Raw genomic sequence first — 70,517 nt, 5'->3', positions numbered from 1 at the left:
TAAGAGATGTTCCTCTGTCAAGAAGGGTATTTGGGTGGCTTGAATATTATACAGCAGGCAGTTTCTTGACTTCATTGGCAGAGATTATTGAAATAACTTGTCTTTGTTGTGAAGGACTTGGCAGGAAAGTTATGTGCCCAATATCAAAGGAAAGTTACATGCTAGATATCAAAGAAATTTTCCCAATGAAGACAAGTGAATTTGTACATAAGGGTTCTGAAGGATAGCACAGTTCAGAATATGAGCACAGTGGACATTTTACAAAGAGGATGTTTCATAAATACAATGGATTGTTTTGTGTTAAGTTCTTAGACACTTGTCACAATAACCCATATAATGGTGAGGAAAGGGCATGTGGTTCCCAAGCTCTTTGGAAGTTTTATGTTGTAACTATCTGCAAAGAATGAGAAGAAGAATTCACAACACTGCCAACCACAAACAGATTTCCACAGTGAGACTGTAATGGTCAAAGAATAATAGCAATGGCCACTTACCAGACAACTGAGAGGATTTAGCAATAATTGCTTCTTTCCAACCTCTTACATTTTCTCTGTTATCTCCAAAGTAGTTAAACATCAATACAGGGTAGTAGCAAATACAAACGTGAATGTTTGATATATTATTAGTAGTAGTATTACCATATTTACACGAATCTAATGTGCACCTCAGGGATGCGGGTGGCGCTGTGGGTTAAACCACAGAGCTAAGGACTTGCTGATCAGAAGGTCGGTGGTTCAAATCCCCGTGACGGGGTGAGCTCCCATTGCTCGGTCCCTGCTCCTGCCAACCTAGCAGTTCGAAAGCATGTCAAAGTGCAAGTAGATAAATAGGTACCACTGGTTCGCCAGAAGCGACTTAGTCATGCTGGCCACATGACCCGGAAGCTGTACGCCAGCTCCCTCGGCCAATAAAGTGAGATGAGCACCGCAACCCCAGAATCGGCCACGACTGGACCTAATGGTCAGGGGTCCCTTTACCTTTACCTTTAATGTGCACCTCAATTTTCAAAAACTTAAAACCAAAAAAGTATTTGCTGGTAAATTTAATTGCTCCATCAAATCTAATGCAGACCCTAATTTTCAAGACATAATTTGGCCAAAAAAGGTGCGCATGACATTTGAGTAAATACAGTATTATTATTATTAAATTTGTATACAACCCTTCATCCGAAGATCACAGGGCAGTTCACAACCAATTAATCAATTTTGCAAACAGATGCTTCTGCCCAACTTCTTTTACACTTTAGAAGAGAAACTAAAGAAGGAGAATAGACAACTTTTTCTTCCTTTAGCATTTCCATCAAGTGACATTTCAGCAGCAGAAATATCTTAAAGAAATCTTTGGTTAGCACCAGGATAAATTATGCATTCCTTGGATTCTGAGACCAAAACCTAATTGCTCCATGCAGTGGTTAGTGTTTAAACTAAGTGAACTGAGTGGAGATGGCACATAATAATAATATAAGAACATAAGAAGCGCCTGCTCAATCAGGTCAGTGACCCATCTGGTCCAGCATCCTGTTCTCACCGTGGCCAACCAGATACCTATGAGGAGGGATGGATTTAGGGGAGTGTGACTGGTTCAGTCACACTGGACACACTTCCTTGGGGGCACTGCAGGGGGTGTCACAACGATGATGTATAATGGAAGGTGAGAGGCGGGAGGGTGCTAAATTTTGGTGTTGTCCAGGGCGCCACTGAAATTTGAGACCAAAGTTCTCCACTGCTATGAGAAACCCACAAGCAGGACCTGAGCATGAGAACACTCTTTCCCAGCAACTGGTCCTCAGAAGCATTACTGCCTACTTCTTTTAATCAGCAAAACATCTGCATCTACAAATGGGCACTGAAGTCAGCCCTACCTTGAGGTGCAGCAAGCTAGCTACCAAACGTGGCAATTTTGGATGCCCTTGAAAGGATGTCAAGGTGTCAGTTACTTAATATTTCTATGTATGTCTTTATTGCAGTTTAAATACTTTGGGTTGTATCCAAAGGTAATGTAAGCAACAGGCAGCTTGCTCAGCCAAGCTTTCTCTCCAGCCGCCTGTAACTTCCCCAGAAAAGCCTGTTCAGAGGGTTAGAAGGACCTGCTAAGCACTGTGGTTTGTGAAGTATGGGGTTGTGTTGGGAGGAAAGAGAACTTGTGAAATCTTACATGAGCCTTGTGTGTGCGTGCATGCACACGCTCTTAATGAGACCATACATAACAAACTTCTTAAGTGTTTTAAAATTAATTCTTGGTGTGTGGGTGTGGGTGTTTCACATGAAGTTATTTATTAACTTATGCCACTTTTATAGTCTTCTTCATTATTGTTAACAGAGTGGACTCCGCTGTTGAAAGCAATAAACCTTTGGATACCAGTTGCTAGAGACAGCAAATGCAGAGGGTGTCAGATCCTGCTTGCAAGCTTCCCAGGCGCATCTGGATGCTCACAGAGAGGACAGGATGCCAGACTAAATGGGCCTTTGGCCTGACTCAGGAGGCTTATTATGTTCATGCACTGAGATGTGATGACTTAGCCCCATAAGAGAGTCTCCCAAAGCCTTATAAACAAGGAGAGCTTAAAAGCTCTATACCTTGCTTGCAAGGTAAGACCTGTTTGGTGTGCTTGGTCTAAGATTGCTAAGTTAAGATTGCTCATGCAGATGTGGTGTGACGATTTTAAAGTATATGCTCCATCCCAGGAAAGTAATCCCTGCGGAAGATGCAAGCTCACTGTACTCAACATCACACTTCTTTATTTTATTGCATCTTTATTATTATTATGGAGAGAGCCTCATTTGCTATTGACCAAAAGGTTTGAGCTGACTCTAGGGCAGGGGTGGAGAACATGTGGTTCTTCAGATGCTGTTAGACTATGTCTCCCATCATCCCTTACCATTGGCCATGTTGGCTGGGGCTGATTGGCAGTCAAGTCCCATAACATCTGGAGGAGAGCAGAGTCCATACCCCTGCCCTAGCAGATAACACATCAATAAGTACATTACCACACCATTTCTATTAGCTAGCAACATGTCATTTTTCCTTGGCATTTCTTGTTGCTTCAGTGGTCCTACACATATACTGGGTTTCCCCATATGCTTTTTTCTTCACAAATAGGTTGTTCTAGCAGATCAATACACCTTACTCCACCAAGCAACGTCATTGCATCCCATGAGATTTTTATTGAGACCAATGAATATTATGAGTGCATAGACTGAAATGCAGTCCGCTTATAATTCCTCCCATGCCACCGCCACAAGACCTAATCAGATTAACACTGTAAGTTATACGAAAAGTGTGGAATGCTACTATCTCTTTGTCTCTGCTTCAATAGTTCATTCATTTTCTGCTCGATTTTTCATTTTAATAAAATGATATAAAGTGGCTTTTCTTACAAAATATGTTAAAATATTAAAGGCAAACTTTTCAAGAGCTGGTAATGCTTTGATTGTGAGAAAAAAATAAAGTTTGAAGTGGTCATTAGTAAAACTTTGCAAAAAAAGGGGGGGGGGAAATCACTTGAAGCAAATGAGAAAGGAAAAAAAAGCTTTACTTTGGCCAGGAGCAACATATGTCTCAGGGTACTTTCTTTGTGTACACAAAGTAAAATTAGGAGAAACAGCACTATCTAAAATCCACGTCAGACTGCCTAGAATGATCTTGATCTTTTAAGTTGCTCCCTCTTTATACGCACCATGTGTGGCGCTTCCCTGTGGTTTGTTATTTTTCTTCAATAGCAGCAGGAGGAAACGAACAATGCTCGGCAACCACACTGCATAGCGCAGGGTAACCATGGAAGCATTTGTCCACTTGCTAGGGCCTCTCCAGAATGATCCAGCCATTCATTTCATTGAATCAATATTGAAGCTTTTAAGGATTTATTATTCGGGAGCTGGGACAAAACCAATGAAACCAAAAAAGACTGGCTTCTTTTTTCTCCCCATTCAATCCGTCTGGTCATGTTAAACATATTTGTATCTTGCAAACTCTTTTAGTTTCTTGCAGGATGAGCTACATTATGGCTTATGAAGAGTCGTAAGATGTTGGCATTAACATTCCTGATACTCTGTGAAAGGAAATCTATGGATTTCTAAAGCATTCTGCCAGTCTTGTAAAAAGGAGGAGTCCAATGCGGACACAAAAGGGGCAAAAGAATGGGGGTGGAGCAAATGTGACTTAAAATGCACAAGGAAAGCTTTTAAAACATTTTGCTTATTTTGGAAGGCCCCTTCCACCCCTGCACATACTGTTGAACTATGCTCTCACCTCTGAGCCTTTTTGACAAGGGCTTACCAAACATTTAAAATAAAATAATTGATTTCTAAGGCTACATATATTGACTGTGTTTGAACGTCATAGTAAGCATAGTTGAGATTCCTGCATTGTAGGGGCTTTGACTAGATGAACCTCATGGTCCTTCCAACTCTATAATTCTATGGACAGTTTGCCCCAGTTTTATTGCTGCTCCCTCGAGAGCAGATGCAACAAACCACAATCCTTGGTTTACGAGATTGTGTCCAAACGAGGATTGTGGTTTGCTCAAATTAGGCCGATATTACTTTTGGGCAGGGTATCTTTCCAATCCCAACTCCAGGAAGCCAATACAGAACCACCACAAAACCCTAAAAACAGATTATATAGTACATCTGATATACTGTTTTTCATAGCTGTTTCTTACCTGTCTACCTAAGTTTTGCAGAACACCATGCATAACAACAGTGTTTTATGAGAAGCAACAATAATAATGCAGGTAATAATAATTAGCACTAGTTACTATATATTGGCAATTGCTAGGTGACAAAATTCACTTCAACACTGGGTAAAATAATGTTGACCAAGCTACCCTAGGAGAGCTTGGTCATCTGAATGAGCTCTAGATTAGCTGCCCATATGACTGAGCTGCATTTCTTCGCTTAAAATTGCTTCTGCAAAACAAGTTTCCTGCCTTTTCCAATTATTTAACTCCTTTCTTCCTCGAAGATACTAGTAGGATTGTCTAATATGTTCCTCATTTGAAAATTCTGATTTCAACCCCAGGCAAGTAGTGAAGGGCAAGCAAACTGAGTTCCTACAGTTGCACACACAGGTGTCACGCAATGATTAATACTGACCCTGTTAACTCACTTAATATGCACTGTTAGGATAAGTGAAGTAATTTACATAGGGAAGGAGAAAGGCTGTATTCACATTAGTATTCATAGGTTGTGCAGCTACTGTCCTGTTCATCAAGTTGAAAATATACCCTTTTGTATGGTGATGGGAAAATGTCATTAGGTACAAATGGTTACAGAAAGGAGTGTAGCAGGGTCACAGCAAATCCCCCTTATATTGTTTTCCTTGAGGAAGTGCTCTGCTCTAGCAATGCTTATTTGATCCAATAGTGTTTGTAGCATCTGTCTGAAAAGAAATGCTGGGATTCCCTTAACCTGACCTTCCCCCTTGCTGTACCACCCAATATTTTAAAAGTAATGTTCTGCTAAAGATACATCAGCAGTGATATGTGGCACGATAAAACACTCAGCTTTGTCACAGGAATTGCTGAGGAGAGTCTACAAACCTCTGTTGGTTTCCACCCACAGCTATGTGACTGGTGTTAAAAAGCAGTCTTTCAAAAACAATGCATGAGGGCTGAGTTTTCAGTTTCTTTGTTATTGACAATTCCACTTTTTTTCATGGTCATGTCCAAAAAGGGACTTGGCTGAAAGTTTCTCTAGCTGTCACTTTGTGGTTGATTTATGCTATGTTGTTTGCAATTCAAGGATGTTTACGTTGTTCTGCTTGTGTTCTGAAAGTTACCTTGAGTTCACTTGGTGAAAAAAGGCAGGTTCTAAGTTCTTAAAATAACACAAAGATTTTTCTTTAAAAAAAGGTTTCAAATGTGCCTTGTCAATAGGTGAGTAACATTAACAGTTGACATTTCTCTTTAGCCACTAAGCTTTTCTGCCATCTACAGACATCACAAGTAAAATGAACTGTTCTGTTTAGAAAGGTCATTTCAATTCCTCCATTGACAGGCAAATCAGCCAAGCTTTTCTCCTCATGCTTTTCTTTGGGGAAGGCAGGCAGATTATTAATTCCTACAAGTAAATCATAGTTACTAAATGAGTATTAATCAATGTATAAGCATATATTAACTAACAACCTTCAGATTATTAGCTTAGAATGATCAATATACACAGTGTCTGTTGTTAAGAGAAAGCCTTGATCTGGACCTTGTGTGGAAAGGAATTCAATCCACAAGCGTGGTGAGAGCCAGTGTGGTGTAGTGGTTAAGAGCGGTGGACTTGTAATCTGGTGAACCAGATTTGATTCCCCGCTGCTCCACATGCAGCTGCTGGGTGACCTTGGGCTAGTCACACTTCTCTGAAGTCTCTCAGCCTCACTCACCTCACAGAGTGTTTGTTATGGGGGAAGAAGGGAAAAGGAGATTGTTAGCTGCTTTGAGACTCCTTAGGGTAGTGATAAAGTGGGATATCAAATCCAAACTCTTCTTCTTCTACCATAAGAATGTGCTTCAAAGCTTTATTGCAGAACAGTCTTGAATACCAGTTACAATAAGAGAAACGGTATGAGTTTAGGGACTGTGAGCATCATCATGTGAGGCGTGTTTTTAGGGTTTGAAACTGTGAAGCTCCCTGGTTATTTTTGCTATTGGATGCTGCATGTTGTTTAAGTAATCATATATATATATATATATATATATGTATGTATATGTATATATATATATATATATATATATATATATACACACAGTATCAAAATGTGGCTTTTTGTATGTTATTGTATTTACTATAGTTTTGCTGTGTCATTATGAAATTGTTATTATGCTACTGTTTTGCTATGTTATTATGAAATTGCTTTTGTCATGTTTGTTTGAAATGTAGTCCTCTTTTCTTTGTTGTAAACCTCTTTGAACATGTTTTGTGTTTTTTTGGTGCAAAAGCGGAATATAAATAAAATGAATGAATAATATTTAAAATGTTTGCAAACAAAAAAACCCCAACACATTTTTTGTATGAAGTAAGATCCAAGTTATAAAGATGAAAAATTCCTGCTTTTTGCTTTTGCTTTTTAATGTTTTGGTAAACATGGTACTCCCCAGTCAGATGCACAAAAATCCTGGATAGCTGAATTGCTTTTTATGGGACAGCAATCACTTCTCTGCATGGAATGGAATTAAAAGAGATCTAGAGGTGTGGGGAAGGATGAAATTATCATTCTGGGGAAGAATGTCAACGATAAAGATGAGTGTTTTGCAGAAAATGTTATTTTTATTCCAGATAATTCTGGTTATAAAAGGGGCAACTATATTTAAGGATTGGCAAAAAATAATTTCAAGATATATCTGGCGGGGCAAGAAGCCTAGAATAAAATTTAAATTGTTGACAGATGCAAAAGAAAGAGGAGGCTTTGCCCTGCCGGACTTGAAATTATACTACGAAGCATCTTGCCTCTGTTGGTTAAAGGAGTGGGTGAAATTAGAAAATAACAGAATTGTTGGACTTGGAAGGATTTGATAATAGATTTGGATGGCACGCTTATTTGTGGTATGATAAGAAAAAAGTTCATAAAGGTTTTGCAAGCCACATATTTCAAAGATCTCTGATAGAAGTATGGGATAGGTATAAAAACCTATTAGAAGCAAAAATACCCCATTGGTTATCACCTCTAGAAGTTATGAGTGTGAAAAAAATTAACATGAAAGGGGGGTGGATAACTTACGGGGATTTGATTATTAAAGAAGAGGGAAAATGGAAGTTAAAACCATATGAGGAAGTCAAGGAATATGTTAATGATTGGTTGCATTACTATCAGATTAATGAAATGTTTAAAAAAGTGTTAAAAGAGAGAGGCTTTTCGGAAAAAGAGTCAAAGTTTCAAAAAGAAATAGTGAGTAATGAAATTAAAAACCTGTCAAAAATGTATAAATTGTTGCTAGAATGGGATACTAAAGATGAAGAGGTAAAATCAGTAATGATTCAATGGGCCAGGGATTTTGGGTATAATATACAATTTGATGAGTGGAATAAATTATGGATTGAAAGGATAAAATTTACAGCCTGCACTGCACTGAAAGAAAATGTGATGAAGATGGTTTATAGATGGTATATCACTCCAGTAAAACTAGCAAAAATATATAAAGTAAGTAATAAATGTTGGAAATGTAAAGAAAAAGAAGGAATATTTTACCATATGTGGTGGGAGTGTAATAAGGTTAAAGTATTCTGGGAACAGACATATAATGAGTTGAAAAAGATGTTGAAATATACATTTGCTAAAAAACCAGAAGCTTTTTTGTTAGGAATGTTTGGAAATGAAATAAATAGAAAAGATCAGAAATTATTTCTATATGCAGTGACGGCAGCAAGGGTACTACTGGCCCAAAAATGGAAACAGGAGGAACTACCATCTATAGAAGAGTGGAGAATGAAATTAACAGACTACGCAGAACTAGATTAATTAACAGGGAAAGTCCGAAACCAACAAGATCACAAGTTCACGGAGGACTGGAGTAAATTTGTGGATTATATGAAAAGCATATATGATGAACAAATAACGTTTGTGGGTTTACAGGAAGCTTTGTGAAGAAATATGTATAGAAACATTGTAAAAAAGGGAAGAGGGGGAGTAGGTGGATTTTAAGATAAAAGACAATGACAAATTTTGAACTTGCAGTATAAAGACGAGAACATGGAGGATTCATGGATGAACTGATGGAAGTCAAAAATATGTATTTGTGACTGTATTGAAAATGTATGACTAAAAATTCTTTTTTATTGGAAATTAATAAAAAATAATTCAAAAAGAAAAGCAATCACTTCTCTGCAAGAGAAAATAAACAGAAAAGGTTTAAAAAGAAACCAATAAGATGTTAGAAGTGATGAGATGCAACTCAGATTACACTGAAGGCTGATGTGTCTACATACAAAAAAGGAGAGAGAGGAACCTCCAGATTTTGTAGACTGTCCTTTTTCCTGACCTAACCTTCTTCCTTGCCTCAGGTGTGCTACTCCAGCATGGATTCAGTATTCAGGTATGAAGAAGAAGGAGCATCAACATAGTCTAAGACTGCTTGGGAAGTACCATGGGGAGGAGATTTAGGCAGCTGTGGGAAAGCAGGGACCTTTAGCCTCCACAATTGCCTCATAGGGGCAAGACCTACTGAGAAGAGTTGCTGTGCTCATTAGGCCTGGTGCTTCTAAGCTGGCTGTGTTTCTTGTAATAGTTAATTTCACTTACTCCATGTGATTTATTCCTGACACCCACTTCTTGTCTGACATGGAACTTTAAAGGGCTTTCTTTTTCTTTGCACCAGAGCTTTCCCTGCAAAAAACTGCTCTTTAATGCTGAATGGGAGCATGCAATGTGCAGAAAACCTGAATTGCTGCTTGTTGCACCACAGCTTTAAATAGTGATGGTCCTGTGCCTGGGAATTGTGGGGCAAAAAGGTAAGTGTGGATATGCCCTAAAGAGCAGATTTTCCCTAGGAAAGGAGTGGGCCAAAGGCAAACCCGCTCAGGCCTTGCTTTCGTTAGCAAGGGACAAGCGGAAGTGTGCATGATGTTTTCCACCTTGCAGTCGTGCTTCAGGGTTCAACAGTTCAAGTCAGGACCTCTCAACCCCAGACTTTCGTCGTAATACTATTGCAGCGCAAATGACTCTCTTGGGTTGGACCGGTGGGGTGGATGATGGTGTCTTGATCGGGTGTGCATGGGCGGTTTTGTTTTTTTAACCCATGATGTATTCCAGGCATCCCCAAACTTGGCCCTCCAGCTGTTTTGGGACTACAACTCCCATCATCCCTAGCTACCAGAACCAGTGGTCAGGGATGATGGGAACTGTAGTCCCAAAACAGCTGGAGGGCCCAGTTCGATCCTCACCCTCGAAAACCATTCCAACCCACTCGTTTATAGAGAATGGTTAGGACTAGATCCCAGAGTTCAACTAACAAGTTGTGACTCCTGCCCAGACTTTTGCCACGCGCGGTCCGGAGGCTCCCTGCCCTGCTTCCCCGCCTGGAAACAGGGAGGACCCTGCCTGCCTGCCGAAACGCGGCGCAATACGCAGCCACTAACCCCCCCCCTAAACTGCCCCCCTCCCACAACGCGCCGCTCTTCCTGAAGCCGGAGCGGAGGAGAAACCCTCTCCAAACACCCGAGCGCGACAACCTCCCCTCTCCGCCGTTGGAGCCAGCCGCCTTTGCGCCTGCGCACACTCCCCGCAGCTCCCTCCGTCGGGCCTTGGCGGCGGGCGAAAAAAAAGGGGTGGCGCTAATTTGCGGACGTGGCGCCGGCGCCGCTCCGCTGCCTCGGCCGGGGCCTGGCCTGTCAGCGCGGAAATAAGGCGAAGCGGCTCCTCGGAGGCGGCCATTGCCAAGAGCGGGTCGGGAGGGACAGGTGCCGCCTCCAGTGTGAGGGGCGGCGAGAAGTCTGTCACCGTCGAGCCGGCGGCTGAGGCGGGAGGCTGGCATGCCTCTTTCGCGGGCTGCCTCCCTCCACAAAGAGGAGCCCCTTCCTGAGGGAAGCAGGTAGGTGGAAGGCGGGCCGCTGCGGGGCCCGGAGCTGCCGTCCCAGGGAAAGGGCCCCGCTCTGATTTCTTCTCTTTTTGCCTCATGCCCCCTTGGTTAGGAGCGCTTGCTGCTCCCGAGGGAGGGGTCGGGGTCGGCGGAAGCCCAGCTCGGCCGGTGAAAGAGCCGCCGGTGGGGGTGGGCAGCGCAGTTGGGGCCCTCGGATGCTGCTTTCCGGTTGGCCGCCGGGGGCCGGACTAGACGGGCCACACTGGCCTGGCCCAGCAGACTCCTCCGATGCCCTTGATCATGCGATGCTCTGGTCGGGGTGGGTGGGGGCTCCTTAGGCATCCTCGCTTCGCTCACTTCTGAGGGTCTTCGGGGGGGGGGAAGGCGCTTTTGATGACAACGCGTGTTGTTGTTATTTCACTTCGGAATGGGAGGCGAACTAGGCCTTCTGGGCTTTCAGGGTCCTCCTGCTCATCTTGCCAAGGGGTGGTCCAAAGTCCTGCCCTCCTGAGTGCTCCGCTTCTAGGTTTTGTCAGCTTTCCTTTCTGGGCTCAGCTACCTGGGTGTTTAGGATGTGTAGCTTCCAGACCATCATTCAGCAGGTGCCACTTTTCCTCCAACTTGTTACTGTTAAAAAGACGCAGAAGGCTGTCAGAAGCAAACTTGGCTTCTTCTTACAGGTCCAAGCCCCACTCCTCTGCCCAATAGGCAAGCTTGATGTAGGGATCCCTATAAAGATAATGCCCAGATAATGTTGATGGGGTTGGTTAGGAGCTGAGAAGGTGTGTTTCTGTGGTGGGCAGGTGGTTCTTGTATACACTGTAAATCAGAAATAGGATTGCTTCCTACTGAAATACTTTGCTTTCTCATATAGATTACTAGATAGTTTTCTTACTTCCAAATATGCAGGTTCAGTGATAGTTTTCATTCTCTGTTCTTCCCTCTCCATCCCCGCAAGCACTGTTGTCTCTCTAGTGTCCATTTCTATTTGTTTTGTTTTCAATTATTAACCTGGAGAATCTGTGCATGCCAAATGGTTTGGTGTTTTTTTTTAGGAATATGTGTGGGTTGGCAGCAGGGAGGTGAAATTGTTGTCCTATTGCTCATAGGTGTTCTATATAAATTAGTACTTAAGCTGGGATGTTCTGTTTGACTGGTTGTCCTATTTTTCTTTTTCTTCTGTTAGACTCATTTTGACAGAATGACAGCAAAAAAACAGAATTTCAGTTTCCAGCTCCCTGCTGTAGTGCAGCCCACAGTGGATAATCATTTGTATACATTTGGGAATGGTATCAGTTCTGACAGTGATGTGCTGGAAGATGAAACGGAGCTGTATGAATTGCGACCCAGGGGAAGGGAGAAAGTCCGAAGAAGTACATCAAGAGAAAGGATTGATGATATCGTATTTATAACCAAGGATATAAAGGAAGGAGACACACTAAATGCAATAGCTCTTCAGTATTGTTGTTCAGTAAGTCTGTATGCAACTTTTCCCAGTGGAATTTTGTGACATGTGAACACAGAAAGCTTTTAAATTCTTATACAAAAATATTAACTTATTTGCAATAGAAAAAACTTGTTTGACACAACTCAAGATGCATTGTACAACTTGATTTGATAGATTCGTACCACACTGAAGTGTGCTGTGAAGCAACTACAAGAGTCTTGCATAGGTTTTGGAATTGTATTTAACTTTTACTCAGTAGACCCGTTAAAATGAATGGGCATTACTAGCTTAGGTATATTACTTTTAAACTAAGACTTAGCGGAATGTAACCCTTGATGGTTTTTGCCTCACTGAATAGGAGTATATTATGGTGCTGCCACAGAAGGTTCCAGAACTTTGTTGGTGATAGCAGGTTGAAAGTTTCTGCTCTTATGTGCAGTGAAGTGATAACTTGGTATCAGGATACCCATGCGTGGATGTGCGTGCATGTTCAAATGAATTATCATTTGGATCTACAACAACCAAATGGTTGCAGACCTAAATAAACTGGTATGTGTGAGTCAGCACACAATAATTATGTTTCCAAAATGTTTTTTGGATAATGTTTACTTCTCATAAATTCTAGTCCACTAGGCCCAAATTACATGTTAGAAGAGCCCCTCAGATTACTACTACATTCATTCTTTTAAGTGTAAAAACATATATTCCGGTGGGGGTAAATGGGGAAAGAAAAGCAGCAAGTCCTACTGTTTTAAATGCAAGTTGCATATAAAATCTTGGGGGTAAGACAAGTAATGGGTAGGAGCAGGGAAAGGTTTGAACACAGGTCCTTGCTTTGTCTGAACTCTGTTATCCCCAGTAAAGGATTGGAGGTAATTCCCTTTGACCTTGCTGGCTGGTAAATGGATTTTAGGATTGCAGTCTTAAAGGCTATTGGGCTACAGTTAGCAGCTATTTACATACAGTGCATAGTTTGGAACTTGTCAGTTAAGATATTGCACAAATTAATGTTCAAATACTTTTTTAAAAGGCAGAACCCTCTGGGTGTTTCATATGTAAGCAACCTAAGACACAAAGTTTCTTAAAATATTTTATTCCCTTATTTAATTTTTTTAAGAGAGGTGCATTCCTGAAAACCTCCCCCCTTTCTTAGACTAGGGTAAATTGCAAGAAGGGCAACACAATTGCCTGTTTCGGAGAATGTGGTCCCATATCTTTAATCAAGTGACTAACATTTGTTATAGTAGCTGAAATTTCTATAGTATCCCATCAGCTGCTACTTTTATGTTCCTAAAAAGTTCTGAACAACCCCTTATACCATATGGAAAGCTCTTTGTTTTTTAATTGAAAGGCGTTTTCAAAAGATGGTTTGTAATATGTCATGGCAGATGGGGAGTACATATTGTTTAAAGAAAAGGATCTTGAATACAGCTAACTTAGGTTTTCCAGATCCCAGCATCTTGCCAGTTGTGGGGAGTCAAAGCACTTTGTATGAGTGGTAATTGGTTTAGATGCATAGAATAGTAGAAACGGTGCTTTACAGCTAGTTATTTAATCAGTTTCATAGAACAAAAATGCTGGTTGCAAAAAAAAAAAAAAGGATTCTGAAAATCAGATAACTAAGAGAACCAAATTATTTTTTTTCTTAGGCCACAACAGCTGCAACAGGCTTTGGGTAAAGTGCTTACTAGGTGCACATGTGACACAAAGATCACCTTTAGGAACTTTTACTTTATATGTGTAGTGTTAGCGGGCCAATAACAAGTGCATTTAAATAAGACTGGGTGTATGTGGAACACCTGTGACTTACACAATATCTGGTTTTGCCCTTGAAACATTGGACTACATGTTATCCTATCAGGAGTTTCTTGAAGCACTGACTCACTCCATGACTTTCCCTGTCCTTCAGGAAGGAGAAAGAACCCCAGAATAGCTCTTTGCCTGGAGAAAGGAGTCATGGTTGGCCCTAGGTAACCCAAACTCCTGCTGCTAACTAGGCTATCATTTTATTTTTCAGTTGAGTAGTTGACTCTTTAATAACAAATTTCCTCTGCTTCTCTCCTGATTAAACAGTTTAAGCAGAAGAACCATAACAAACAGTACAGCAACATAGTTGGAGGTAAGAAGCCCATTCTAAGTCATTTGATTCACAGGGGCTCATCTTACCATCCTGGGGAGATAGGAAAGGCAAGGTGAGCCAGTGCTTCCAGCGCCCCTCTTTCTTTCTTTTTCTTTTTCTGTTGGGATTAGATCCTTTAGACTCCCATAGCCTTTCCTACCCGCAATCATAACTGGCTGTTTCAATTGCAATAACATGTAGCCAGGCTTTTTGTTCCAATTTATTTTTTAAAAGAAGTTCAACAGTTAGGACTTGGAAAATGAATGCTGGTCACTCAAGAGCTGCCTTTTCAAAAATGCTAATTCTTTCCTTTGTTAACTGTTGTGTTTCAGGTAGCAGATATCAAAAGGGTGAACAATCTTATTACAGATCAGGACTTCTTTGCACTGCGAACTATTAAAATTCCAGTGAAGAAGTTCAGTGTATTGACTGAGACACACAGCTTTCCAAAAAGCAGGCAAGCTTCAAGATCTGCCTCTACTTTGTACTCTACAGAAGCCCCAGATGCATCACAAGCTTCTGAGCCATTCTCCACAGAGACTGTTGGTAACTTTCTGAAAGAAGTAGACCGTGATATAGAACAAATAGTGAAGTGTAATGCTACAAAGAGAGAGAATCTTAATGAAGTTGTTTCTGCCTTATCAACCCAACAGTTAAACTTTGAACCGGACGGTAAATCCATAAAGCGGAAAGATCCTCATTATGGAGCAGACTGGGGAATAAGATGGTCAACAGCAGTAGTGATAATGGTAGTGGTGGTAATAATAACTCCTGTTTTTTATCTTTTATACTATGAAGTTTTAGCTAAAGTGGATGTCAGCCACCATTCTACAGCAGAATATACTTCAGTTACAGCACCATCTCAGCCCAAACCACTAGAAAATGGAATAAATCACCCTATTTCATGATAACTGAATTTTTTGCTTTACATGCTAAAGTCTTTGGCAATCATTCAATGTGTTCTGCAAAGAAAAAAGAACAACGGGTCCTGTGTGGAGTTGGAAAGTAGCTATCTTTGTGGTAGCATTTAATAAAAACTCTTGCAGAGGGTATGGAAGACATCACCTTTCAATGGAAAAGTTGTTGCCAAGTTCAGTGTGAGATTGTTGATTGAATACCAATTGTCTGGATCTGCCAAAATATGTGGATCTAAGCTGGCAAACTTCCACTAAGTGAAAGTACCTTCATTGCAGCCAGCAAACAATGAAATGGTTTTCTTTAGTCTGGAAGTAAGCTAGCTTCCTGTATTATAAAAGATAAACCATTCTCTTATAGCATGGAATATAATACAAATCATGAAGGTAGGGGTTAAAAACAGTTTAGCTTATCAGATATGCAGAACAAGTACAATGCTCTGTTGTTGATCTAACATACACTACATGGACTATGATACTTACAGTACCTTTTCGTGAGAAAAGACCAATGAGCCATGAGACTAAACTGCATTTGGCATGCAAACATCTGTAACAGTGTACTGATACTGTTACTACTTTTAATAACAGTTTTGGGAGGGCAAAAGCTGTTGAGCAAGGAAGGGTATTCTTAAACCATTGCCTACTTGTAATCTTTCTGCTCCCAAGCGACCCCCCTAAGTGCTGTTACTATTGAAGAGTTCCAAAGGTGCAAATGTATATGTAATTCGGTGCATTCTCCCCTACCCTTTAAATGGAAAGGCGTTGGAGTCCCAGTGGACACTTTTTGCAGGGAACAGTTACCTGGTGTGAAAAGAGGTTTTAAGCCTTGCACCAGCTCTGGGACTGCTAGGGATGCTCTCTTTCCCCCTCACCTGCAAGGTGGCTCCAGGACTTTGACTATATGTGATGTTTGCATATATGACTAACCCTTGGAAGTGAACCCCTGTGTAAAATGAGGGATTACTCATACAAACATGTGACTCACATGTCTAAACTGATTTTTATTGCAGTAAACAGGGCTGTATCCAGTGTTAATAATAGTCCAAGTAAACCATTTGAAATTGATGGAAATTGCATTACATTAATTAAGGTGGACCTGCCCTGAGTAGAACGTCATTGAATAAAACCGTTACTTAATGCACTTGACTACATAGAGTCAGCTAACGGCCCCCTAAATTGTTTTCCTCTAGCAAAAAGGAAATATTTATGTTCTTATGCAGAAGCATACTTAACCATGAAACCATGATGCCTTCTCATGTCATATTAACCTGCAAAGTTGGAGTTTTGCTAATAATAATACTAAAAGGCAGAGAAGCAAGCTAACACAAGTTGTTGAGAAAAATAGAAGCCAGGTTTTTTCTTAAGCAGTTCTTGGTTATTTTGAAGAAATATATTCTAGTATTCTAGTTTAAAAGTTCCACAGAGAACTCATGCAGTAGAAAAAATGGCCAAGTATTTAAAAAAACTACTAGCTGGGACTACAGTAATTGAAAATTAGTGAAACACACATTCCCATAATCCTAATTTAATATGCCCCTTATTTATACATGTTTCCCTCTTTTTTTAAAAACAGTAAGAAGTATGCTGCCAGCCTGTGCAATACATAAGCTTGCTTCCGCATATTTTTAGATGTGTCTTCTAAAACAGGATTTTGGCTGCAATCTGAAGCTTCCCACATTTTCCTGGCAGGAAGCACCACAGAATTCATTAGGACTTACTTCTGAGTAGACATGGTTCAGATTGTCATGTTAGTGTATTTACATGACATGTAATGCTAAAGTGTACATCATGTATATGGGGTAGAACTTCGTAGTCTCAGTCTCCAACTCCAGCCCGAACAGAAGGCCAGTCCACTTGTGCATGGACATATGCAGCAGAAATTCCAACAGGCAGGACCAATATCTAAAGAAAGTATTGGTCCTGACTGTTGGTATTCCTGCTGCATATATCCATGCACGAGTGGACTGGCCTGTTCAGGCTAGAATACAAGTTTGGCACTTAAACTGTCATAATAGAATGCCGACACAGACATCTTCACATCTAGTCACTATAACTAACGGCTCACTCTTAAATTCGCAAAAGCAAGTTACTGCTTTATATACACTTGCTAGAGAACTTGATAATGAGCTGATTATGATTCAGGCAGTATTTAAATCTCAGCAAGTTTTTTGTGTATGAGAAAGCTTTTTGGACTTGATGTTAAGGAGGGCTGGGCAATATTTGGTTTTCAACATTACAATATATCACCAGCTAAACATCGCAATATAACAATATATCACAGTGTCTGAAAAAAGGATGGAGCTGTGCAGAGGTATTGGCTGGCTTCATGGTTTTTCCCACGTAATTTTTGCATAGCACACACATATACATCATGATTCAAAATATATTGCCAGGTCAAAAACTATGAAACAGATATCATGATATGGACTTCCAGCTGGTTTTGGATGATATATCAATATATCGCCCAGCCCTAATGTTAACTATTCATTCCTTTAGATTTTCTAGGGTGTATCCATATATTAGGACAGACCATAAGAAAACTATTTGGAGTTAATTATGTTGGCTTCGTGTATAATTGCTTTCATAGAATTAAGTTTTAGTGCTGTGCCCTTGGCTTTTCTGGATGGCCACTCTAAGTTATAACCCTTGGAACAGTGTTTCTGTGTGTTCTGGAAACTGGTAGTGAACAGTGTCCTCTTAACATTACCCATAGTCCTAAAAGATCCTTCTGAAAAAATACCTGTCTTGAGTTTAGCTGCAGGGAAATGTTTGTTGCATCAAGTGAGTTTGTGTGCTTTTTGATGTTGGACAAGGAAAATTTTATGTTGGCTGCAGGGAAATTAAGAGCCAAATCTGTGGTTGAACTCTGAATGTCTTTTTTTTTTCTTTGTTATGGTTTATAGCCGAACAAGTAAAGGTGTTGCTTGACAATATATAGTTGTAGTAAAATATTCACATGTGTGAAATGATGGCAGCAGAAATCTTTATTATATAGACTTTATTTTTCAATAAAAGCCACAGAAGCAAGCTATTTACAACTTATTTTTAAAGTTTGGTTTTAATGTGGTAAATAGCCCTTATTTTTAAAACTGTGCTATGGAGTTCCAAAAACAGAGTATGTTATTTGTAGGGAAGATACAAGGTTTAAAATTTGAACAAAATCTCTGAGCCATAGGCACGTTCATCAGTTGCAGGAAAAACATCACTGGCCCAGCTCACATGCCATGCTAAAACATTCTCTTAGTGTTATGCTCAAGTGGGGATCATAGTTTGTTTCACACCAAACAAACCACAATTGGTAAGCCAAGAACAAATTGTAGTTTGTCTGAAGTGAAACCAACCACTATCCTTGCTTTGGATGCAAGGCCAAGGATCAGAGTTTTTGTTTTTTGGAGCAGCCAAGATTGGTGTGTTCACAGTCAACCATTAATTGTGGATTATGATGATGTGTGAATGATTCCAAAGTCCTATGGGATTCTAAATGCTTTAAAAATTATTATAGCGGAAGCTTTTGTGGACCACACAGTTAATGTTATCAGATTCATGAAGCATTATTCTGAATTACTAGTATTCATCCCTAGATGTGGTTGCTCTGTTTTATTGTGACTCGCTTATGGAACAACACCAATGCAGTTGCTTTCTGCATATGTTACTCCATTTTTTCTCTTAATGAATTTATAAGAACAGGGGTGCTTAGCTATCTGGTTTTGTGTTTTAAAGCTCCCTTACCATCCTTAATCATGCGTGAAAATATCTGAGATGTACTTCATGAAATTCCTCAGTTCCCCATGGGAAAGCTGTGAATTTCATTGTCTTTAAAAGAAATGGAGAAAAAAGTATCACTATCACTATGCAGCCCAGCACTGTATATTACCCCTTGGATGTGTGGCTGGGTTTGGACTGCTTTGATGTGGTGTTGGGTGTAGCATCTCTTGAGCTTATCATCCTCCTGGATTAGAATGGGGAAACAATGGAATGTGCTTTCAATAGGGTATTTATTAGAATAGGGTCATCCCCATTCATATTCTGCTGGAAGTAGTCACACAAATACGATTTTTTCTATATGACTATGGCCGGATCACAGTTGATGTGGGCAGCAAAAAGAGACAAGAGCAGTATAGCAGGATCCATACAACTGGATAGACTGCTTTACCTAGTGAAGAACTATATCTTAGGTGACCTAGGCGACTGTTATACAGGCCTTTAAAAAAAGACACTCTAAGCCACTAGCTCAAATTTTTCTGACCCAGGATCCACCTTTAACCCAAGCATAAATTTAGGGGCTAATAAAAAACCATATATTTGTATGGTGGTGGTAGTGGTACTCTTGCAACCCATCTTAGATCAGGCTGTAACCTATAGCGGTTCCTGACGCACCCACTGAAGATCAGTGCTCTAAGCAATCAGTTTCGCATGTGAATTCAAATGAAATGACCTGAGGGAATGGAAAACTGCAGGAAAAGAAAGTTGCAGATGTGCCACTTCTGAAATTTTTTTGGGGGTGGGGTAAAGTGGAATACCAAACACAGCCAAGTGTAGAAGAGTTCTAAACATAAAAGGGGAAATTATAGACCTAACTAGATAGATTTATTAAAATTCTCTGTCACTTTTTAGATAAAACTTGCAAGGCAGCATGCAGTAAAATTTCTAAACGACCTACACTTGAACTGTCTACACATCACAAAGACTGGTTGGTGCACCACAGCTAAATCATTTTTGTGGTGATAATTTGAACTGAGGCATCTGAAAAATTATTGTCAAATAGTGAAAATAATAATCAGCATAGTATTATGTACCAAAAATACTACCTTGGACTTTGCTATAGCTCAAGGATCTGTGCCTTATTTCTGCAATTTAACTATGCTAAACCTGTTTCTTTTGTGAAAAAGTGAATAGTGCAGTCATGAAATCGAAGGTCTGTTGAAATATCACAATGAGGACCTGCTTGTTTTATTAAAGACACTGATTTATTTTCTGTGTATGGGACTTGCAGTAGCTTTAAGGAAAAAAGTATGTTAAAGCACTTCATATGTGCTGTTGGTGTATGTATTTCTCTTTTCAAAAACAATGTGGCAGAAATGAGTACTTTGTAATCGTGTGTGGTGAATCTATGGTTTGGCAAGGATAGAAAAAGATAATCTAATGTTCCAGAAAATGGTTTATTGGATTATTATTATTATTATTTTGCTGTGCATTCTAGTAGTTCCTATTGACAAATCTAGCTCAATACTAAAGTTGTCCAAGCCTCCTTTATTTCAGGGGGAACTTCTGCCTACATACTTAGGGTTACAGTAGTAAATTTTAAGAATTCTACAAAAAAAAGAGAAAAATATTTAGAATATGGTCACCAGATTTCTAAATACAATCCATGGTTGAACAGGGAAATTGGCTCTTAATCTGTGTATTGTACTATGAAACCACATGAAATGTTTTTACCCCTGGATTGGTTATTCAAAGGAACACTGCCACAAATGTTCTTTACATAATTAAGCCGTTTATAAAAGTTTTGGAATTTATAAGATGGCAAGAATATATTTTCTTTTTGAATTCTTAATTCCAGAAAAATAAAAATAAAGAAATATATTTTTAATCCTGTTTAGTGATCAATTGATGTACTCTATGGATATTCCACACTAATCCAAAAAGCCGCTTTAGCTACAGCAAAGGATTTTGGCATGCCCATTTCTATGTTCTACTGTGAAAAGCAGACTCCAACACATCAGAGGTGTCAAGAGGGGATTCTTCTGCAACATGTTTCTTGTGCAGCAGATCTCCTAGTCCAAATTTTATTTCATTATTGATTTAAGGTGTTTATATATACAGTACTGCTTTTCAGGCACACCCAATCAAGCAGTTTACATAAGATTACAACACTAAGCATTGATTATTATTTTTTAAAGCTACAATGGAAAAGACAACAACAACAACAACAACTGTATTTTGGAGAAGTCCCTGGGGTGACATTTGGAAAAGGGAGGGACCACTACTGGAAACTGGATGGTAGGATATATGGAATTAATTGTGCTTCTTTAAAAAAAAAAACCCTTTTAAGCAGGGATATAAGAAGTACTATTACTATTATTTTATTTACTACCATAATGTTTCTTGGAAGCACTGCAAGACTGTCATTGTTGGTGAACTTTTATCAGACAGCAATAAATCAGTTCTTGCCATTTGAGTTTTGGTTGTCCTGTAACTGAACTGGAAGTTCAGTAAGCATTTTTATATTATTATTCAGGTGGCCTTACCAAGTACTGTTTATCCAAAGCTCTTGTGATGATGCAAGGGGGCAACCCTTTATTAGAAAGCAAGCTAAGCTGCAACTGTATTTTATCACACACTACTACACCAGATCCTGTTTTCAGTAAACAGTTTTTATTATTTAAAGGCTAGATTTTTTAAACTTCAGTGCGCACATTTCTCTTCCTTCCCACAACAGTTTCATAAGCAATGCAAAGTGATATGGTACTCTGCACAGGCTAGCTCAGTGTTATATTGTCAGGCACATAACATTTCTGCAAATTAGTTCAGGATAACAAAGCATGGTCTATATAGGACACATCTGAGTGCTTTAGCATGCCGCCAACACGATCTACCATTCCATCAATTGGAAGTGAATATACAGCCTGCTTCGAATATTGAGTCAACATACTCCCATATTGAGTTAATCATCATTGTTAATCCTCTGAAATTACATTATTTCATAACTAGAGGTAACTCAAGTGCGTGTTCAGACTTTCCAGCTGTATTTCCCAGCTACTCAAACCAATTTCAGTAAGTTGCTTCATCCATGTCATCATCACTGCCTGCTCCATAGTCATCTCCATCTTCAAAATAGGAAGCAATATAGTCGTTCTCCTAAAGGAAATCATATTAGATACTGTAAATTGCTACGTGCAAGAAGTACAGTCGCAGATACTTCCTTGTGTTTATATCAAACCTTATGTAACTGGTGGAAATCAATGTTACACATGCAGCAAATAAATATAGATCCCAGTGAAACGTGCTGGTAGTTGAAGGCAAGGTAATTATAAATATAAATGCTTGTGTTAACAACATACCTAATTTAAATGTTTTTCAGTCACTTTTGACACCCATGCCCTCCATTCCTAAATGAATTTTCCTTGGTAGCCAATTGATTTCAATGTAATGTACTTTCAATTAAGTGTGGTTAAAACTATGGCCATAAAGCATTTTCAGAAGTGACACAAAAAGCAACCCCCCCCCCAATCCTTCTGTTGACAATACAATATACAGTAGAAAGTGGAAGAAAGCTGCTTTATAAAGTAAACAAGATACAGATTGATATGGTTCTTTCATTTGGTTCTGCAATGAAAATACATATTATTGTTAACTGTAACATAAAGTGCGAGGAATGGAAACATCTTATGGAAACACCATACTACTTACGATGGGGAATCTGCAGCCCTTCAGATGTTACTGTACTCCAATACCCATCAGCCCCAAGCAGCATGGACAATGGCCAAGAAACGATGGGAGCTGTGGTTCAGCAGCGTTCAAAGAGCCACAGGTACACCAAGTTTATTGTACTTGCCCCAATCATGTATAATGTCAAGAAAATTATTGCCACCATCTTGCTCTGTACATAATTTTATTTGTTAAGAAAACCAATACCTCTTCGTGCTCTTCTTCTTCATACTCCTCTGGCTCTCCCTCCTCCTCCTCTTCCTCTTTATCTTTTTCCTCCTCATCTGACTTTTCTTCGTCTCCTTTCTTTTCTAGCTCCTGGGAAAGGTTAGCAAGATGTCTGTGACATCATCTGAACTTCCAGCTAATTTTTTTTTATTATTATTCTTGCTGGTCAAGTAACGAATGGATAGGTGAACTAAGCAAAGAACTCAAGGAGTTCAAAAGGATTTTAGAAATAGCATGATTATGACATAATTCTTGGACATAACTGTAATTTAATTTCATCTCATCACATGCTACTTATTTTCCAAATGGGGAATGAATAATCCTTAACAGATTTGTGGTATCCCTTTCCAAAGTCCCTTACTCAAGGATCAGAAAAAAAATATGAATTACGAGGAAGCACATCCAGTGGAAAATCAAGAAACCAACAATTTAGATAAGAGAAAGTGGCTTAGTCAAACTTAGGGTAGACCCACTGAAATCAATAGTGCTTAAAATACTGTAGCCATGATTTCAATTGGCTGGCTTCAACACAATGGTTTGTTCAAATCTTCTTTTTAAATTTTTTAAAAATATTTGAACATGCCAGTTGGTTGTTGTTTTTTATTTGCCATCCTGTCACATAGCATAAAATTGCTCAAGGCAACCATCAGTTAAGGCAAATAAGAACTTGCAGTTATGCAAAGGTGCCCTAAATTATGCGCAAATTTGTCATTCCCCCCAGCCTAATGGGTTTTATAGAGCCTAATCTACTTTTTACATCACTGTTCACAGTGGAGACATACTAGCAATACTGACTACTGCTGAATAATAAAACCTAAGAAGGTAAAGCAGAGTAAACTCTACCTCTATCTTTTTCAAAACATCCACATTAGTTTTTGGCGTTGCAGTTTTTGCTTTCTTCAGTTTTCCACCTGCTGAAGAAAAATCCTCTTACCTTAATACTCTTCAAACGCAGTTATAACAAACTTTAGTCATTATGTAAGTGAAAAAGCTTCCTGTTTGCAAAGAATGAATCAGGAAGAATTTACTATATCAAGAACCAAGTTCTCCTGTGGAAATCCCAGGAGTAACTTCATTTGTGTTAGAATTGGGAAGGAGGTGTTAATGACACACACACACACACACACACACAGAGAGAGAGAGAGAGAGAGAGAGAGAGAGAGAGAGAGAGAGAGAGAAACAGTGTAACTTACCTGACAGTGGCAACTTTTGTCAAATGCTTGTAAATTTCAGGATTACCAGATCAATCCCTTGCAAAACCAAATGCCTAAGTTATTTTAAGGTTTCGGTTGTGTGTGTTTTAAAGTAGTCTCTTCTCTTTTCTATGATCCAACAACCAATCACCCCTTTCTCATTACAATTATAGCAGAAAATAAGGCATACTGAACAATATTGTTGGTCAACAGCCCAAGAAAATATTTTTACTCCTAAGAGGCATGTTACTTAATATTACTTAATATGCATGTTACCTTTTTCAGTCTTCTTCTTTGGTTTCAGCTCTCTTGGGAGTCTTCTCCAGTCTTCACAAAAGATACATTCAAGTTTTAGTTATTTTTAATAGTTTATGCTCCTTCACGTTAAAGGTATTTCTATGACCAAAGACATTTTATTCAGAACAGTAGCAAGACTTTCCCATCTTGGCGCTTGCCAGTGGAGATCATGGGACTGAAGTCCAGCAATTCAGGGGCGTAGCATGGAGGGAATGGCCCCGGGCACATTTTTCTGGGGGATCCTGCTCATGCCATCATGCCAGCCCTGTGCCACTTTGCGAGGCTGGGATCTGATTTGAATGATTTGTTGGGTGAATCATTTCAGATCAGATCCCAGCATCGTAAAGCAGTTCGAGGGTGGCAGGGTGGTGTGGGACAAACATAACAGCCATGCACCCTTTGATCCCAGCCTTGCAAAGTGAGGCCCAAGATGGCCACTGGTGTCCCAGTTCCAGCTATCAAGCTTCTGTTTGAATGTGGATAGTATCATTACTTGAGAATTGGCAATGCTGAGAAAAGGGAATGGCAGAAGTTTGATATGTGGGCTATTTACTGAGAAACATGGCCCTCAGTATTTTGTACACAGCTCAAGATGCACATTTTGACTGAGAAGACCTGAAATGACTCAGGGGAGTCAACATATACTAGACCAGGGAGGAGGAAACTTGTGCCTCTCTGACTGGTGCTTAACAAAAACTTCCTTTATCCATGACCACTGCTCATGCTGATTGAGTCCCACAAGTTCACTAGCCCTGTTCTAGACAAACTTGGCCTCACCACAATAATAGGCCCTCCATCTTTCAAATAAGTGTGACAAAGGAATGTACTGTACTCCTGAGGGACCACTGGGAAGCAGTCCTTTCTCTGGAAAGATGTGAAAATATGGGAATGAGTCTATCAGCTCTGAATGAGTGTTTGTGGTTGGTTGAAGTGGAAAAGAATTCTAGGTGTAAATGCACTTTTTAAAAAATACCACTCAGCTCTGGGTGAGAGGTATTTATTTAGGTTTACATTTTTTACTAGCTGAATAGCACAGAGGAACCTAAAACAAACAATGAACCAACCATGAAATGAGTTCTACATCTAAATACTGGAAAACAATGGAAAATTCTATGCCAAAAATTAACTGGAATTTACGTTTCCTTACCTGGGGTCCATTCTAGGTCCTTTTCATTCATCTGCAAGTATTTTTTGCTGTATCTTTCAACAGGTACAAAACCTGAAGACAAAAACCTAGAGTTGTGAAATATACATACTATAAATTCAGACAAAGCCAATGCAGAACCACAATCTTTATTTAGTTAAAATGCACAAAGGACTATTTTCAGGGGGGAAATCCCTCTTCTGCTTTGCTCATGATAACATATTTGTGCATTTATTTTGTATAAGGCTCTCAAGAAAAACCTTGGGGATTTTATGGGGATAACCACCTTCGTTTGAAGGATTTGGATCACATCACAAACAGAACTAGAAGACGGGTTAGAACATCTCCAGATCGGAGGGGTACAGATTCAATGGCACCTTAACACTGTTCTTCAAGAAATTACTGATTGCACCCTTAGTTACACAGGATTAATTCTATTACAGAAAAAATTGCATGCACAATACTTTCCAGAATAAAATGATACGGCAAACTAACCTTCATTTTCATTCTTTTTGGTCATAAAATAAGGCGTCCGTTTCATTGCCCCTCTGAGCTCTTGTTTTAAAGCCAAAAGGTAATCCTCATCCTCTCCCGTTTTCAGTGGTGTTGGTTTGTAATCTGTTGTCTGTGAAAATCACACATATTGGGTTGTATTTAATGGTAGATTTGTACTAGTGGAAAATTATTTTGCTTGTGTAAGGTGAGACACACTCTTCCTCATCCAATCCCTGCTACATTCTACAGCCATTGCACCATATCCTGTCTTGTTCCAGAGGGGCTCCCAACTGTGAGAAAGCAACTTTTTTGGGGGGGGGGAGTGGTAGGGGCTGCAATGTGTCAAAGAGATTGGCAAGAATCAGTTGCCCCTCCTTGTGCAAGTGTAAGTGCCTTCCAACGTCATTACTTCAATTGCAAAATAGAGTTTTATGCCGTTCTCTCTGTCTCTCTTGAAAAAGAACTCACATAACCTTTTTTTATTTCATAGGAATCTTCATAAAATGCTTCTCCAGCAATGACAGGAGTACTGGAGGGTACAGCACACAAAGTGCTGTGACATCTTTAATTACTGTCAAAGAACAGCAGCTAAAAACCCTGGGCACTTTTTATACCAGTAGCCCAAGTGCACGCTGGTTTGGTAATCTAAGAGAAACAATTCAGCCAACACAAACACACACTCAAATGTGCCAGCACCTGGAGAGCCACTACTAGTCAATGTGGACAGTACTGAACCAGATGGACTAATGGCCTGACTCAGTATAAAACAGCTTCCTGTGTTCCTGTCTAGCATCACCTTCACTAAGTTTAAGCCTAAAGGCCTGGCCTATTGTTTTCCAATATTAGTCTACCAGCAGTAGGACTTGGCATTTTCTTGCTCTTTTTATGTGGCATGCAAGTGCAACAGTTCACCCCAATGGCAACTTGTGGTTTAAAATTCTGGCCGCTTGCTAGATACTTACAGGATATAGCGGAGAAGGCCCAAAAACTGCTTCAGGTAGTGCTTCACCTTTAACAAAGCCAATTGCTGCAATGTCAAAGGTCAAGGCAGCACGCCCTCTTCCTCGGCCTGACCTGGCCATATCAAATTCCTGAAAAGAACACCTTGCATTTAATATTTATTCTTGTTCTGCAGAGTATACACAGAAAATATGAATTTTCTTTTAAAAAACAAATAGCCACCCACAAGAAGTAACTTGAAGAAACATATAATCCACTTTTGTTACTAATTATCATGCCCGTCGTATTAATAAAAAAGCACTAACCAAGTGCAGAACCTGCAGTCAGTGGGGTTAATTAGGCCTCGCTGTACAGCTGGCAGGGCCATTTGGCAAAGCCACACCAAACTGCCATATGACATCAGCAGAGCTGTCTTAAGCATATGCGGTGCCGAGTTGCAAAGATCCGCCCGGCGCCCCCCAGGTTGCCCAGTCCCAGGCGTGCAGGAAGGCGGAGCCGGCCAGCCACTTCAGCATCTTGCTGGCTCGGTCGGCCCCGAACTCGCGGTGCAGAGCTGCCCGCAGCAGTAAGGCCCGCCGCGGCACTCCGACCAACAGGCGGGCTTTTCCCCGGACTCAACTCTCAGGCTCTGGACTTTCGGCCTGGCGCCCCTGAAAGCCCGGCACCCAGGTGCTCCGCACCCCTAGCGCCTGTGGGTAAGACGGCCCTGGACACGTAACAATGTGGCCCAGCCAAAAGAAGGTTTGCTGGCACTGCTTATCCTTGGTACCCCAAGGAATCTTGGCAGGAACAGCAGTTTTCTTCCCCCGCCCAGGCATTTTCAGGAATGCAGCCCCTTCACCCAGTGAAAGCCAATGCCTCCCATTTCCATTGATGCACATGGAGCAGAAGCATCCAGCAAAATGGCTAATGGAGAAGCACAAAAGCAGGTTGCCTGCAAATGACCCTCAAGGCAATAGGGTCCTTGCTGGGAAATGAGGCAGAGTTTTACCCCTCACCAGCACTTTTGAGGAGTGCAACCTTTTTCCAGGGTTGTGGCTGGTCTTCCTGCTGTGTGAAAAAAGACAGATAAAGAGGCAACAAGTGGACAGTGTCATGTGCGTGCCCAGTAAGAAGCGAGTGAATGAAGCAGGGCTAAATGCCTAATGGGGAAGCACTCCATGTCCCATTGAACCAAATTGATTTTGCTTTAAGTAAACATGCATGGAATCAAGGTATCTATACACATGTACTCAGAAATAAAAATCCCACTATCCAGCAGGGCTTCATGCCTCCAGATGAGGTGTCACAGATAAAAAAGGAGACTCTTGATGCTCCTCTCACTCTCCCCACCTTATGCACCGATGAAACCTTATCTCTGCCTGTTGTATACTAAACTGATCACAAAGCCATCCTTAAAAATGCTTCATCTCACAATGCGCCTAGTCATGGAATATCTGCAATTCAGTTCAGCAACATTTGCTGTTGGCGGTGGGTTAGAGAAACCACACACTGGCTTTACAGGACCAGACACTTGGAGCAGCCTTCCTTAACCATATGTTCTCCATAGGTTTCGGACTACAACTCCCCTCAATCCCAGATAAGGCCAAGATGCAGTTGCCCCTTTCCCTTCCTTTAACAATCATAGAGTTGGAAAGGTCTCCTCAGGGTCATCTAGTCCAACCCCCAGAAGGCAGGAATCTCTTGCCCAACAGCTGGAACCCAAGACCCTGAGATTATGAGTCTCACGCTCAACCGATTGAGCTACCTCACGAAACATTTTTTTGATCATAAGAGTGTCAGTGCATTAGGAGGAACAGATAAAAGAAAAATGAATAGGGGCAGCTGGAGCATATGGGATTGGGACTCACTTCCCTAAGGTGCGCACTTGGAACTGCACGAGATAGCCCCAAACGAAGCTGCCGCGAGCAACCGACCCTCCTTCGACTCTCACGAAATATTTAAAAGGGGGAAGCATCGGGAGAGCCGTGCCTCTTATTCAGCAGCACGTCAAGCACCATCATCGCACTGCATCTTCAAAGCCCAATTGCAGCCGCCTTCTCGCAGCCTCACGCCTCTCCGCTCCGGCCCCGCCAGGCCGCTCCTCCTGCAGCCTCGCCTCGCCCAGCCCGCCATCCCCGGCCCGCCTGCTCGCGTGCCCGGCGCCGCGCTACCGCAGTGGGCAGGGACGGGGCGGAGACCTCTCGCTCGCTGGCTCGCTCTCTCGAGCACGTCCCGCTCAGGCGCCTCCGTCCCCGCCTCCTCCCCGGGCTCCGCCCCAGCTCCGCGGTCGGCTCGCCGCGCGAGAGGCGCTGCAGGCGGCCCGGCAGGTCGGGGCTGCGGCGATGTCGGCGCTGGAGTGGTTCGCGCACAAGTCCCTGGGCGGAGGCATCTACTGGATCCAAGAGCGCTTCTACGAGTCGGGCAACCGGGCCAACATCTGGCTGGTGCGCGGCTCGCAGCGGGACGTGGTGATCGACACCGGCCTGGGGCTGCGCAGCCTCCCCGACTACCTGCGCTTGGCCGGGCTGCTGGGCGCCGAGGGCGACGAGAAGGCGCTGCTCCCTCCCGAGGGCGCCGCCGGGCGGCCCAGGCCGCTGCTGGCCGTGGCCACCCATGTGCACTTCGACCACGCCGGCGGGCTGCACCAGTTCGACGAGGTGGCCGTGCACAGCGCCGAGGCCCGAGCGCTGCGCCGCGGCGACAACTACGAGACCGTCACTTGGCTCTCGGACAGCGAGGTCGTGCGCCAGCCCAGCCCGGGCTGGAGCGCCCGCCAGTTCCGCGTGCGGCCCGTGCAGCCCACGCTCGTCTTGCAGGAGGGTGAGTAAAGGAGCACGACGGGCGGCGATCGGCTGCCCAACGCCCGCCCGGGGCAACGCCAGGCTCCGGGGCCTCTTTGGAAGGACGGAGCTGGGCTCTACGACGTCGGGGTGGACAAAAAAGGAAAAGAAAGAAAGAGCACCTCTGGCCATGCACAGAGGGACTTTCCCTCACACCTCCAGGGAACCGTCTGGGACTTGCGGGACTGCAGGCGAGCCGGGCGGGCAGGTTTGAATTGCAGCAGCCTGACGGGGGCCTCGCCTCGGGTGTGCCAGCAGAATGGCACGGATTCCCCTCAACTTAGTTAGAAAGTTTTCCATTATTTTGCAACGAAGGCAGTTGGAGTGGCAAATGTCTATGTGGTATGAATTGCCCCAAGTGCCTCCACCTCTCGTGTATAGTTAGCAAATGTGCTTGTGTAGGTCACGAATATTAACATTGTCCCTTGCGTTCTATATGTAATTATATTGCTCGTGTTACTATAGGTGCTTCATAAATACTCAGAGCTGGCTGTGGATGTGTGTTTGGGGTCTGTTGCAGAGAATGACAGGCGGGGGCGTCGGCTCCAGTATGCAAGAGAATGTGTAAAGGGAAGGGTTTTTTTTTAAATGCCCTGGTCCTATGTATACAGAGAGAGCAGAATCAGGGCTGTTCCTTCTTTGACTTCACCTCTCGGGATGTGTAAAAGGGCAGTTCTGACCTTTGAGAACTGAGATATCTGGTTTAAGGTAGGCAAGTGCATAGCTTCTCTGGATGGGCTTTGAGATGCCTTAGGAAAGAAAACGTGTAGCAGGGGTATGGAGCTGCTGTTAGGGTGGAGAAAGGAGTTGGAAAGGGAGTGTTTTTTGTTTTACATGGATTTTGTATCAGTAGACACTTTTTCAAATGCTTGATAAAATAGAAGCAAAAGGCTGTAGCCCACCCTTTTCCCTTTTATAGGGAGGGAAAGAGTGAGAACTAAGGATCTTATAATCGTGTTCTTCATTTTGTGCCCCCCCTCGCTCTGTGTGTGTAATGTGGGGTGTGGTATCTTCTCCTTTAAGGTTTGAGCACCCATATATGCAGGAGTTCGTGGGCATCTGGCAAAATCCACGCATGTGGATATATTTTAAAGGGCAAACCAGTATGAATATGCACTGTGTCTGTGAATGAGAGAGTATGGGTGGAGACGTTTCAAGTAGCTCCTGAAAAATACGTAGGAGGTGGTCTTAGGCATTTGTAGATGTTTTTCCTATCCATAATGAGTTTTGAAAAAACAAATCCCCAGTAGCAGATGCAAGCTTAGCCAGCAGATAGATGTAGCAATAAGAATCTACACTGGAGGTTATCACTTTGGGCAGATGTGTGGAACTAAGCCACAGCCTTAGTTTATTGCATGCTTTCTCTCAGCTGGTATACATCAGTCCATGTACAATTCTATTTTTATATAAAATATTATATTATATATACAGATAATCAGATAATACAGATAATCAGAACTCTACAATTCTATGATTCCTTTTAAGCTCTACCCCAAAGTAACATTCTCTGATAATAATATAACAGCCCTGTGCATCTTTACTCAGAAGTAAGTCCTACAGTACTTAGTAGGGCTTGTTTACTAATAAGCATGCTGAGGATTGCAGCCCAAGTCATTGTGATATACAATTTCATATCTTAACTACAATTCAATTATGTTCTTGTCTCTAGCTGTCCTATTAGTTAGGTTGGTTTCCCCTCTCAAATGTACATGTTATATAACAGGGATGGGGAAGCCTTGTGACTCAAGGCAAATCAGATCTCCTTTCCATCTGTGTCTTTTCAAACCCCGCCCCTATCGCACCTATTATTTTAGACTGGCTTGGGGTAGGAAAATCTCAGGCCCAGCAGCTGAATGTGGCTCTTCAGGACATATCAAATCCTTTGACCTGGCTGGACCACATCCCTGAAGTGTCATAATGCTGTTTGCTTGGAGGGATGGAGGATGCAGAGATGTTTGAGGGGGCTGTAGAAAACTATTTTTTAACAGCTGGAGTACAGCCTACTGTGCAAAGCAGTCTATGGTTGTAACAATTGTTTTTCTCAAAATTTATCTTCTGTACCATGAAAATAAATAAAAACAGAAAAAATGTCCCCCCATTGCTCTGCCTGCTTTTACCTCCAGCCCCAACTACCAACGTTACCCATGGGGGAGTGTGGTGATTGGCTTGAAAAAAACGGTTTCCCATCCAGGCTCTTTGTTTGTTTTTAAAGCCAAATCTGAAGCAAAAGGACAGAGCTTTGGCTTGTGTGCGGACACCAAAACGAAGAGTTGAGGGCCCCTCTGCCCCTCCCCTCCTCTGTGAAACAAGCATTGGGTAAAGACAGCACAAGAACAAAGAGTGTTAGTTGGCTTCCAGTCTCCTCACAAATTTTATATAGAAATTTATGAAGCTGCCTTGCTGTAGTTTGGGCTGTTGGGACACCTAGCTCAGTATTATCACAGTTGCTGTGTTTGCACATAATACTAAGCCATGGTTTGTTCAGCAAACCACAAGTTGTCTCACAGATAAACAAAAAACCCAGAGTTTCCTCCCACACCAAATTATGGTTTGTTTGTTGCCAGAAATCAATGGTTCGTCTGCTAAATAAACCATAGTAAGGGCAGGGAACTAATGGTCCACAGGCCAAATTTGGCCCACCTTGCCTCCCTATTTGGCCAGTGAGGCTGTTATTGCCATACCACACCCAACTGCCCCACACCTGACATCATATGTGATATCAGGTGTGGGGCATGTAGAGACATGGCCGGTCTTCCCCATAACTGTCATGGTGACTATCTCCACACCCTTGTAGGCCAAGTTTGACAACTAGGCAGGGTGACCAACTTATCGATCAGCTGATATTATGACATCTGATGATTGATAGGTGGGTGGTACTGACCACCTATAAGAATTGGCCCACGGGCTGGAGAGAAGATAAAGATCTGAAATCACTGGTTTTAGATGGGTCTTTCCCAGCCCTTCCTGGAGATGCCAGCAATTGAACATGAGGTCTTTTGCATGGAAAAGATGTGCTGCATTATTGCCCTACAGCCATTTCCCCCAAAGGTGAGGCTGGGATGCCAGGAATAAATAAGGTATTTGTGTCTGCCTTAAGTTATATTTAATAGTGTATTTGCAATGTTCAAAAGTACGTATTACCATGTCCATGCTTAGTAAGTTCTCAGTAACAGTATATCTACATGTGGGCATCTAGGTGTATACAGTGTCACATTAACGGTTCTGCTAACCATTCTTGCCAATTAAATATAAAATGCAAAGTGTTTGGGAGAACATTAAAGGAAGCTATTGGTTATCGGTTGTAACATTTCATTATTGAATCCTGATTTGTCTTCAGGGTCCTTAAGAAGGGGTGACTAAAAGAAACAAATATATTATTTTCTGATCTAGCTAGATGAAATTGGATTCTGAGTATACTGTTCTCTCATGGGGAGGTGACGTTTCAGAGGTGATAAGCCTGCCAGTTTGCCTCTTTGATTACAGGAAAAACACAGCTAAGGTCCAAGAAGACCATTTGATTAAGATGTCAGAGTGAGATATGAGATCATAATCCCATGCACTCACATTTCCAGATGGAGCACACAGTTTCTGTTAGTGTCAGATCCCGGAAAACTTCTCTGAAATATATTTCCTGGGATCACAAGTTCAGTATGCAATCATCAGATCACATTATTTGAAGTAAACGTTACTGAAATAGTGAATGATGTTATTGTTGCTAGCTCTCACACAGAAAGGCTTACTATGGTGAAAACTCACAGTGGCCTGTTTTACACATATGATCCCAGATTTATAAACCCATGTATTATAAAGTTAGAAACAGGTGTGTTCTTTCCTTGCTGTTCCTATCATCAGCCCAGGCATCAGCCCAGAGATCCAGGTTAGTTTTAGAAGAGAGTTCCCTGATGTATTTGAAACAGGAAACTTTGGCTTAATGTTGGCTGACTAACCACGATATTAAACAAGAACCAGGTCAGGTCCCAGCTTAATATCCTGGTTAACTGATATTATCCCAAACTCCCCCATTTTGGACACAGTGGGGAAATCTGGAATACACCAAAGATCTCTGGACTAAATAAATCTAGTTTGTAAGGAAGGGAAGAGCAAGGAATAAGTGCATGGTTCCAGATACAGTGCCTGTAGGTTTGCAGCCTTTGTTTAGACAAAAAGATGTCTTCTTCTGAGATGACTTGAGAACAAATAGCTACTGAAAATATTCTGAAATTAATTTCAAGCAACTAAAAGTATTACTGTATCAGAAGTTAAAGTGTTTGTTTATATATTTAAAAAGGACATGGTTACTACGAGATTTCCTGTCAGCAATTTTGATTGCCTAGATTTGCAAAATTAAACAGATTTGAAATCTAATGGGATTTATGAAATGTAGCAAGCAAGCTTTATGCACTTTATCCCTTAACTCCTTATCCTCTGGTTCATCCCATTTCAATTATCATCGATACTATGAAAAGAGAAGAATATAAATAATTCTAATGTGCTTATTACCAAGAAAATCCAGCCAGTGATACCAGCCAGTAAAAATTCACTATAGTGATAAACATTTCAGAATAATCTAAAAAGTTTTTTTTAAAAAAAATTACTGGCAAAAACAAGTGTTGCCATATGGCCTGGTTATTTGGGATTTGCCCAGATTCTGGGCATGCCATCCAGTGTTTGAGGCCATTAGGTTGGTGCAGCAGATTCCCACCATTTTCCCTGATCTGTAGATAAGACAAAAGTTCAGGCACTATTCTGCTGAATTGCTTGATGAGAACTCACTTGAACCTTCTGTTGCTCTAGCCAGAGGCAAGTTTCAGCTTTGATAGTGTTCCACTTTGTCTCCCTTCCATGTATGACCAAGGAGAAAAATACACGTACGTATACACGTCCACCTATCCCATTGGAATAATGACAGCTGGGAATGGAAGCCTCTCCCAGTGGCAGTATTCTGATATTTGTCTTTTGGTTGTATTGGAGATAGTATTTTTTAACCTTTTTTAAAAAAAAATCCAAGAGTCCCTGAAGATGCTTTTAAGAAAATGAAACATCTGGAAATTTGAGTTTGGCCCTTCGCTGTTATGACTAAAGGCCACTGGCAGACCTGCCTTAAACCCCCTAAGCTTGTGGCCATTGCAGCATCATGTGAATTCTTTTAAGTGGTGATTGCATACTGTTTCCCAGTAAACATAGTTAAATAATAACAACTTCTATTATTTTGACAAAATTAGCAGCTGTGTTTGCTCTTTTCACACTTTTATAAAGCTCTGCTATCATCTCCCCCCTTTCTGTGACAAAAATGTCATTCACCACCCCACCCTGCGATTATTTCAAATGCCCCTTTTGTACCTCCAGCTCAGCAGGGTCCTTTCTGAGAGGCAACATTTTTCATATGGGCAATCCTGTTATGAGATGATACTGCTAGTTCTTTCATTTTCCAGTCTCATTCCTAAAGCTGAATTTGACTTTTTTACTGCTGCAGTACACTGAGCTGACATTTTCAGTGACATTTCTTTCATGAACACAAGACCACTTTGTGGGTGTTTGCAGCCAATTCAGGTTCTATCTGCATAAATATGAAGGTTAGATTAAAAAAAAACCCCAAAATGAACTTATTTGCACTGAATTTCACCTATTAATTAGCATGCATAATGCACATTAGTGCATTCAGATGAGAAACTCAGATGATACGGTAAAATAATTTCATGCCAAAAAATCATTTGAGAACTTTGCTGTGAATGTGTCTTTGTTCATGTGCAAAATTTATTAGGGGATATTTTTATTTATTGTATTTCATTTTAAAATCACCCTTCATCTAACAGCATCCCAAAGCAGTTTACAGTGGTACCTCGCAAGACGAATGCCTCGGAAGACGAAAAACTCGCAAGACGAAAGAGTTTTTCGTTTTTTGAGTTGCTTCGCAAGACGATTTTCCCTATGGCCTTGCTTTGCAAGACGAAAACGTCTTGCGAGTTTGTTTCCTTTTTCTTAAAACCGCTTGAAGAGGTGCAGTTGCGACTAACCGTGCTTCGCAAGACGAAAAGACTCGCAAGACGAAAAGACTCGCGGAACGAATTAATTTCATCTTGCGAGGCACCACTGTACAAGCATTTCTACATTAAAAACAATTTAAAAATTCATACTACAAATTTGAACCCATAATTAAAATACCATTGAAAATATTTTACAGCGGGCAATCGACATAACCGCTAAGCTTAATGGGTCAGTTTCTTCCAAAGGCCTGGGGGAAGAGGTACATTTTTAACCGGCACTAGAATGTTAGGTAACATCAGTCCCAATCATGTCTTTGAGGGGAGGGGATTCCATAGAGGGAGCACCACCACAGAGAAGGCACTGTCTTGCGTCACCATTCCAGGGGCCTTACTTAGCGGTGGGACATCCAGCAGCACCTTCCCTGCAGCTCTTAGTAGTAGTAGTAGTAGTAATAATAATAATAATAATAATAATAATAATAATAAATTTTATTTATACCCTGCCCTCCCCAGCGAAGAACGGGCTCAGGGCAGCTAACAACCAATATAAAAACAAGTTGATTGAAATACAACTTAAAAAACAAGATTAAAATAAAAAATAAAAACATTAAAATGCTAAAACATTAGTATATGGGCGGACTAGCATAGGGTGTATAGCTTGGCTGATATAGGGAGTGGTGCTGGACCAATAGGCAAGGTGTTCATGCATGCATTGTTTGACTTCCTATTAACTTCTAACGCTGAGGTTTGTCAGAGAGCTCAACCTTTGTAATGGAAGTAAATTTGGTGTGATGTTTCTTGCGATTCTGCTTCAAAGTCCGATTCCTCCCCCCCACATTATTTTGTTCTTTGTTTGTAGGGGATGTGATCCACCTTGGTGATAGACAGCTCACTGTCATGCATATGCCTGGCCATTCAAGAGGAAGCATTTGCTTACATGACAGAGAACGGAAGATATTGTTCAGTGGGGATGTTGTATATGACGGATCAATGATTGACTGGCTTCCCTACAGCAGGATAAATGACTACGTTACATCCTGCCAGCGACTGATAGACTTAGTGAATAGAGGTCTTGTAGAGAAAGTCCTTCCGGGGCATTTTAACACATTTGGAGCTGAACAGCTCTATCGTTTGGCTTCCAACTACATTTCTAACGCTGGTGTGTGCCACAAAGTTTCTACATGTGCAGTCAGATCGATTGCAAGCCTAGCACTCCGGGCCACAAATTCCAGAACAACTTCATAGTATAACTTGTTTAATAATAGTATTATTATTGTAAAACCCAATGGCATATGTAAGTTTATTTAAAGGAAAAGCTGGCTGATAAGCCATAAAGATTCTTATTTTTATCTACTTAATTTCTACTTTAAAAAAATACCAATATAAACTAGTAGCTGTGCCAAAGCTACTCATTTTCCTTCTATTTTTTCAAGGCAGGTTTGCACATATGTTGAGTACTGTTTGACAGATGTTCTAAATTTGTTGTTTTGTATTTTGAAACATATATATGCTAAATGAAAAGTTTTGCATCCGTGTCAAACTTTATTGATGACATCTTGAGTTAGGGTAGGGATATGTGTTGAAAGTAGATTTTAAATGGTTGAAAATTATTATAAGCTGTAGTGGGGGTAGGTTGGTCTTATAACATTCCACTGTCTCATTACATGCACTAAGATAAAAGTATCAATAATTTCATTTTTATTGTATGGGGTGAATTTAACCTGAAGTTATTACCAAATGTTAATATAAAGCACTGCACCCTAAGTTGTTACTTTTCTTGAATTAAGTGTGTTGCATTTGACTATTGTTTCTAAAATGAAATGTAAGTGAATATTTCAAGTGTATTGCTTGCTCTTTAAATGTGACTAATGGTGTATGTATGGGTACGTAACTGTTAAAAGATTCCGTCGGATAATTTTAAATATAATGCACACACCCGTGATCATCCTTGGTTTCTTCTGTATAGCAGCTGTAGAAACACTTGTGTGTTGCAAATTGTTTTATGGATTGTAGAGAATAAATTGGGTCTCAGGAGAGAGTAAATTGAAATTTTGGGGGAGATAGCTGCCAAAAAGCTACAGCTCTTGAGTCATATGTGGTTCTTTTCACATTACAGGTGTAGTTACGATTTCAAGTAGTAGCTTTGCAACCTACAAATGTCATTCTTCTTCTTTTGTTTCTTTTTCCATTTTCCGTAATGTTTACTTTCAAGCAACTTGACAAAAATTCATTGTCTGTTGTTTGTACTTTTCCAGTATAAAAATCCTGTGCAGCCCTCTGGGGTGTTACCGATTTATTGTGCGAAGACAGGTTTTTATCTTGTAACTATGACACTGAAATGAAATCGATAGTTTGAGATATATTAGGAAGGATATTAACAGTGGCCCTTGTCTTGTGAGAACAGTGAACAGCTTTGGGTTGTGGCTGTCACACAAAATTAATTTTTATCCTTTTGTGACTTTATTGCATCATATTTCCCATACATCAAAGAGTACTGCACATACAGAGCTTGACCCCAGTGTAATCAGCACTTTAGCCCTCAAGGGTGGATAGGTGGATGTAGTTAATTCTTTAAATGTTAACAGTGCCTATTTCCTGTTGTAGACTAAAGCACAACAGTAAACAGGAAGATCAGACTTGCTGGTGAATGACCACTTAGAAATGAGGTTAGCAATTTCTTTTAGCCCTTATCTTGTTTGAAGCTTTCACCAAACTAATGGAGAAAGATATAATGTTTCAGACTGCTTCACTTTGGCTATTGGCTTTGGAAATACCATTTATTAACAGCCAAAGCCACTAATTTGATACCTTTTAATGCTAGGGAGAAAAGGCACCCATGAGCTTGCAACTTTACAAGATATTAATCTAAAAATTAGCAAATACAAAACTCATCAGGTTGAAGGCTAGTGCAGATATAATGGAGAGGCCCTCTTGACTGTGGTCAAGCAATTAGGAATGGGTTGCCGGATCATTCACTCCTACTTGTAGTGGTGCCAACTCCAGTCCCCACCAAACTTTTGCTGTGGGTGCCTGGCCACCACCCACTGCCAGTCGCCACCTTACCTTTGGTGCTCCAGTGCTGCGGGGTCGTGACATCATGTCACACCCTGACATCACGGTGTTGTGGTGTGCGTGCTGGGCATCCACAGTCTGGGGCCCAAGTTGATGCTGCTGCCTACCCATTTCCCTCTCAAGTGAATTCCCTCCTGTTTTAACTGCTGCTAAGCATTGTGTCAACGGCAATATTTAAGCACAGTTAAGGCTAACCTGGTTCCTACTTCAATTTGCAGCCAACTTGAGACTGGTACCTTGTTCATTTTGTAGAAATGTGCACCTTTTGGAATCAACTGCTACAAAATCATTCTGTTCTACTGGAATACTGCTGAGGTGCTAGTGATTTTGAGGCTTTAATGGTGATGTTTTTCCCAAAGTTAAAGCAAACTGCCTAAAGCCTCTATTCCTTCTTTCCTACCCACCTTCTCAGTGTCTTGAAAGTTCTTTTCCAAACGCCTTACTGTGAGTGGCACATACTAGACAGCTCACTGTGGGAAGAATTTAGCTAAGGAATACTGTGATTGCCAAAGGTTAGACTACTCTTAAGAACTGATCTGAGTTTCTGCTCTTGGAACAGTTCTGTTGGTACATTTTTGTTCTATAAGATGGGACATTTCTGTTCTATTTCAGTGCTCACAAAGCCAGATTATCTTCTGAAGTCTTAAGTAGTTAAGTAGTTCTCGGGAAATGTAGTCAAATAGGAATCAGGCTGTGAAACTCTCCCCAAGCATGTGTTTACTCAAAAGCAAGTTCCACTCAGTTCATTGAGTCTTTATTCTTCGTAAGCCTGAGTCAGAGCTTTAACTTAGAACAGGGGTGGCTAACCTGTGGCCCTCCATATATTGCTGAACTACAACTTCCACCATCCCTAATTATTGGCCAAGCTGAATGAGGCTGCTGGGAGCTGGAGTTTAACGTCATCTGGGGGACCACAGGCTAGTCTTCGCTGACTTAGAAGTAAGTCGCACTTGGCTTTGGTTAGTAAAGTACAACCTTAGAGTGAAAATATATAATCTTATCTTTTGTCTTAATTATTTTTATATTCTAAGACCTTGTGTATTTCTGAATGAATTTATTGAAAGACCTTTATCATTAATTATTGTAATGCCTTTAAAAACAACAAAATATATGTGTTCACTTTAAATATTACAGAGTATGATACATTTACTATTGCTTTATTTGTAAACATTCTCTTGACATCCCCTCTGGATTCAGTATTTACAAAGGCTTAAAATGCAATTCTGTTCAACAATGTTCTTGGGGTTAAGGCAATGATATGTTGTTGATTCAACTGTTTTTACTTAAGCAAGTCATGGATTGTGCTGTTAAATGCAATTTAAAAGCATTTTAAAAAGTTGTAATGCATTGTTCTGTCTACTGATGAAACTTTACTAATGTGCCACTGTTTTCAAGGGGAAATTGTATATTATTTTATCATAGATATTGATAATAAAAGAATTATGACACAAAACAGCTCTCCAGTGATCATTTCCATTTCCTCTTTAACCCAACCAAAGGAGAAAGTTACATATGTGTTGCTTTTGAGAGATGGAATAGATGATGCCAAATGGTAGTCGTGTGATAGCCAGGCTATAACAGCTGCCATCACTCTGAAATAGGTTTTTGTGTGGGGTGGGGTGGGGTGGGCTTTTGAAAGTTGAAAGGGTTCCTTGCGGAAATGCCCAAATCCTTTTGTGAAAATGAGAACATTGACCATAATTTCTTGGGATTATTTTGGAGCATAAAACCATTACATCCTACATCTTGCTCTAATGCCGCAGAAAATGCTTTCATTGTGTTTATTATAGCTGATTCAGCTAACTGAACATAAGAGATCACCCACGCTAACTGAGATTGAGGACTCATGTTCCTAGGCACTATGCTATTTACACCACTTATGAACACATCTCCCTTTGCATCTGGATTCCTTCTGGTTATCTTCTGTCGTCCTTTTTCTGTGTTCTTTGTAGATAACTGTTTAAATAAGCCTGGTTGCTCACCCATGTAAGAGCATAATGCAAAAGGGAAAAAAAAGTTTGTGCCTAGAATAAATTGTAGGAGAAGAGAGGTTCACAAACAAATGCTAAGTGAAAAACACAAGCTCAACACGTTCACACTTCTCATAAAAAGGGATAAAGGGAGAGGTGAAAGGTGTTTTCAGAGTTTAGGAAGTTACAAGTTGCTTGAGGTTTGCAGTAGTTTACAAGACAATACAGCTTATGTATTATGTATGTACAACGCGGGTGGCGCTGTGGTCTAAACCACAGAGCCTAGGGCTTGCTGATCCCCCCAACAGGGTGAGCTCCCGTTGCTGCTCCTGCCAACCTAGCAGTTCAAAAGCACGTCAAAGTGCAAGTAGATAAATAGGTACTGCTCCGGCAGGAAGGTAAACGGCATTTCCATGCGCTGCTCTGGTTCGCCAGAAGCGGCTTAGTCATGCTGGCCACATGACCCAGAAACTGAGCACAAATGCGGGTTCCGGGGCCTATAGAGCGAGATGAGTGCTGCAATCCCAGAGTCGTCTGCAACTGGACTTAACGGTCAGGGATCCCTTTACCTTTACCTTACAGCTTATGTCTGAAAATGTAATGGGCTGGAGCTAGTTAGAATTTTTGTTTTTCCTTTCACACAGAAACTAAATAATCTCTTGGAGAAAAAAATGTGAGTAAATAGAACAAAGTTTTATTCAGATATTAAGATTCTCTTGTCCTTTCAAATATATACTGAACAATTACTTTTTTAAAAGAGATGCCATCTGCTGGTTTAGTTCTATATATACAAATATGATATGACTCAGTTCAAAATACGATTCTTCCGTGAATAGCCTTCAGATATTGTAACAGATGAGCTTAACTTTTTTTAAAAAAAACTACATTGAGGCAAGAAATGAAAATAATACAAGCTGCAATTTCAAACAGTGTGTAAGCTCAGAACTAAGTTCTGAGAAAAGAGATGCTGAGGAGAAAGGATTGCATTAGACTGTAAAAAGTAATCTTTGTGTTTTTTTCTCTGGTAGGTCCCTTAAGGCTCTGAGAGAAGGAGTTGCCAGTTCTGACCTGGGACTTCTACTCTTAGAGTACCTCAGATGTCATCTAGTTCAACCCCTGCCAGTGTAGTAATTGCACTGCTGCAGCAACTCTGCTTAAAAATCTCTATCAGAGAATCTATCACTTTCCAGGGGAGCCTGTTCTAATGCCTGTCAGCTCATACCACCAGGAAGCTCTTCCTAATGTTCAATTGAAACTCTGTTCCTTGTAAATTGAACATGTTGATTTGGGTCCTACTCTCTTGGAGTAACAAAGCAAAATTGACCCATCATCACTGTGACAGACTGCCAAACATATTGGCTCTGAACGTCCCCTTCTCCAGGATAAACATACCCATCTCCCTTATCATTATTCACACAGGAATGGAGGTCCGAGCCCTTACCATCTCTTCACGTTGTAGTTTGTCAGTAGCCACCTTCAGTTGTGTCCAGAACCGGACATCGTATGCCAGGTGAGGCTGGACCAAAGCAGAATAGAGCTGTACATACCATTACTACTTGTATCTTGGACATTATACTTGATGCTTGATGGGGTCTTTCTGTCGCCAAATTAGGAAGAAACGGGGTAAACTAGGCTGAAAGCTTGTGACTTACCAAAATACACTCCGTGGGCTTCAGGTATCCAAATCCAAAATCATGGCTAGTCCAGGTCTAAAGCCCTTGCATCACAGTGGCTTGTTTTTCATCTTCAGAGACCTCCAAACAATTGCAAAGTAAGCATGCATTGATGTAGCAAATTCATGCTGTCAGTTTTTCTCCCCTCTCATGTGTTCACCAGGTATCAGTCAAGAGCATACGGCCAGGTACTGGATGTAATGAAGAGACATATACTATGTCTAGTAGCTATTGATGGCTTCAGTTTTCATGCATTTGTCAAATCCTGGTGATGTGATGCCCATAACTATTACCTTGTGATAGCCAATTCCATAGTACAGTACAGTACAGCAATGACTTGTGTGAAGACATACTCGAGTGTAAAGAGCTCCCTACTCGTAGAAAGGAGGAGGGTGTGTGTATTAATGTCAAGAAGGCTATTCTGAACGGTGCTCCCGTGTGCTTTGATTTTCTGTGAGCAGAGCCTTCTCTATGTGAGGCCATTCAAATACGCGACCTCCAGAGCATGAAGCTTTCATTACTAAATTCTGTCCATTGTATAAAATGCCCTTGACTGACAGGTTCGGATTTGTCCCTCCTAAAACGACGACTTTATTGCTTTCATATTCATATCCTAGGGAGGATGCGCTACAAGGCTGCAGCCAATGAGACTCTGGGACGGGCGGGCTCTTATTACGTCAACAATCAGCGCGGCGACAATTTGCCCTGAGCCGCGACGTTCCCTCTCCCCGGCTTCATTGTGACGTCTATAAGCAGCAACGCCTTCTGGGTAAAACGGCGGCGTACCCACCAATTTTCAACAGGAGACCGGGGAGGCGCGCCTGGGACTTGATTGACAAGCGGCTTAGCCACTTGCAATGGCGCTGTGAGCGGCGGGGCGGGAGGGACGCTTCGCGGGGTCCAATTAAAGCTCGCAATCCGAAGAGGGGAAGCGGCGTTGTCGGAGGGAACGGGTTTCGCGCCCCGCTTTCGAGGGAAAGGCTGTTGTTCCTCTTGATTCCGGGTTCCGGTGGCCAAAGTAGCCGAGACACGCTGCCCCCCTTCCCGCCTGGTTTTAAGGGGTGGGGCTGGGAGAATGAATTTGGTGGCGAGGTTGGTACCTTGGCAGGAGGGAGGGAGGGAAGCCGCGAGCGAAGGGCTTTTTGCTTCTTGTTGCCATGACAACGCAACGTGTTTTCTACCCCTCTCCCCACCGTCGCGAGCCGCCTTGTCGCGATATTTGCCGCAGCGAGCGTGCGCACTGGCTCCGGGTGCCGCGCGGCATCCCCTTCCCCCCTCCCGTCGCAAAAGCATTTGGTAGCCGACCGATTCCTCTTGTCTTTCGAGTCGGGGATTTCAGCTTTTATTATTATTATTATTATTATTATTATTATTTATTTACATCTTGTTTTGTTGATTTTTGTTTTTGTTTGGACCTTGTAGGCGAGGGAAGAGGAAGGAAGAATAATGCGCGTCCCCGCTTAGGTTCTCAAAGCTGCTTGTGGAAGTGATTTAATGCCATTTAGATCTATAATCTAAGCAACTTTAGCACATCGAATAATGTAAGCTGGCAACCAAGGTGAATAGGTAGGCAGCAGCCCAGCGTTCACCTTAAAGGATGGAGTGAAAGCTAGAGACCCTTCTTAATGTAGGAAGACACACACAGAGTTGTGTTTTCGGGCTGTGATGCTCCAGGCCATCTTCATAAACGTTAGATCCTTGGTGAGGTGGGCTGCCACTACAGAGCACAGAGCCATAGCTTAGTGGTGCAGCAAATGCCTTCCCTGCACACATTTCCAGATTGGTTCTTGGTATCTTCTAGGCAGGGCAGGGAATGCCATCTCTGAAGCCATGCAGAGCTTCTACCAACAGAGCTTTCCAAACTGTTGCAACACCTTAGTGTCTTGGCTGCAATGCTCCCTGTGCTCCTTACCAGAGCTCGAAAGGGGTTAGTTTAACCTCTGGTTTGCTAGTAAAACTGAATTACTGTGTCATAGAATTGTAAGAGTTGGAAGGGACCCTGAGGGTCATCTAGTCCAACCCCCTGCAATGCAGGAATATGCAGTTGTCCCATACAGGGATTGAACTTGCAACCTTGGCATTATGAGCACCATGCTCTAACCAAGTGAGCCATCACTAAATGATGCATGTCTAAAAAGTGTGTCACCAGCCTGAAAAGTTTGGAAAGCTCTGCAGTCTACCATAGTACTGAACAAGATGGTTTAATGGTCTGACTTTGTAGAAAGCAGGTTTTTTGTGTTCAGTTAGGTGCAAACACCAGCACCCTTGCTTTCCTTACTAAATCAGTATAGGAACTCCCGTAGCCTTTAGGAATGCAGAAGTCCATTTTAAGAATATAATATACATATATCAGGGAAAAGGTGAACTAAAAAGAGCAGAAGGGAGTCTTGATGGCAGACAGAGTATGCTGTTTTGTCATTGTAGTCTCTAGTCCAAGTGTGGCAAACATTTGGCCCTCCAAGGTGCTGGAAGAACTACAGCTCCCCTCATTCCTGGCAATTGGCCATGCTTGCCAGGGCTGATGGGAATGGTAGTTCAGCAACATCTGGAGGGCCAAAGCTTTCCTACACCAGCCTTAGCCCAAATACAGTTGCTTATGAATCCATCATAAATCTTAAAACTAAGACTGGACATTTCATGAAATCAGTTCTCATTCTGTTTTCTTCATCAAGGTGACACATAACTACCCACTAAGATATGCCACAGAACTAAAATTGTGTGTTCTTTAAGAGAGAAAAAAGCATACCTGACTACATTTGTCTTTATGTTCTAGATCTGAGCTTCCTGTTGACAAAACCAAGAGAAAGAAAAGAAGAGACTTGACTGAAGAACAGAAGCAAGAAATTAAAGATGCTTTTGAGTTGTTTGACACAGATAAAGACAGAGCTATAGATTATCATGAACTGAAGGCAATTGATTTTCTTATAAAAATATTGATATTTTGCTTTATAATTGTACAGTGTTGTATAATCCTTATAAGGTGTGTTAGCTACATATTGTGATACATTTTTCTGTGGTATACATGCTATGAACGAAGATGGCTGATTCTTACAGAGTAAAACTGTGTGGTGTAATAGCATTTATATAGCACTTGCTGAATATTCAGTAAGTATATAGTATACAATATTAGTAATCTTTGCAACCTTCCTATGAGATAGGCTAGTATTGCCCCCATAGTGTAGAGGAGGCTGAGATTGTAAGGAAGTGGTTTGCATGTAGTGAGGTTTGAACTAGTTTTATAGCTCACACTTTAGCAACTTCACTGCAGCAGCTCTTGAATTGGTGTTTTTAATGTTTGCGACCTGTTTCTATGATGTTTAAACCAGCCATAAGGCAGAAGCACTTAAAAGTAAATACTAGGAAAGATGCATTCCCCTTGGTGCTCATAGTTAACATAGATCTGCATTCCAGAGGAAACTAGATCTAGAATTTTAGCATTGTGGTATGGCATACATGATACCATCATAGCCTGTTTCTCTTTGTCAGAAACATCTTAAGGCTGCTATGTGGAGTTACGTGCAATATATTAATGTTCTAAGAACCTTGATGTCAGTGGTTCTCCAGCAATACAATCTTAAACTTGTTTGTTCTGAGGAAAGTCTCCATGATTTCAGTAAGGCTTAATCCCATGCAGCCTTGATATAATAAACATAATTTTCAAAATGTCATACTGTCAGATATTCTGCTCTCATTTTGTAAGAGCCAAAGGCAGTATGGGTGGGAAATTTATTCCATCTGGTTGCCATCCCAGAGTGTCTTTTTCATAGAGCTATTTTTTTCTTGTTCTTTTCTGACAAAAATTCACTTTTGGAACTTGGAAACATAGAAGTTGTTGCTGAACTGTTTAGGATACTGACAGCACAAACCAATACATTTCTACTCAGTCAGCATGCTTATTTTGTAATGTCAGTAAACAAGAGGTTAAACAAGGACGGCAAGTTGGTAATCTGCGGGTGCACCCAGTTCTCTCCATTCACTCCAGCAGTAGCATAGAATAAAATATTATGCTCCTTCAGCATTTGGCTTGATCACTGCTGCTCTCCTAGTGAATTTCACTCTGAAAAAGTGCTGGCAAGGCCAAAAGTATGGCAAGAGTTACCTTTTTCTCCCTCCACTGGTAAACCTCCACCTAGAAAACAGGAAATCACCATAGTGGCTCCTGTGGCGTCACAGGATCACGTTAACTCTCATCTATCAAAGTAGCACTTCAGGTGCTGCTTTTGGAGGCACCAGACGCTTCTTGGCTGGAGATCAGGAAATAAAGATCCATAAATAATGTGCAGAGTGCTGCTTGGCTTGGCTTCAGAGCACCCATTTTGCTCAGGAATCTGAGATTGTTGCAGAGATCTCTGCAGTGTTGCAGGAGCCTCTTGGTAATGTCCTGTTTGCTGCCAAGAGGGAAGTATTGCTTCTCCCACTCGACGCCAGATGTGTCAGCTTGGGTACGGCAATCATGTTCTGTCCCCCCCAGCCAGCCAAGCACTTAAAACTGCACAAACTCCAATTTTTTTGTCCTCCAGGCATTTGTGGGAAATTGGGCAGACTTTCAGAAATGTTTAACCATTTGGAAGTTTTATCTTTACAATCCCATACATCTACCTAGGATTTTTTTTCTTTACTGTCATCTAGGAAATTCTCATGTTAGTAAAAATGTCATTTATTAACATCAACTTGCTATTGCAGTCAGTATGAACTACGATGAATAAATGATTTGTGAGTCAACATTGTTGCATTTCTGTCTTTTCCCAAAAGGTGGCAATGAGAGCCTTAGGTTTTGATGTGAAAAAAGCAGATGTGCTAAAGATACTTAAAGATTATGATCGGGAAGGGACTGGGAAAATCACCTTTGAAGATTTTAATGAAGTTGGTGAGTGTTGGATTTTAAACATGTATTGACAGGAGGAAATTTGGCAATAATTGATAGCTGGAAATTTAGCTGGTTTGATTCTTAATGGATGGGTATGCAAATGTATCGGGGATAACAGATGAGCCTTTTAATGTTTACAGCATTGTGTGTGTCCCCCCGAAAGAAAGAAAGAAAGAAAGAACTATCAACATTTTGCTTTGACCCTCTGCATTCACTTTCTTCTCTTCTATCCCACCTTTATCTGCCAGTAGTTATGAAACTGAACAAAGGGGATAGATAACCTTAAACTTTACTAGCATTCCATAGTTTTTCATGTCCTGCTATTTTCCCCCAGTATCTCCTTTTAAAACTAATTTATTTTTTTATTCTGTATCCACAACTTTTTTTAAAAAAACACCTATTGGACTATGGAAAAGTAATTATTATGGGGCAATTTTTGTATTTAACTTTGGCAGCCGTATTTAGAAGATTCCTACAATATTTGCTGTTGCTATAGAAAGATCAAAAGAGAGAGTGGGTTTTCTGCAGAAATGAAGTATGACTACTCGGTTACTTTTCTAAGTATTCAGTAAGTTGTGACATTTTCCATATATTCACTTCCTATGTGGAGTTCAAATCCATGCAGTTGAGGTTACGACATGTGCGTACACCCCGCCCCCCGCCTCTTTAGGTAGATGATGAAAGCTAATCTTTTAAATTCTTTGGGTCAGAAACCTGAGGGTTTGGAATAGAGTTAGAGCATTTCAATGCAGAATTATTATTTTTTCACCAACAGAATTTAGAGTTAATTTCATAGAAATAGACAGATCTCCCAATTGTTTTCATTTTAGTGACAGACTGGATACTTGAGAGAGATCCTCATGAAGAGATACTCAAGGCATTTAAATTGTTTGATGATGATGATTCGGGTAAAATAAGCCTGAGAAACCTGCGCCGTGTAGCTAGAGAACTTGGGGAAAACATGACTGATGAAGAACTTCGGGCGATGATTGAAGAATTTGATAAAGATGGTGATGGAGAAAGTAAGTTCTAAAAATGCTGTGTTCATGTCCTAATCATAAATATGATATAGAAATAGTGCATTGAATTTGTTTTCTGTGTGATGATTTTATGGTCAAGCAAGTGACTGATTTTCTCTCCAGAAAATGTAATCCTACAAACTACCCATGGATCTGGGAATGAAATTCAATTTCTCCCTATTAAAGTATGAAATTATATGCCATAGGTTATACATGAATGTATTGGCCTCTTCTGTTATTTTGCAATGAATAAATAAAACTGGGGTGAATTATTGTCTGCCTACTGTTGAATCTGCAATATAAGTCACTAAAAAATAACCATAGAATCTTCTTCAGAAATCAGGAATTTTAAGTGTACCTTCAAATTTAGAAGACAAGGCCAAGAGGATTTGGGGCTTTCAGCAATATGCAGCATGAAATGATAGCAGCAGATATATATATATTTATATGTAAATAATTACCAACTAGTCTGTTTTAGTAAAGCTAAATTATTTTTATTTCGTGTGATAATTGCTTGCTCTGAGGATTTCATACCAAGTTAATCCTTCAAAAGGGTCCACTACAGACTTTCCAAATGAATGTTAATTCGCTTTAATATTTTTGAGAGAATTTCAGTATTTAGCCTCCTTCAGACTGCCAAAAGGAGCTTATTTGATTGATAAAAGCTTTCAAGTAAGATATGCAGTCAATACTTACCTGTTTTCTTCGTTTTTTTCAGTCAACCAGGAAGAATTTATTGCCATCATGACTGGTGATGTTTAATGGTACAAGAAAAGAAATGAACTTGGCACAAAAAGGAAGGATTATCGGCTTTCAGCATTGAAGCTGCCACCTTTCTGTTTAAGTTAATTTCTGTAGCAGGAGCCATGCAAAAAATAATTCCCCTCAAAGGACCAAAATAAACACAAAATCTATGTACTAAGAGGTTGATATTTTATATCATTAAATTTTAGATTAAGCAGTGTTACGTTTGAGTACTCATTTGTAAAATAGCTTTGTATAAGAATTTTAAATTAAATCATAGTATAAAACCTTTTGAAGTTGACATTATTTTAGCATTAGCCGTGGCCTTAGTTTTTATATAAGAGTTTAACAGACATCCATTTTAATAAAGTATTCTTTTTATATTCTGTAACCCTTGTTGGAGTGTTTAATCCAAATGGATTGTGGTTGTAATTGCCAGCTGTAGTACTGCTTAATTTGGTGGTGAAATCACATTTGGCCTTTTAGGTTATGCTTTTGTTGTGCAGCAGTAATTGTAAACTATTTATTGCATTACATTTTGTGTCACTCCTTTCCCCCAAGGGGTTTACTCCCAAAGCCTTTCTCATGAATGAGTATAGCTGCAAGGCAGCAGCGTTCTAGGATCAGTTTACCATCTCCTAGATGGGCTACCTTCCCAGGTTGATGAGCCCCACCTACCCATCATTTTCCTCTATGGCCTGTACGGTAACCACCTTCTTGACTGTTGGACCCACTATTGCTGTCATCCGCTCAATACTCCGGAGCCTGTCTTCACATGCAGAGGAAGACTAACTCACTGAGGGTTTGAGACCCATCAGCTACCATTGGGGTGTATGAGGTGTTAGGGGAGGGCTAGAACCTCTGGTGAGGGTCATGTGCTTCTGGGGTCCTTTGTCCACCACCCTGCACTCAGCTCTTACCTGTGGCTCCTAGAAGCTTTCATCATGCAAGTGGCCACACCCTGGGAAATGGCTTCAACTGTCCAGCTAAACCAGGTAAAATAGAAAAGTAACTGAGTTCCATTCCTTTCGTTAGGTCTACTCTTGAGTATGACTTGGGGAAATAACTTGCAATCTTAGAAGAGGCAAACTGCCTTCTAACTACTTCCTTTTTCTTGGGGAAACTAGCTGTAACCTCAGTATACAGTGGTACCTCAGGTTACAGACGCTTCAGGTTACAGATGCTTCAGGTTACAGACTCCACTAACCCAGAAATAGTACCTCGGGTTAAGAACTTTGCTTCAGGATGAGAATAGAAATCGTGCAGCAGTGGCACGGCAGCAGCGGGAGGCCCCATTAGCTAAAGTGGTGCTTCAGGTTAACAGTTTCAGGTTAAGAACAGACCTCCGGAACAAATTAAGTTCTTAACCCGAGGTACCACTGTAAAAGATTAGATATGTTGTATGTTGCATAAAATGCATTCCTGATTGATCCAATCAGAGGTTATGTTCTTAAGCTATCATACCTTTTTTGTTTGCCTTTTGCATGCTTTATGTGTGTTCTGGTAAGTCGTCTTCCATTTGGCTAGATGTGTCATTGCTGCAGACTTTCAACAACTTCGAAGTTAGGTACCACAAGTTACTGGGAGATAACGTTTTGATGTTGATGCTCAGAATCTTAAGGGTTGTTTTTTTAGAGCAAAGCATGCTTTAGTTGTTTGAGAGATGCATTTCACTTCATATATCCGAACACAAGATAGCCTTTTTTTCTCTGAAGTTTAAACAACAAAGTTGAAAGCGTAATGCAAGGATGCCAGATGCCCTGCTAACATCAATCCTAATGTTGGGGAAAAAATGGCTTGCATGTCATGAAGGGAGAAGAAGCAAGTGATTCACACATTCTTCACCCTATTTTAGGTGTTCCTGTAATCAGGCATAAGGAACCTGTGGCCAAATTAGCCCAGCAGGGATGCTAATTGGGCCTATGAGGTAATTCTTTCCTAGCCAAGCCTACCTGTCCAACACTAAATGCTATATGATGCCCAGTGTGGAGGAGATAAAACACTACAAAGACCATGTAGGGCACTCCCAATTGTTCCTCTGCAAGCAGGGCATCTTTTAAATTTGGAGCCAAAGTCCTAATGAAATGAGTTTCTCTCAGGAGCTACAAGTAGAGCTGATCCCTGCCAAGACAAGTCTTGGCAAGTTGGAGTGGAAAGATGGCAAGCAGAGAAGTAGTTAAGCATCCTTTTCCTCCCCACTTTTTCTAATCAGAGCATTTGAAAGCTGCTTTGCAGGGGAAAAGATGCCAGAACAACTAATATGCACATTATAATGGTAAGAGAGGCACTGTACATTCTTCCATGCTTTTCAAACACTCCCATCACCCTCTGCCAGCTTGGCCAATGACTAGAGATAATAGGAATTGTAGTCCATAGGGCCACAGCAGCTCTGCTTCGAAGCAAGCTCTTAAAAGAATATACAGTTGCGAGAGTCCACTGTGTTCTCTGCACTTCTTGTCCCTGCAGTCAGACTCCGACAAATATTTATTTAAACGGAGAATGGATAAGACACTTGTTGCTTGACTTCATTCTGGGTTCCTGGAATTCAGATGATTTACAGAAGACAAATGGGGTGCATAGCTCAGTTCGCAGAGCATGAGACTTAACCACAGGGTCGTGTGTTTGAGCCCCACGTTGGGCCAAAAATTCCTGCATTGCAGGGGGTTGGACTAGAGGACCCTCGTGTTCTCTTCAAAACATTGCAGTGAAGAGTGTTCCTCTTCCCTGGTGCTTTTTTTCTAGAGAAAAAGGTGCCAGAACGCACCTCTTTGGGCTGGGTGTGTGTCTCCTTGCGAGCCATAGGCTTGTTGAGGCTGCTCCGCTGAGGCGCAGAGAGGTTTCCAGAGCAGGATGGGGGCTTGTTCAGCTGAAGTGTGGCTTTCCCAGTGTCAGCTGTTAGCTGGAAGGCTGCAGAATCTCAGCAAAGGCCTGCTGCACTTCTGGCTCACGAGGAGACCTTCTCAGGATGTCCCCATCGGGCTCCGGGGAGGGTCTCCTCGTGAGCCAGAGGCCCAGCGGGCCTTTGCTGAGGCTGGCCATGTCTCTCCCCACACTTCCGGGGCCCAGCTGAGGGCTGTTGGAATGCCTTTCCAGGAAGTTCCAGCTGGAGGAGAGAAAAAAAGCCACCTCGAAATCAGCTCTCCAACCACTGAGCACGCTCAGTCCTCTTTGCACTGTTTGGAGGGTCCTCCCCTAAGGATTTTTCTTTTTTCTAGACATTTTTGGTACTTCTGCAAACCTTCTCCCACAAGTTGGCTGCTGCGAATGCTGTGGTGAAAATTGCTCCCACTTTCTTTTTCTTTTTCTTTTTTTCTATTCTCCAGCATTCAATGGGGGAAAAATGAAAATTCAAAAATTAGAAAATTTCTGCAAATTTCTAATGGATGGGGCACAGGGTTTTTGATGCACTTGCCTTGCTTTCAAAGTTGCGAGGGGAGAGTGCCTGTTATTTCATTCTACAAATCACTTTTTCAGTTGTGTACACGCGATACTTTCTTGGGAGCCTGCATTTCTTGAAAACATGACATCTACCACTCACTATTTTGTAAGTACTGGAAAGTGAAGATGCTGCCTACTGTGTGCCTGACAACTGCTCATAAAAAAGTGAAGTGTTTTCACTTTTTAAAGAAATCAGTGCTGAATTATTATTATTTAAATAAAAAACAGAAAAGAAAAATAAGGTCTTCACTTGAAAAGAAAATCAGCGAGTGCACCGACCACACGTGCTTGACAGCCATTCTTCCATGTTTCCCATGTGTCAGTTTCCCAGTTAAAGTTCAAGGGAAGAAGTCATGAGGTAACTCCCCCCCCCCCAGGTCAGCTTCAGGGGGTTGGTTCCAGGCATGGGAGAATATTTTACTCGTTTCGTAAAATTTATATACCTCTTAACTGTAAAAACAAACCTCAATGCAGTTTTCAAATCGGAGAAAACTCAAAAATCATCAGTAAAAACAGTTAAATATAGTTTTTTAGAACATTGATGAAATATTTAAAATCAACAAGAAGCTAAAAATGGATTAGAGCACATGTCAATATTTTACATAGGCTCGCCTAAATAGGAATTATTTTAGTAGGTGCCGAAGAGAACAGTAAATGTGTCTGCCTGATGTCAATAGGCAGGGAGTTCCAAAGGAACAATATGCCACCTTTGGCAGTGCCAATTCTGCAGATCAAAGTCGCCAAATGGACATATATGAGGTAAGGCAATTTCACAGGTAAAATCACATCTGCTTTATGGGAAGAAAAGCACATGTGCACTAGCAGATCTCTGCCTGGATGGTGCTGTTTTGGCTGCAGAAGAAACCACATTCATCTCTGAAACAGAAGGAATGATTTACTGCTTTCTTTAACTGTGTTTGGATATTGTTGGATTTTCTTAATGACTAAATGAGGAAAGCAACCAGTGCAGAAGGGAGAACAATTTGTCTTGTACTAGAATTAGCCGGTGCAGAAGCCAGAGCTCGTTCTACTGTTGTATTTTTTCATTAGGTCAAGAGTTTCATCAGATAGCGGCTGTCGTCAGCAAAACCTTCCAGACATCATTTCTGTACCAGTCTTGGGAGATAATTGCCACTATAGCAAGTCTGCAGGGACATTCGGAAGGTTTTCATCATTGGTTAACAAAAGGAAAATGGTCTCTCTGAGAAAAAAGAGAGGTCAGTGTTTCAAGATCTTCCTTCATCCCCACATTATATCAAGGGAAAATCTGTACAAATCCAATTGGGTAGTTTTGCTACAATATCAAAGCTGAACAGGAGGTCACGCGAAGCTTCAAAAATCTATACAGAGGATTGTTTGCTTTTCTGTCTAGCAAAAACATGCTACAGGCACTATCTATTAGCTGTGGACTAGTAAGCATTGCATCTCAAAAACGTAAGACAGCTTGCTTCTTAATGCCATGCACACACCATGAATATGACTTAAATATCTCTTTGTTGCATAATCCTGACATTGAACTCCATGCTATTTTTAACAGAAAACTCAAAGATCCACCCTACTCCACCGCCAAAACCGCCTCCCCAACCCAAGTTATTCTAAAAGTGCTTGAAAACTATTATTAATCCACCTCAAATATGCTGGCACACTTTTGCCAAGATATTAATACCGCTATGAGTTTGTGAATACAAGGACAGTTTGGTGGAGAGGAAGTAGACTCTATGAGAGACCCTTTTATGCCTGGATCTAGCACAGCTTCAAATGTTGGAATAGCCAGTCCAGACAGGCCATTAAGAAAACCAAGGAAATGGGGCTTTGTGCCAGATGACAAATGGGTAAGGCTCCTCCTCCAGCACTTAGATATGAAACTAGGCCTGGGTGATGCATCAGAGTTGTCATGACAGAGTCTGAATTTTTAGGGCAAAGTTAGCTGTTATGTGAGCCAGGAAGGGGAGAAAAAGTAGCAAACCGAGCGCAACATATACCTCGGTTTTTGAACATCTCTGTTGATGAACATTTTGGAACTCGAATGCCATAAACCCGGAAGTAAATGCTTCGGTTTTCGAACGCTTTTCAGAAGTCGAACATCCCATGCGGCTTCTGTATTGAGTTTTCCATAAGTAAATGCTTCGGTTTTTGAATGTTTCGGAACTTGAACCATTTTCTGGACTGGATTACGTTCAAAAACCGAGTTACCACTGTACTTGATAATCAGATACAGTAGTGCTAATATTCTTTACTTGGACATCATTATTTTAACCAATGCATAACTGTACTCACTCAACATGCCCATTTTATAATTTTGTTTTTCTCTATTAATTATTATCTGTTATATTTGTTCTCTCTGTTTTATATACATCATAACAGAAAATTATCTTAGTGTGAGACAAGGTTTAGGAAACTCGCCAATTACAAAGGGAGATGAATTGTCTTCTTACTTTTCCAGACACAATGTTTTCATGTTAGAACTCATTTTTAGTGTGTGCACTAGCACACATGCACATGCTACCTATTAATTCCCACCATATCCCCCAAATCCTTTTTAAAACTATGTAGTTGTAGGTCTGCGCTTATTTTGCATTGTTATACTATTTGAGGAACTTGGTACATATCAACGGTAAATCCAATGTAATGGATTGAGTATTCTGTTAACGTGATGAAATACTTAGCAGGTAGATTTCCATTTTTGCGCTTGTATCTGGACTGGTGGGGCTTCTGATGTGATTGCTTAATGAAGCAATTCAGTACTGAAGAAACAGCATATCTTGCATGATATTATTAAAGTGGCATACAAAGCTTAATTAAATCTCTTCAAGCATTCATTTTTACGAGTGGGAGAGAACTTTGAATGTAACAATCAAGGTTGCTATAGTGGATTAGCACAGATAAATTTAGAAGTTGAACAGCATAGATTTTAGCTTTTTCCCCCACTAGGGGGACCTATTGTTATTATACAGCAGCATCTGAAGAAGAAATGAAGGGAAAAAGTGGTCTTTTAACTCTGTCAGTGCATTGACACCTTAAAAGGTATAGAGATTTTCACCCGTTGTAATCTTTGATTTTTTTAGACATCTAATTTTTAAAGTAATCTCAGATTTCTTTACAGCACCACAGACAAAAAGTGAACATTTAAAAATCTACACACGTTTGATCTTTTTTGTGTTCTATAAAATACATTCTTCATAAGGAAAGAAACAGGCATTATGTGAGTTTAACTCACTTCTTTATTTATTTTACTGAGAAAGCTAAGACTGCGCCATTCAACTCATGGACATCCAATAAAAGGAAGTGCCTCTTTGCAGCTCATAGTTAAACTATGGCTCTCATTCCCACAGGAGGCAGTAAAGGCCACCAACCTAGATGGCTTTGACAGAGGATTAGACAAATTTATGGAGGGCAGGGCTGTTGGTGGCTATTAGCCATGATGGCTCTGCTCTGCCTTCACAGCTGGAGGCAGCAATTGTCCAAATACCAGTTTCTAGAGACCACAGGAGGGGAAGGTGATCTTGTGTTCGAATCCCGCTTGTGGGTTTCCTACAGGCATCAGGTTAGCCCCTTTGTGAATAGAATGCTGGACTAGATGGGCCATTGGCCTGATCCAGCAGCATCTTCTTACATTCTTACTTCATCCAGCTGTTTACATGTGAAAAGCGTGTGTGTGTGTATCTCAGTGGCGTGAGTGGATGGAGGGCAAAAGCCAAGGGAAAGACGGTTTCCCTCCTCAACAACAGTTAATGTTTGTGCAAAGTACTGTATATGGTATTCTACCCATAGAATCATGAGCAGAACGGAGAAAATAGCTTCTGTGAGATGGTGCCCAAGAGTACCTCTATTAGGTAAAATTCCAAAATCCATATTAGTGCAAAACTTCTATTAGAGCAATCAAAATGTCAGGAAAATAGTGTGCAATCTTCTACAGGTCTCATGCTTCTGCTTGTGTGAGAGGCTGAATCTAGTTTCCCCTTTCCTTCATTACACTCAGCATAAGGTGTAAAATATTCCTCTGGGAGCAGAATGCATGTTTGCATGCATAAAGGCACCTTCGGATACAATCCATAGCACTCACACACATGTACTTATGTGAAATGCACGTGTGTGTACACTCAAAGTTGGTTGAGAGAGGGCTAGGTTCAGGAACAATGGATTTTTTATTATTATTATTTTATTGTTTCTGAGCCCTAAACAGGTCTGGGGAGAGAGGTTTAAGTTGTTGCTGGTAAACCAAGCAGGCTGCTGCTATCTCATTCTTTTCTGGGCTAAAGTCCAACTCACACAGCAGTTGCAAAGGAAAAGCAAACGCATCGCTAAATTCATCGAGAAATATTTTAACAGTATATAATCTCTGTCAAGATAAAATTGCTTTGTGATTTACATTACAATAAATCCTGACCTTGAAGCGCTGCAGACTAAGCGAAACTGCACTGAGCTTTATCCTCTCACTGAATCAGTGCATGGGAGTTGAAGTACGATGACTGTATCAATCCCACTGTTATGGTATTGGAGCGTTTATGGAGGCAGAATGTTGTACCTCAGTTGCAATGTGCACAACTGATGTAATAATTGTGGTAGGTTAATAAGTAAACTGAAGAAACTCAATGTCACTAGGAATAGAACTTAATTAATGGATAAAATATTAAAAGCTTGAATTTAAACACACACATTTTTTTTTGAAATTTCAGTGGGAATTAGAAATCCAGATTGATTCGAATGCCCACTGTGGGGTAGAAGTGCCATCACATTTTCCTACTTGTGAGGTAAAGCCTTCTTGTGAAAGCACCGCCAAGTGGTACTCTCACAAATTACAACATCCTGGGGGAAAACCATACACTTTAAAGCAGAGGAAAGCAGACAGCAGGTTAGGATCTACTGGTTAATCTTTGGGTAATTTGTACCAGATTGCTGAGTTTTTGTCCCCCAGTTATTTAAAAATAGCAGTGACCAAATGGCACTACCAACACATTAGACAGTTGAAATGAAGAAAGCTTGGAATAACCAGAAACTGATTTTTGTGAAAGTGAGTTCTTTTGTGGAAGAAATGTGAGCTTACTTAAGTTCTGGTACTTAAAACAAGTCCCTGCTCAGAGAACTCCTGATCTTTAATTTTGCACCTGGCTCCAGTTGGTGGAACTGGGGGTTCTAGTAAAACACAAAGTAGATCCTATAAACGTGAAGTCTTCCCTGCTTCAGTGTGCTTTTAGTGAATCTGAGATCATCACAGGGAAACACTTAAACAAGACTAGTTTTTACCTAGGAGCACTGAGGATGCAATATCACTGTGTGGTGACTTGACCCCAAAGAATTAGCATTGGACCTAATCCTCATAAATGGGCCACTCATGGTGCATATAACTGCTCCTTTCTAAGATCCCTTATTGGTTTTTTATTTATTTATACATAGCTTCCAGATTACCTGTCTATTGAGCATCCATCCCGATTTAGTTGAAGGAAGCTTAGATGACATTGCATCAAAGCAAAGTGTTATCCTATACCTTCCAGTGCATTTCATCAGCACTTTCCATATTGCACAAAGTCTGATCTTTTTGGGAAGTAGGTTTGCTGCAGAAGACCTTCCAATCAACTACAACTGAGCAATCTGAATTTGATAGTACTTGACTGAATTCCATTTGAAAATAGGGACAAGCTTGAAGGTTCCTTGGTATAGTTTTTGTGGGAGGAAAATTATATGAATCCTTATGACTCACATGTGTAAATAATAAAAGAATGGGCTGGGTGCCTGGTTTCAAAATGTGGCCCTTTGCACACACTCTTGCGGGAGAGAGCCCCCAGCAGAGTAATAAACAGTCTCAGAATTAAGCAGCAGTATAGTGTGGTTGTTAAACCCTTTGCATACCGCGTTTAGTCTGCTTTAAAGTTCTTGACCCCCTCTCTCTACCCCTTTACTTACTAAATCCAAAGGTGTGATCCATACATTGTTCCATGCAGCAGCAAGCTGAACACAGGTAGATTACTATTGAGTGCAAAATGCACAATATAGTTTCAAAGATGTGGTCTGAACTAGGAGCAAGTTCTGAAAAATCTGTCCTGGTCGGTTACATGGCTGGAAGAAGAAGAAGAGTTTGGATTTGATATCCCGCTTTACCACTACCTGAAGGAGTCTCAAAGCGGCTAACAATCTCCTTTCCCTTCGTCCCCCTCAACAAACACTCTGTGAGGTGAGTGGGGCTGAGAGACTTCAGAAAAGTGTGACTAGCCCAAGGTCACCCAGCAGCTGCATGTGGAGGAGCGGAGACACGAACCCAGTTCACCAGATTACGAGTCTACCACTCTTAACCACTACACCATACTGGCTCTCACTGGAAAAGAGTGAGGAAAGGAAATAGAAGAAACTTCACTTCCTCCCCCACAGAGGAGAGGGGGCATGACCTAGCTGCAGTGGCGTAGCGTGGGTTGTCAGAACCCGGGGCAAGGCAAGTAATTTGCACCCCTAACCCGTGGATTTTCGCCCCCTAACCCTAACCCCCAGATGTTGCGCCCGGTGCAGCTGGCCCCCCCTGCACCCCCCACGCTACGCCACTGCCTAGCTGGGTCTAGGATATAGAACTCTCTGGTCTTAACCCCTTTCTGCTGCAACTAGCATACATACATAGTTATGTTTGACTGCAATCTCTCACAATTTTGTGTTATTACACCTGATAATTTATCCACACCTTTTTCTGACCTGAAGCTTGTCTCAGAGATCCCCAGTGAACACTCTTGCCTGGGAACTGACAACAACCAAAGAGTTGGTCACACTGTGTTACTCAGGTCCAGCAGCTCAGCCTCAGATGCCTTAGTTGATCTGCTGCTTGGCAGGAAGGTTAACTGGTGAAGACTCAAAATGAGGGCAAAGAATGCTGCCTTAATAAACCCGGCACTGTGTTGCTACAGATTATATTTGGAGACCTTTCTGAATGTATCATGCACCTCTATTGAAAACTGTTTTGAGAGCCTCTTCAGACAATGGAGTGTAAGTATTCTAAATCAGGGGTTCCCAATGCTCCATGAGTTTCATTCGGTGCTCCATAGCATGTCTGTAAAACAGAATTAAAAAATGTATATAACACAGCACATAACAATTGCTACAACAGGCAGAAAATTGTTAAATGGTTCACCAAGACCCTCAACATTCTTCAAGTAGTTCATGCAGGAAAAAGTTTGGGAACCACTATTCTAAATAATAAGCAAATTATAATCACCTAGAGATCAACTCACAGATCCAGATCTGCTTCCCATCCACCCATATATTTCTCAACGCAGAGATTTCTGGACACAACAACCTGCTTTAGTGGTGTTGAGAAATAACATACAATATCTGCTTTGAATTTTTAGTTCCCATATTTATATATGCACGCAAAGGCACTCCTATGATTGAAATATATTTAAGGCTATTCAGACTCCCCCAGACTAGCTGAACAGTCTAGACTCTATAATTTTGCATAGAGGGTATCTCATGCTGTGGAACTGACTGCTTGTAGGTGCTTTGAGTGATACTATTAACCACATTACTTCAAATTGTACTGGCAGGGTGGGTGGGGGCAACTGCAACTATTTTTAACTAGCATAAACCGGTCCACCTTGTTATATTTCTTCAAAGGTCTGTTACACTTAAGTTTCATTCTTGATCTCAGACATATGTATGCATGTACATACGTATGTATATATGCGGTGTTTTGAGGAGGTTCACAGTTACATTATTTGCCATTTTTTGTGAGCTCTTTTCGGATTATAATGCAGCTCCACTTATACTGTACATGCTTACTGTGGACATATGCTCACACTAGACAAAATCTGGTAATCGTTTGTCACAGATGGCAATGAGTAATGCTTTTGCTTATTTCACCCACGAAAATCACCCATATAGCACTCATGCAAAACAAGTTCCCAGCAATTCATCTGGTGCAAACAAGAAATGCATTGTGGTGGTATCTTTGTTTCTGTAGCCACTATTATTAGTAGCAATGCTCAAAAGCCAATAACCATCGTAATCAAGGAGGATACAATTACCTACCTTCTCTTCTGGATTCTGTAGCTGGCAGAGAACCAAATAATGCATCTAGCTTTCCTGAGAAATTGTGCCGTCATTTCAATATGTGGTCTCAGATTCCAGCTTCATTGTAATGAATGGAAGCAGAGGTGCGTTGGTCAGACACACCTTGGCCAGGGAAAGAATCTCTTTCTTCTCCTGTACTCGGTGGGACTGGGTGAGCAACTTGTCTGTATGATGAGCAGCAGCATACTTGCCCCTCAGAGCTCACAGATATGACTCAACTGCCTATTTAGGGCATGGGGGACAGAGCACTTTTTAATGGATTGCATTCAGTGGCATCATCCTGCCAGTGTAAAGCCCATACTGTTAGTGCAACTGGCAAATCCAATGGCTGGATTCCACTTTTGTAAGATGTTGTGCATCCACTAAGGTGCATGGTGGAATTTATTGCAGTTTATCCCACTTCTTTCTCCAAGGAGCTCCAGGTGGCAGACACTAGGGCTTGTGCAACTGCCAGCACAAACAAACAGAAACCACGGGTGCAACTAGGCAAACTCTTCACCGTTTGGGAGTAATGTTAGGACTGATGTTACCCAATACTTTGCTCTTCTTTATCACTTTCCTCTGGGTGCTTGTATTTACTTTTCCTGTAAAACAAACAAATATCATTATGCCCTTTTGCCGACAAACTTTTGCTTTACTTGAGAGGCAAATTGTAACGAAGCCACAAAATCTCCAAATGGCTGGATTTCTCACAGAGTTCCACTTTGAAGGAGGTGGTGACACCCTTGGGATGATGAGCCAAGTCAGGGGTGAAGACAGTTTGTTAAGCAGGATGCCATCTTTTGTGACTACCTGCCTACTTCATCCTGATGGCACCTGCCATATAGACAACAGCTGTGGATTCTTAACCTGAACTTCCCTAACAAACGGAAGGAGTGTTTAGGAAATAAAACGATGGGAGCTGAACTGAGACAGAATGGCCTGTGGGCTCCGTTTCCTTAGATGAGAGGTTAAATAAAGCCTTGTCATTTCCCCAAGCTGTCTATGTGAGAGCAAACACAGTGACTGTTTCCACATGTTTTGGAATACTTGAGCTGAATGAGATGAAGGTCTGGAGCTCAATGGTAGAAGAACTGCATCCAGAATGTCCTACGTCCAGCAACCTCAGGTATGGCTGGGAGTGTCTGTCCCCTTGTCTGAAAGCCCAGAAAGTCATTGCAGGCAATACTGCACTAGATGGACTGGCTCAGTACAAAGTAGCTTCCTATATTGTTGTTATTATTTTTTAAAGTTTTTATTTATACTTTTCAAATTTATACATTTCATTAATTTTACAGTCATTTTAACATTTCAAAGTTTGACTTCATTCCCTCTCTTTCTGCGGTTCCTTAAATTTATTTTTTAAATATCTTCTGCATATCCAAATTCATTTAATTTGCTCATTTAATTATCTACTTTAAATATATACAGTACCCTTATGATGCTACAGGTTATTACAATAATCCTGTCAATGTTTTTACCTGTTTGCAACTTATCTGTAAATATTTAATAAACCATTTCCATTCTTTTATAAAAAGTTTGTTATCTTGTTTTCTTATTCTTCTGGTTAGTTTCACCATTTCTGCATATTCCATAAGTTTTTGTACCCATTCTTCCTTTGCTGGAACTTCTGCTTCTTTACATTTTTGGGTGAGTAGCATTCTTGCTGCTGTAGTAGCATACATAAATAAATTTCTATACAATTTAGGTAGTTCTGTCCCTATAATTCCCCAAAGAAAAGCTTCTGGGTTTTGTTTTGTTTTTACAAAGGTTATTTTGAACATCCCTTTCCATTCATTATATATCATTTCCCAGTAATCTTTAACCTTACTACAAGACCACCACATATGATAAAAAGAATCTTCCTTCTCTTTACAGTTGTTTTATTTAGATTTATACATTTTTGCCAGTTTACTCGGTGTTAGAAACCAATGATATATCATTTTCATATAATTTTCTCTTAAACCATAACATGCTGTAAATTTTATATCCATATTCCACAAACGTTCCCATGCTTCCATGTCTATATTATGACCGATATCTATTGCCCAGTATATCATTGAGGATTCTGCTTGCTCATCTTTCCTATGTTCTTAACAGGATGTAAGGGCAGCTCCAGATGTTACTTGGTGTGTCAATCAAGAGGAGAGCCTCCTGGGAACTGGACCATTATGAGAAGCAGGAGCTGACAGAAAATAATAAGATATTTAAACACAATCTGCACAAGATAACTAAAGTGAAAACATTAATGGGTGTGCATTGCAAAATATTTGCTCATGTGTTCATGAGTTCACTATTGACAGCTAATCTCAAAAACCACAGACAGTATTCAGTATTTCCCCATTACACCTTGGTGATGGACTCCTACTACTAGAGCAACACCATGGAATGCAGCCGTTCCCCATGATGCTAAAGATGGCCCTTGAAACAAAAGCACTCAAAAACAAATGATCTAAGACCACAAGGGTAAGAGCATAATGTAATCTTAAAGTAACATAATAATAATAATAATAATAATAATAATAATAATAATTATTATTATTATTATTATTTATACCCCGCCCATCTGGCTGGGCTTCCCCAGCCACTCTGGGCGGCTTCCAAAAAAAAAATATTAAAATACCATCATACATCAAACATTAAAAGCTTCCCTAAACATATGGCATTTTCAATGTATTTATTTAATACATATATGTACCAGTTAATACCAGGACAGTCTCTAAGGCAGGTGTCAGCAAACTTACTGCGCCTCAGGCCGGTGTCTCCAGTGCCGACCGCACAGCAGGCCGGAGGGCGGGGGAGCGCATGCCCATACGCGTGTGCACACACTATTTCCGGTGCACATCCGGGTCGGAGGAGCACCAGAAATAGCTTGTGCACATGTGCAAGGGCCTCCTCCGACCCGGATGTGCACCGGAAATAATGCTTGCGCATGCACAAATAATGCTTGTGCATGTGCACAAGCTATTTCTGGTGCTCCTCTGACCTGGAAGTGGGCAGCCAGGCAGCGCAGCGCTGGTAAGAGCGGGTGGCATCAGCGGGGGGTGGGGGTGGGGGTGCCGCAGGCCGGATAAACAAGTCCCTCAGGCCTTATCCAACCCACAGACCTTTGTCTGGGGACCCCTGCTCTAATGGTTTCCAAAAATAGCATGTGTATTGGGTTCTATCCAACAAATCATCCTATTCATGCAAGGACTTCTGCTTGGGCAACAGAACTGTCCCCCTCTCCTCATGTGCCCTATGTGTGCCGCCTCAACTGCTCTGGAGGGACTTGGGGAACATCCAGTACACATTTGGGGGGATTGCAGGAGGAGAAGAGGAAGTTCCAGTGCACAAGTCTTTGCATGAATGGGATGATTTGGTTGGGTACACACACACACACACACACACACAGAGAGAGAGAGAGAGAGAGAGAGAGAGAGAGAGAGAGATGGCCACCGAGCTTTAAAGTTCATACAGTAATCCCACAATTTATGTACATTTAACTTGTATGCATTCAGTGTTACATGCTTGGCGTGCATGCGCGCGCGCACACACACACACACACGAACACTGTATATATGTATGTGGAAAAGGGACAGGCATCCAGGAAAAATGGCAACCCACCCACCATTGAACCCAATGTGTTTTGACTGTATGAGATTTTGGCTTTAGGCTTACTGTAGCTACATCTCTCTATCTTTTCTTCACCCAGTTGACAGTTTTGTGCTTTACTGGTAAATTACATTAGAAAAAAAATCTACAACAATGCAAATTGTTGATGTATTGTGTGTTGCTGTTTTAATCCCTGAGCTTATTTTAAGCTCAGTGTGCCGTTGGCAACTAACGGAGTGCAAAGTGAGCACTGGCATTATAGAACGTGGTCTCCCCTCTTAACTTCCTGAACGGTACCATAGCTAGATCTTTAAATTGGTTTCTGTGGTCATCAACTACAAAGAGCAAAAGAAATTGCAGCGATGTCTTAGACTGCCTGGGTATTTTTAGATGCTTTGTGGGATATGTATCAATTACTTGATAGCATAGAGTTAGTAAAGAATGCACAAGATACATTTAGTATCCTTTGAGTGTATTTTAAGAGCATTTGGTCCAGACGTTTAATATATAATTTACTGGATTGCAAGTTACATCATTATAATGCTACATGTTGGGAAAGCAACCAAACTAAAAGTCTTTGAAGTGTGAACTGGTATGAAGATACATTCTGGGCGGTGGAGGGGGGTGATTTCTTTTTCTTTCTTTTTTAAAACAGTCTTTGGAGAAGAAGAAGAAAAGATTATTTGCTTCCTGCCAATATTTCTGAACTTAGAAGGGGAAAAAATCATCTGTATTTTTATCTCTGACATACTGCACACTAGTGACATTTATATGTCCAGGAACTTCCCAAGGACTTTCAAAAGAATGGGCAAAATTGTTGTCCTTCAAAAGAAAAACAAAGAAAAGAAGCAGACACAGAAGTAAAAACTAAGCATGATTGCAGCATATGAGAATGGAAAGATGTTTTGCTTTATAAGGACTACTCAGACACCGATATTTTGTTCCCACCCCCTAATCGGCCTTAGAACTGATTAACTATGCAACATGGTAAACGTACGGCTCCAGTCTGAACGAGGTATAATATGAAAGCAGAGCAGGTGAGGTGGTGTTCTGAGGACCCTGGAACCAGCCTCTGCACAAAACCTATTTTACCCCTTTCATAACTTGCAGCATTGATCATCACACAATTCTCCCAGCTGATATAGGGAGTTTCCATGCCAGTGCTTCTCATTTCTGGTGTTGGCTACCATGGGATCCAACCAAGTCCCTCAGGCACTTCCCAAAAGCTTGTCCTTGTCATGGCTCACTCTTGATGCATCCTGTCTCCCATGGCAGCCTTTCCCAACATGATGCCCTCCAGATCTTTGGGACTACAACTCTCATCAACGCCAGGCAGCATGGCCAATGGCAAAGAATGACAGGGGTTTTAGGACAACAACAGTGGTAGGGCACCAGGTTGGATTGTCCTATGAGCTATTTCTTCTAAGAAGCAGCCAACTGTAGTGCAGTTGTAGAAAGACAGGTTTTGAGCTGGATAAGTAGCATTTAAAGGTAAAGGGACCCCTGACCATTAGGTCCAGTCGTGACCGACTCTGGGGTTGCGGCGCTCATCTCGCTTTATTGGCTGAGGGAGCCGGCGTACAGCTTCCGGGTCATGTGGCCAGCATGACTAAGCTGCTTGTGGCGAACCAGAGCAGCGCACGGAAACGCCGTTTACCTTCCCACCAGAGCGGTACCTATTTATCTACTTGCACTTTGATGTGCTTTCAAACTGCTAGGTTGGCAGGAGCAGGGATTGAGCAACGGGAGCTCACCCCGTTGCAGGGATTTGAACTGCCGACCTTCTGATTGTCAAGTCCTAGGCTCTGTGGTTTAACCCACGGCGCCACCCGCGTCCCTTATAAGTAGCATTTGGGAAATGAGTTAGATGAGTTATGGCTTCATGGATTGTGGCTTAGTACTGGCAATTTGTTGAGGGACATGAGTGGCGCTGTGGTCTAAACCACAGAGCTTGCCAATCAAAAGGTCGGCGGTTCGAATCCCTGCAACGGGGTGGCTCCTGTTGCTCAGTCCCTGCTCCTGCCAGCTTAGCAGTTCGAAAGCATGTCAAAGTGCAAGTAGATAAATAGGTATCGCTCTGGCGGGAAGGTAAACGGCGTTTCCATGCGCTGCTCTGGTTCGCTAGAAGTGGCTTAGTCATGCTGGCCACATGACCCGGAAGCTGTACGCCAGCTCCCTCAGCCAATAAAGCGAGATGAGTGCTGCAACCCCAGAGTCGTCTGCGACTGGACCTAATGGTCAGGGGTCCCTTTACCTTTACCTTTACTGGCAATTTGTAATATGGGCAAAACTTCCAGTTGAGGGTGATAGCCCCATAAGCTGGTTGTAAATGCTCTTGTAAGGTGATTGGACAAATTCATAGAGGAGAAGGCTGTCAATGGCTACTAGCCACAGCTGGAGGCAACAATGCTTCTGAATACCAGGTTCTGGACACCACAGGAGGGGGAAATGTTCTGGCACTCACTCAAGTCCTGCTTGATGGTTTCTCACAGGCTTCTTGATGACCACTATGAGAACGGGATGCTGGACTAGACGGGACATTGTCCTGAGCCAGCAGGACGTTCTTATTCTCACCTGCTGTTGACATCAACCGTGGGACTGACCGTGCACGTAATTTTTGCATTAGTGACATATATTTCAAGAAGAAAAACATCAGAATAATGTGGGTGATGGCAGAGGGTTCTTAAAGTATGTGTTGCCACATTGGCACATCAAATCACTTTGCAGCATGTTGCTTTACAAGATGCTGAAAGCACTGAGTAGTTGCATGTTTTTTCAGATACAGAATCTGCTTGTGCTGGTCACCTAAAGTGACTGCTTATTTTTAAGCATTTTAACATTCAAATACATGCATATTCTAGGTATTTATGTTCTACTACGCCAGAGTCCTCATCCATTACTAATACATCCTTTATGCAGAGGAAAGCCTAACTAAGTACTGGCCTGGGTAACCAAGTGTTCCTGGAGTGAAGACATTTGAAAGACATTTTATGCAGTGGCACCATGCAGAGGGCATTAATATTGATTGTGATTTCCTCTTACTGTAACAATGAAAAAGCTTTACATGTAGAATTCTCAGTAAATCAACCATTCTTGGGAATTTAGATGCACAGTGTGATAAAGGCAACAACTTTCAATACCTAGAGGCAATTTCCCTTGCTTTGTACACTGGGATGTTTGAGAAATAAAGCTGTGAAATTTATATTTAGTACTGTTTAAAATGCAATCACTGAATTATGATATTATTACTATCGAGTAAATAAGTCCTTTTGCAAAAATGAAATATAAAGCAGCAGAAATGATTAATAAACAGTTAATTAGCACACATTGTATGAAGTTTCATTTAGGATATAGCCATAATTGCTTAGAAAGTCAATTGGCTGAAGCATTTATTACATAGTGCAAGAACTTAGTATTATTTTGCCTATGAGCAATGCATGTGCATGAATGGAAAGGCATATATTGCATGAAATTAATGTATTCAGCACTGTATATTAGAACCCCTCTTGGTGTATTGTCATTTCAGAGGGCGTTTGGGCTACAGAAATTGAATATGTTTTGATACTGCTCATCATTTGCCTTTTTGTTTTAAAAATCCTCTCACTAATATGTCAGGTTGTTCATCAGGACTATATTACAGAATTACGATATTTTAATGTTCTGACTTTGATATTCTGTTAACCACTTCAGATGAGTGACTGTGGGACGCCAAAGTTATTAAATAAATAAGTAAAGGATTTGACAAAGCTGGCACTACTTTCTTCAATGTGTGTCTTTCTTCAATGCAGTTTGAAGAAGCCAAATATGTGTCATTTTGCATCACAAAGAGAAGGCTGACCATGACTAATCCTCAGGCATTTGTCAAGCCTGGGTTTCCCATGGGAGATGATTTCCCCCCTCTTTTTCTATACTCCATAGCCCTGGGAGCAAACTGGGACACTGGATGTCTTTTCACATGGATAACAACTTTACATGACATCTAAGTAAGCACACATTATATATTAATTGACAGCTTAGATCCCCACAACTCAAGAGAAGCTGACAAGTGTGTGAAGACGGAGTTAGGGTCAGATGACAAAATGTGAAATGTCACTGGGTGGGTCATGGGCTCATGGAACACCTAAGACATAACTTGTGTGTGTGTATTTTTAAGTTTATCGTGATATTTCAGCTTTGTAAGCATCTCAAACATTTCTTTATAAGGATCAAATACCATGTAAGTTTTCAGTACAGTCAACTAATTTTAGGAATGAGTGTCTATGAGAGGCGAAATATCTGATAAATTCAAAAGGGTTACTAGATGTGGGAAAATTACCTTTTTTTCTTCTTCTTTTGTTTTTATTCCAATTTTGGAATTGCCAGTAACCAGATACTGAGCTGAATCTAGACTTAGGCATCTGTCTGGGAGTACGCATTACTGAATTCTGTAGACCTTACTTCTGAGTAGACATGCTTAGGATTGCACTGTTAAGTCATGACTAACAACTCACATTGCTTTCAGGGGAGCACTTGGTCCAGAGATACTGCACCTCTGGGAGAGTATAACATTATCTTCATTATGCTGTGCTCACTGAGAAGAACGTTTTGTGGCAAGCATTCTGAGGTATGCATACAGCCATCAATCACAATTTTTCTGTTCACAGAAATAGGCATGATCCTTTCATGTTCATGGCTAAGTATGTATCACATCATGTCCACAAATGGGGATGTGTAAGGTGAGATAAAGTTCAGACCCTCCAAGTGTCCTTAATTTCCAGGGACGTCCCTGATTTAGAGAAGCTGTCCCAGTTTCTGATTTGATCCCAGAATGCTCCACTTTTCCTTAAAGGTAAAGGTAAAAGATCCCTCACAGTTAAGTCCAGTCACAAACGACTCTGGGGTTGTAGCACTCATCTTGCTTTACTGGCCGAGGGAGCCGGTGTTTGTCTGTAGACAGTTTTTCCGGGTCATGTGGCCAGCATCACTAAGCCGCTTCTGGCAAAACCAGAGCAGCATACGAAAATGTCGTTTACTTTCCCGCTGGAGCGGTACCTATTTGCCTACTTGCACTTTTTGGTGTGCTTTCGAACTGCTAGGTTGGGCAGGAGCAGGGACCGAGCAACAGGAGCTCACCCTGTCACGGGGATTCGAACTGCCAACCTTCTGATCGGCAAGCCCTAGGCTCAGTGGTTTAGACCACAGCACCACCCACATTCTTAGGATGTCCCTATTTTCATTGGAGAAATGTTGGAGGGTATGGAGTTATCCGACCCTCAAGCTGTCTGAAGGCAATCCTGTATAGGGAAGTTTTTTAAAATGTTTAATGTTTTAGTGTGTTATTATATATGTTGGAAGCTGCTCAGAGTGGCTGGGGCAACCCAGTAAGATGTGTGGGGTATAAATAGTAAAATTATCATTATGGAAAGAGATGTCCCTATTTTCATCAGAGAAATGTTGGAGGGTATGAAAGTTATTGTGGGGCAAACCATGCCATTTCACAGAGATAGGGAATCTGTGGCACTCCAAACGTTGTCTGACTCCAGCTGACCTCTGAGGCAGCATGGGCAATAGTTAGGGATTTCTTGCCCCTAGCATATAAGATGAAGGGATAGTAGCAGTTCATTTATTTGTCAGAAGAGGAAGTAGCAGATTTGGTTGGATTGGGCTGCAGGATCTAGGACAACTCTGACAAATTCTACAGTCTCACATTTGCTCCCTTCTGTCCTAGTCTCTGGTGTTGTTGTTTTTTTGCAAATCATGTTCAGCATGTTTCTCACCTGTTTGCGTGCTTTTAATGAGGCTGTATTCTTTTCTTTTCTTCCTTTGCTATAAAACATAGCAGATTCTATAAACAGTAGTAGGCTGTTAAAAGAACGTGCTGCAGATAATTAATGCAGTTATAAGACAGGAATTAATCAAGGCAAACAATACATGACTTGTCTGTTATTTAGTTTAGAGAAACTATTACTGTCATTAAACAACCGAAACATATCACTTATATCGAGCTGTTTCCTTTGATGACTCTATCCAGACAAAAAGGTCTGATTGTGCAATTGTACGGAAAGATAAATATCAATTGCCAGGCAGTAAATATGCCTTAGGCAGTGAGGTCAAGAGTTTGGGCAGAACTAATAAATAATTTCTAATTTCAGAAATCCTTGTTTGTAAATTGTCCAAAGGAGAACACTGAAGAACATATAATGGCAAATAATTACCACTTAACATCCTTTAACCACCCTGTCATTATTACAATCAAGGTGGTTACACAGATATTAAAGGGTGGAGATTTTTTTTTATCCTTTCCACGTATGCTTGTAGGTGAATGCGACTGTACTTTCTGATAGTTCTGATAGTTTTCCACATGATTTAGCATGGAGTATGAGGCCATGATTTTGTGTGCATGGTATAATTTGTGCAGATTAATCCTTCCTGATGATTTTCCTATTAGAAGCAGCAGTTTAACCCTGTTTAAATTTAAGGTTGCGGGGGAGGGTTAAATGAGGAGAATGCAAGTTATTTTATTATGCTCACTACAGTGGCGTAGCGTCGGTTGTCAGCACCCGGGGCAAGGCAAGTAATTTGCGCCCCCTAACCCGTGGATTTGCGC

The 70,517-nt window shown here is 41.2% G+C and overlaps 4 protein-coding genes and 2 long non-coding RNA genes across 11 annotated transcripts; 4 read left to right on the top strand and 2 right to left on the bottom strand.

Annotated features, from left to right (window-relative positions):
• The first annotated feature begins 10,167 nt into the window (after positions 1-10,167).
• On the top strand, positions 10,168-20,568 carry LYSMD3 (LysM domain containing 3). Of its 2 annotated transcripts, XR_014539742.1 has the most exons (4): positions 10,168-10,510; positions 11,685-11,969; positions 14,397-16,895; positions 16,956-20,568. XR_014539742.1 is itself a non-coding variant. In XM_083576407.1 (3 exons), the coding sequence occupies exons 2-3, from the start codon at positions 11,700-11,702 to the stop codon at positions 14,970-14,972; spliced, it is 846 nt and encodes a 281-aa protein (XP_083432533.1). In that variant the 5' UTR covers positions 10,236-10,510; positions 11,685-11,699; the 3' UTR covers positions 14,973-20,568. The 2 variants fall into 2 exon arrangements, 1 of the variants encoding a protein (XP_083432533.1); XM_083576407.1 differs by having other exon boundaries at positions 10,236-10,510; positions 14,397-20,568.
• Positions 19,266-28,757, bottom strand: POLR3G (RNA polymerase III subunit G). Of its 4 annotated transcripts, none has more exons than XM_083576410.1 (8): positions 28,574-28,757; positions 26,726-26,854; positions 25,764-25,893; positions 25,272-25,343; positions 24,104-24,154; positions 23,478-23,548; positions 22,614-22,724; positions 19,266-21,836 (listed from the first exon to the last, which is right to left on the bottom strand). In XM_083576410.1, the coding sequence occupies exons 2-8, from the start codon at positions 26,843-26,845 to the stop codon at positions 21,750-21,752; spliced, it is 642 nt and encodes a 213-aa protein (XP_083432536.1). In that variant the 5' UTR covers positions 26,846-26,854; positions 28,574-28,757; the 3' UTR covers positions 19,266-21,749. The 4 variants fall into 4 exon arrangements, with proteins under 4 accessions (XP_083432536.1, XP_083432534.1, XP_083432535.1 ...); XM_083576408.1 differs by having other exon boundaries at positions 28,657-28,757; XM_083576409.1 differs by having other exon boundaries at positions 23,478-23,545; positions 28,657-28,757.
• Positions 28,758-28,818: 61 nt separating this feature from the next.
• On the top strand, positions 28,819-40,054 carry MBLAC2 (metallo-beta-lactamase domain containing 2). The gene is made up of 2 exons (XM_083576406.1): positions 28,819-29,525; positions 36,389-40,054. Exons 1-2 carry the CDS (start codon positions 29,048-29,050, stop codon positions 36,772-36,774), a joined length of 864 nt encoding a protein of 287 aa, XP_083432532.1. The 5' UTR covers positions 28,819-29,047; the 3' UTR covers positions 36,775-40,054.
• LOC310744791 lies at positions 29,535-32,840 on the top strand. The gene is made up of 2 exons (XR_014539745.1): positions 29,535-30,311; positions 30,396-32,840. It is a non-coding gene; the product is annotated as an uncharacterized lncRNA (long non-coding RNA).
• On the bottom strand, positions 34,136-40,054 carry LOC310744790. The gene is made up of 3 exons (XR_014539744.1): positions 36,152-40,054; positions 35,683-35,959; positions 34,136-35,268 (listed from the first exon to the last, which is right to left on the bottom strand). It is a non-coding gene; the product is annotated as an uncharacterized lncRNA (long non-coding RNA).
• Positions 40,055-43,001: 2,947 nt separating this feature from the next.
• CETN3 (centrin 3) lies at positions 43,002-49,265 on the top strand. 2 transcript variants are annotated; one of them, XM_083576413.1, is made up of 5 exons: positions 43,002-43,109; positions 45,018-45,153; positions 46,997-47,111; positions 47,942-48,133; positions 48,849-49,265. In XM_083576413.1, exons 1-5 carry the CDS (start codon positions 43,102-43,104, stop codon positions 48,890-48,892), a joined length of 495 nt encoding a protein of 164 aa, XP_083432539.1. In that variant the 5' UTR covers positions 43,002-43,101; the 3' UTR covers positions 48,893-49,265. The 2 variants fall into 2 exon arrangements, with proteins under 2 accessions (XP_083432539.1, XP_083432538.1); XM_083576412.1 differs by lacking the exon at positions 43,002-43,109 and adding an exon at positions 43,144-43,336.
• The last annotated feature ends 21,252 nt before the right edge of the window (positions 49,266-70,517 follow it).

The sequence above is a fragment of the Podarcis filfolensis genome (genome assembly GCF_964270895.1).
Source record: "Podarcis filfolensis genome assembly, chromosome: 11".
NCBI classification, from domain to species: Eukaryota; Metazoa; Chordata; class Lepidosauria; order Squamata; family Lacertidae; genus Podarcis; species Podarcis filfolensis.
Note: the sequence above shows the minus strand (reverse complement) of the source record. Positions and strands in the feature narration are given on the sequence as shown.

What these genes read in the sequence shown, in the direction of transcription:
- POLR3G (XM_083576408.1), bottom strand. Translation starts at nt 28,680, where the DNA reads ATGCTTCCCCCTTTTAAATATTTC. An exon ending in CAAAAAGAATGAAAATGAAG is followed by an intron (nt 25,344 to 25,763) that starts GTTAGTTTGCCG and finishes TTTTGTCTTCAG; the next exon opens with GTTTTGTACCTGTTGAAAGA. An exon ending in AAAGAAGAAGACTGAAAAAG is followed by an intron (nt 23,549 to 24,103) that starts GTAACATGCATA and finishes ATTTTTCTTCAG; the next exon opens with CAGGTGGAAAACTGAAGAAA.
- CETN3 (XM_083576412.1), top strand. An exon ending in TAGATTATCATGAACTGAAG is followed by an intron (nt 45,154 to 46,996) that starts GCAATTGATTTT and finishes TTTTCCCAAAAG; the next exon opens with GTGGCAATGAGAGCCTTAGG. An exon ending in TAAAGATGGTGATGGAGAAA is followed by an intron (nt 48,134 to 48,848) that starts GTAAGTTCTAAA and finishes CGTTTTTTTCAG; the next exon opens with TCAACCAGGAAGAATTTATT.
- MBLAC2 (XM_083576406.1), top strand. Translation starts at nt 29,048, where the DNA reads ATGTCGGCGCTGGAGTGGTTCGCGCACAAGTCCCTGGGCGGAGGCATC. An exon ending in CACGCTCGTCTTGCAGGAGG is followed by an intron (nt 29,526 to 36,388) that starts GTGAGTAAAGGA and finishes CTTTGTTTGTAG; the next exon opens with GGGATGTGATCCACCTTGGT.
- LYSMD3 (XM_083576407.1), top strand. Translation starts at nt 11,700, where the DNA reads ATGACAGCAAAAAAACAGAATTTCAGTTTCCAGCTCCCTGCTGTAGTG. An exon ending in CTCTTCAGTATTGTTGTTCA is followed by an intron (nt 11,970 to 14,396) that starts GTAAGTCTGTAT and finishes GTTGTGTTTCAG; the next exon opens with GTAGCAGATATCAAAAGGGT.